The sequence below is a fragment of the Diabrotica virgifera genome, chromosome 1, assembly GCF_917563875.1.
Source record: "Diabrotica virgifera virgifera chromosome 1, PGI_DIABVI_V3a".
NCBI classification, from domain to species: Eukaryota; Metazoa; Arthropoda; class Insecta; order Coleoptera; family Chrysomelidae; genus Diabrotica; species Diabrotica virgifera.
The window spans coordinates 57028285-57100373 of NC_065443.1; the positions used below are offsets into that span (position 1 = coordinate 57028285).

Below are 72089 nucleotides of genomic sequence, written 5' to 3' on the forward strand. Positions count from 1 at the left end.
TACCAACAGAAACTTTTTTATTTTTAGAAATTGCCATTAGATACATTCTGTATCTATACGTTTCTCATTCAACTGATTGAAACGTTTCATAATCAGCCAACTGATTAGTACTCAATAGAAATTCCTCCGGAACTTTGAGGTTTCTGAAACTTATTGGAGCATTATACATCGCGAGAAGTAGTTGAAAGGGCCACGGGCCGTGGCCCCCCTATCTTTTCGGGTGCTTTAAACTATACATATATGGTTATCCACAGTATACAAAATATAATGTGCAACATCTTCACGTCTACCCCCCCTCTTAAAAATTTTTATATGGGCGCCCGTGGTTGACAGCCATGTTCAACTACTTCTTCGATTGAAAATGCACTAAATTTTTGTGTGTGGATTAATAAGTCAGAACTCCATAAGACGAATAAAAGATTACGTACCCTGGGCACCAGGTACTCCGGAGATCACTTCAGATGTCATATTCGTCGTCAGTGACCCCAAAACCCCCTGAGTAATGATTTTTGACTAATTTTTTAATGAATTTGCCGAAAACTCCACAAGACAAGGGAACAGTGGGTACCCTGGGCACAGTGACTCCGGAGCTCACTTACGACGTCATATTCGTTTTAAGGGACCCCAAAAACCTCGAAGTGACAAAATTAAACTGATTTCCGCCGATAATTAACGACTTCTGAATTTTTTTATTGTCTGTTTGAGATGCACTTATGCAGGGTGTCCCGAAAAGATTGGTCATAAATTATACCACAGATTCTGGGGTCAAAAATATGTTGATTGAACCTAACTTACCTTAGTAGAAATGTGCACATAAAAAAGTTATAGCCCTTTGAAATTACAAAATGAAAATCAATTTTTTTTCAATATTTTGAAAACTTTTTTTTTTTTTTATTTAATATTTATACATATGACCTGGCCTCTAGTGACTAATCCAGGTCGTTTTTTCCTGATGGGATTACAGATACTTTTTTTTTATATTTTTACATTTTTTACTCAACTATTAAATCTATTTTTACAATTAACACTTTGCCATAATCTATTAAACAAATTTAAATAAACAATTTAAAATATTTTTGGTACTATCAACTCCCTTCTAAATTATAAAGACAGTCCGTCTATTTTCAGAAGAGAGTTGGTAGTTTTTTTTTTAATTTCATGAATTATGTATTGAATTATTATTTTTATTTATTTATTTTATATTGAATTATTATTATTATAATTGTAAATATCTATTTTTGAACTTATATTTTACTTTATTTATTTTAACTTTTATCTTACTCAACTTCATCAGGGTTGGATTATTGGTTGTCTTCTTCTATTATTATAGATTTCTTGTTGTTTTTAGATATTATTTGTGTGAGATTGTTTAATATTTCAAAATATTCCTCATTTTGTAATATATCTCTTATTTCAATTCTTTCTAATCTTCTTCTCATTTCTCTATGTTCTTCATTTTTTATAGTATTTTCACAATGTAACACTATATGTTCTGGTGTACCTAGTTCTCCACATTCACAATATGCATCATCTTTTAAGTTAAATCTTTCCAAATATGTTGGGTACGGTCCATGTCCTGTTAAAAAGTGTATTAAACCTTGTTTTGGATTAAAATAATTTGGAATGTTTTCTAATATTGGTATAAAATTGTATAAACGTCTAGATTTTGTTGAATTTTCCCATTCATTTTGTCTTTTTCTATTTATTATTTCTTTTAATTTTCTTTTATTTCTTATATCTAATCCTATTATTTGTATTATTTTTTCATATTTTTCTTTTTTTAGCCAATAATTACATGCTCTTTTTTGTGTTTCTAAATGCATTGGCATTACTCCAGTTAAAACTGTGAGTGCCTGTGTTGCAGTTGTTCCAAATGCTCCCGTCATTCTTACAAGAAATCCTCTCTGAGCTCTATTTAATTTTTCTGCATTTTTTTATTTATTAATCTATGTGCCCATACACTTGAACCGTACCCTACAATTGATGCAAGTATTGTACTTAGGTATATTCTCATCTGTCGGAACGAAATTCTATTTTCCTTCTGTGCTAGACTAGCAATGCTATGCATGATCTTTGTTGCCTTTTCACAGACACAATTCATGTGTTTTGTAAATAATTTTTGTTCGTCTATTATAATACCTAAATATCTTGTTTCCATTTTTCTTTTTATTGTTTTCCCTCTAATTTTTATAATTGGATCTCTTTCTAAATTTCCTTTTATTAAACTATATGTTGTTTTTGAATCTGATATTGTTAATTTTACTTTATTCATCCAATCATTTACTCTTATTAATACTTCATTTGATTTATTTTCTAATTCTCTTCTTGAGTTTGCATCTATGATCAACAACAAATCATCTGCATATGCTATGCTTCCAAGCACTTCAGGATCTATAGTCAATTGTTCCAACAGTTAGATAAGACTAATAATAAAACTATTAGAGATTTTTATATTGAAAATAGACGTGTGACATTCTTATGGTAGGAACATCTTAACAAAAATTATAGTGAAATTTGTGCCCCCCATAAAAATTTTATGGGGGTTTTGTACGGTTAAACCCCCCTAAACTCTTGTGTATGTTCATATTAAATTATTGTTAAAGTATTATTAGTTAAACAGAGTGTTTATAAAACTTTTTTGCCTCTTAGTACTTTCTCCAAAAGCCAGTTTTTATCGAGATATTTTGAATATTTGTCAAATCCACCACCTATTTGTATATGGTTAAATACGATTATAGAGACCTGGTAATAATTTGAAAAATTTATAATTTGCATTTTTATAATATGAAAATATACTAAGAGGCAAAAAAGTTTTAAAAACACTGTGTTTAACTAATGATATCGTAATAAAAGTTTAATTGGAACGTACACAAACATGTGGGGGGTTTAAAGGAACGAAACCCCCATACAATTTTTATGTACTTAAACATATTAAAAAGAATCCGCATCTCGATAAAAACTGGTTTATCGGTTTATCGAAAAAAGACTAAGAGGCAAAAAAGTTTTAAAAATATTGTGTCTAACTATTGGTACTACAACAATAATTTAATTGGAACGTACACAAAAGTTTAGGAGGGGTTTAAGGGAACAAAACCCCATAAAATTTTTATGGGGTGCACAAATTTCACTATAATTTTTTATTAATATGCTCCTACCATAAGAATTCCACTTGCCTGTTTTCAATAAAAAATCTCTAATAGTTTTCGAAATATTGGAAAAAATTAATTTTTATTTTGTTACTTTAAAGGGCTATAACTTTTTTTATGTGCACATTTGTACTAAAGTAAGTTAAGTTCAATCAACATATTTTTGACCCCAGAATCTATGGTATAATTTATGAACAATCTTTTCGGGACACCCTGTATAATGGGTTTTTTGTATGCATTTTTTCCATATTAACTCATGGTGAGGGTCACAAAGTTTTCTGGAGCATTCACAAATCAAATGCAAAAAGAATTATTAAGATCCGCTTGTCGTTTTTTTTTCGGAGGTTCAGTGTTTTATTGCTTCGACTACTATGTTCTGCGTATACAATGCCATTATGGTACATTTCATGAATAACTTTGATATTCTCTTGTTAAAAATTGAACGAAACAGCGATAGAGAAAGAGAGAAACTGATGGATAAAGACGAAGGTCCTTGGTCCCAGGGGTGTCCAGTTCGTGATTATTTTTATAATTTCTGTGGGTCCTCTTCTGATTATGTGTCCTGCCCATTCTTGTCGTCTTGCTTTTATGTATCTTGCTATGTTTTCATCTCCCATTTCTTGTTAAATTTCTTTATTGGTCTTCATTTTTGGTTCTCCGTCGCTTGTTCTTTTTGGTCCCCTTAATAATCTCTCTATTTTTTCCAATGTTAGATCCTCTTCATCTTTTTTGTCAACTTCGTTGTTTCCATTGCATATGTGTATCTGGTCTGATCAGTGTCTTACACATTCTGATTTTTTTTGTCTGCTGATGTTTTGGATCTGAGTAATTGCTTGTTCCTTCCAATGGCTTGATTATCCTTCTGGATTCTCTCGTGTATTCTGTCTTTGCTGCTTTTTCCTATTGTTACTTCTAGGTAGTTGAACTTGGTTACTTCTTCAAATTTATTGGTGTCGAAAGTATCGAACTTACTGTTGATTATATTTTTCGGTACATGAACTCGTTTTTTGTATCTGCCAACTTTCACTTTTGTTCCTCCTTCTTCTTCTGAGAATAAGTTTTAGGCTTGTTTGTGTCGATAAGCTGTAGTCGTATTTTTGACGTTGACTGCAAGCTATGTCGTCATGTTTAATGGATATTTCTAGTAATTTAATAGAACCGCGTGTCACTTACAAACACATTTTATTAAAATAAATTGGCCTTTTCATTTATAGTCAGTTCATTGAGGTACTCACTGGTTTTGCTCTTGATTTTAAAGCAATTCGATTGATATAAAATTTGGCATACAGATAGCTAACAGGGCTAAGAAAAAAAGTGATATTTTGCCGGTGAGTACTTTTTCTCTGGGGGTGAGTTCCACCCCTTGTCGGGAGTGAAAAACGTACATATAAAATATGTCCGAAAATGGATAAACTGACTAATTCTAAGTAGCTTTTGTTCTATAGGTTTTTTTAAAGTAACTCGGAAAGTCAATACTTTGTGAGTGAATACGTTCATTTTTCAACAAAAAAAAAAACACGGTTTTGGACGCTTTTTCGCAAATAACTCAAAAAGTAAGTATTGTATTGAAAAAAATATTCTTAGCAGAAATATAATCTATAAAAATACTCTGGGCTAATTAGCAAAATACAAGGAAAAGTTATTTACCAGCAATTTTATTGCTGGAATCGAATCTTATTATTGTATGTATTAATAATATAGACATGCAAAGTCCTCACATAGTGTGCTACTTTTTTTATAAACAAAATGGCGCCCGAAAATCGTGTTTTTTTCAATTTTTGCTCTATAACTCCAAAGATTTTAATTTTAGACAAAAAAAAACCAAATAAAAATTCACCGCAATTAAATTCTGCATAGAGACGTGTTTTTTCCGATTTACTTCGACGAAAACGTTCCCGTAAAAAGCGGGTTTTTCCAATAATATCTTTAATTTTCAACTAAACTTTTAGATAAGTAGTTGTTAATCAATAATTAAATAGCTTGGTAACTTAAAAGCCCTTTCCGTATGTATTATAATTCCAGAAGTTTATGGAAATTGAATGAACAGTTTAGCAACAATTAAAATGTTAATTAAAAATTTACGGTCACTATAATGACGACAATAATTATGATGCATAAGAATAACTATGATTTTTTCATAAAAAGACACTATACCTATCTAATGTACTTTACAGAATTGAAATTGGACTATTTTAGCGGCCTCAGGAATATTTTAAAATTATAAACAATTTTTTGGTTTATAAACAAATATAATATCTCGGGAAATATTAAACTAAATTAAATCGTGAAAACGGTATTCAAAAGACAGTGGCAGGACGCTTCTTTTAAATGAAAAAACGTTTAATTATGACGAGTAGTTCCTGAGATACAACCGGTCAAATTTGACTGGAATTTACGGCAAAGATATAAACAATAGGATCATAATTTTCCAACCGTCACCTTTTTATTTTTATTTTTGTCCTCTTTCTCCACACCAATTTTCATATCTTTAGAATCCTCATAACATATATTATTATAATAAAAACTATCGATAATACGTGTGAAAATTGCCAAAAATAGCAAAATTCCAATCAAAAATTAGGTTGAAGAAAATGTTACCCTCAAAGTTCAAAATCGGTATACGTTAACAAAATGCATTTTCTCGGCTTCCCATGGAGCAATTTCCTTCATTCTTCAGCCATCGAAATAACGCTTTATTAAATGTCAAACTTGCTTTTGTTTTGTTATAATAGATTAATTTATTTATAAGAACAGAAAATTACACATTTTTTCCAGTTGTAGGCTTTTTTTAGATAAGCTTACTACTAGTGTACCTTTTAAAGTTAAAAACATAAATATTCCCATTTGAAAGCTGTATAGTTATTTAAACAATTTTTATTTAAACAAATTAAAATATTGTGTTATAATAAAAAAATTAATTTATTATAACAAAAGAAAAGCAAGTTTGATATTTAATAATACGTTACTTCGATTTATCTACTCGAGTTACTTGGGAACAAAAAAATAATGAAGGAAATTGCTCGATAGGAAGCCGAGAAAACGCATTTTTTTAACGTATACCGATTTTGAACTTTGAGGGTTACATTTTCTCCAACCTATTTTTGATTGGAATTTTGCTATTTTTGGTAATTTTCACACGTATTATCGATAGTTTTTATTATAATAATATATGTTATGAGGAATTTAAAGATATGAAAACTTGTGTGGAGAAAGAGGACAAAAATAAAAAGGTGATGGCTTGAAAATTATGATCCTATTGTTTATATCTTTGCCGTAAATTTCGGTCAACTTTGACCGGTTGTATCTCAGGAACTGCTCATCATAATTAAACGTTTTTTCTTTTAAAAAAGCGTTCTGCCGCTGTATTTCGAATACCGTTTTCACAATTTAATTTAGTGCAATATTTCCCGAGATATTCTATTTGTTTATAAGCCAAAAAATTGTTTATAATTTTAAAATATTACTGAGGCCGCTGAAATCATCCAATTTCAATTCTGTAAAGTACATTAGATAGAGATAGTGCCTTTTTATGAAAGAATCATAGTTATTCTTATGCATCATAATTATTGTCGTTATTATAGCGACCGTAAATTTTTAATTAACATTTCAATTGTTGCTAAACTCTTCATTCAATTTCCATCGCCTTCTGGAACTGTAATATATACGGAAAGGGCTTTTATGTTACCAAGTTATTTAATTATTGATTAACAACTACTTATCTAAAAGTTTAGTTGAAAATTAAAGATTTTGTTGGAAATCCCCGCTTTTTCCGGGAAAAGTTTTCGTCGAAGGAAACCGCAAAAAACAAGTCTCTATGCTGAATTTAATTGCGGTGAATTTTTATTTGGGTGTTTTTGGTCTAAAGTAAAAATCTTTGGAGTTATAGAGCAAAAATTGAAAAAAAAACACAATTTTCGGGCGCCATTTTGTTTATAAAAAAGTAGCACACTATCTGCGGACTTTGCATATCTATATTATTAATATATACAATCATAAGATTCGATTCTAGCAATAAAATTGCTGGTAAATAACTTTTCCCAAAAATGGCCTATTCTCCGATAATCAGCCCAGACTAAAAAGGAAATAGAAATGATGTATGTATGAACTCTGTAGACCCAGTATAAGTAGATTTGTAGCTAATGAAATGCAGCTTCTTATTCGTTAAATTACAAACTTATCGGGAAAAACTTATCACTTTAATTTAAGTGTTAAAAGAATGCAAGCTTTGCTTTCCTGGATATTTTTTATTTCTTGTTTTTTTTTTGTAGGACAAAAATTATTTACGATATGACTGTTCAAAATTTCCATACACTTGCCATTAGTGACTCTTCCAAGTTCTTTCAACTACAGCCCTTTCAAAAATAAGCACTTTGAAACGATGAAACTTAAAGATGATATAAACCGTACATAAGTGAAGTAAATAGATTGTAAAGCGGTAACGGATAATTTCATTTGGGATGCTCATTAGGGTGTGATTTTCACGATTTTTACCAAAAAAAGAGGCCAATTTATTTCGAGAGTAACAAGCTTTATTTTGATACTTGCAACTTTCCTAAAAAACAAAAATAAAGCTTTTTTTAAGCACTGTTTAAAAGCTTTAAACAGTTTTGATGAGTTTTCCCCGAAAACTGCTTAATTTTTTGGTTATTTCACGTTGATATTCGATTCGAATATTCGATTTTGAATTTGACCAATAAAAAACTACTTTTCATTAGCTACAACCTCTACTTCTACTGGGCCTATACAGACATACACCATTTTTTTACCTTCTTATACTATTTTTACGAAGCGTATATTTTCGAATAAATACTTAAGTTTTGAGTAATTTGCGAAAAGCCGTCTAAAAACGTGTTTTTTTTTTGTTGGAAAATTAACATTTGCAAATAATTCAAAACGAATTTACTTCGTGAAAAACCCTATAAAACAAAAGTTGCTTAAAATTATGCAGTTTATTCACTTTCGTACTTATTTTAAAGGTATGTTTTTTCGACCCCAAGGAGGAGTGGAACTCACCCCCAGGGCAAAAGCACACATCGGTAAAATATCAATTTTTTTTTCTTTGACATGTAAGCTATGTGTATGCCAAATGTCATATCAATCCAAGTGGTTCTTTAAAATTCGGAGATTTTGCAATATGTTACCCTAAATGGATGGACTATTATCTAGGCCATATACATTTTGTTTATGACTAATTTATCTGCAAACCAATTTAATTATCCGCTGTTGACAGTTCTGGTGCCATATCCTTCAACTTTTTTTTACTGCTTAACTTAATATTAGTTAACAAAGTAAGTTATCAATCGAAGTAGTACAGAAAACGACAATAAATAAATATCGTCTCCATACCACCAGATTGACAACAGGTGGAATACTTTCTTTGATTACAAACTCCCGAGATTTTCAAAATTTATAAGTCATACAGGATACCGAGGAAATTAAGATGAGAGAATTTTAAATAATTCACAACTCATCTGCTCAGCGTGTTAAAAGTTCCAGCAAGAAAGATTCCTTAATAGGTACTCAAACAAAAAAGTAAATGAATTAAATATGTGTAAACATTCTCATTTTCTTTGCAACACCAAAATGCAGCAGCTGCATAATACTATGGTCAAATCTGAGAGTACAGGAAGAGTCTGTACCGGTTTCGGGGGTTGTTTCCCCCTCATTAGTAGTCCCATATCCTCCTCTCTCAGATACTTCCACGTACCACACTTTGGGCCTTTCCGAATTGAAAAAAAAATGTCACGTAAGAACTAGGGCCATCTACCGAAAAACAAAGTAAGTTATCAATCGAAGTAGTACAGAAAACGACAATAAATATCGTCTCCATACCACCAGATTGTCAACAGGTAGAATACTTTCTTTGGTACACCTCCTGAGATTTTCAAAATTTATAAATCATACAGGATGCCGAGGAAATTAAGATAAGAGAAATTTAAATAATTCACAACTCATCTGCTCAGCGTGGTAAAAGCTCCAACAAGAAAGATTAATTAATACTCTAACAAAAGAGTAAATGAACTAAAAATGTATAAACATTCTCAATTTCTTTGCAACACGAAAATACAGCAGCTGCATAATACTATGGTCAAATCTGAGAGTGCAGGAAGAGTCTATACCGGTTTTGGAGGTTGTTTCCCCCTCATTGAGTAGTCCCATATCCGCCTCTCTCAGATTATTCCACGTACCACTCTTTGGGCCTTTCCTAATTGCAAAGAAAGAAATGTCACGGATGAACTAGGGCCATCTACCGAAAAACAAAGTAAGTTATCAATCGAATTCATTTACTCTTTTGTTTGAGTATTAAGGAATCTTTCTTGTTGGAGCTTTTACCACGCTGAGCAGATGAGTTGTGAATTATTTAAAATTCTCTCATCTTAATTCCCTCGGCATCCTGTATGATTTATAAATTTTGAAAATTTCAGGAGGTGTAACCAAAGAAATATTCTACCTGTTGTCAATCTGGTGGTATGGAGACGATATTTATTGTTGTTTTCTGTACTACTTCGATTGATAACTTACTTTGTTTTTCGGTAGGTGGCCCTAGTTCATCGGTGACATTCCTTTCTTTGCAATTCGGAAAGGCCCAAAGTGTGGTACGTGAAAGAATCTGATAGAGGAGGATATGGGACTACTGATGAGGAGGAAACAACCCCCAAAACCGGTATAAACTCTTCCTGCACTCTCAGATTAGACCATGGTATTATGCAGCTGCTGTATTTTCGTCTTGCAAAGAAATTGAGAATGTTTATACATTTTTAATATTAGTTGTTTGTTTTAATCACAACTCACATTCTTTGTCTGAAACAGTATATTTTTCACTTTTCGTTTTTATATTTCTTAATCTTTTTTTGTTTATAATTATTACATCTTATTTTAGGAAACAAGATAAAAGAATTTTTAAAATTAATTTCCTTTATTTACATACTGCACAAATTATTATTATTTTATTTTGGTCTAACCCATTCATTGCTCAACCAATTCTTGGACAATCCTTGGGACGTATACAGCCACCAACAAATCCTATGTCATCGTAGATGTAACCCTTATCACATAAACAGGTAAACGTACATTGGTCTGTGCATACTTTGTCATCAGGACATTCTGGATTTCTATATCTACAAGTTGGACTCGGACAGCAAGGAACGCATCCTTGGTGGGAATTTTTACCACAGTTCAATTCTAAAACAAAATTAAAAATAATATATTAAATAGTTAAAAAATGGCTTGCATATGCGAGTTCATTTTGAATGAAGTAAAAGGCGGACATACTCGAAATCATTTATTGTTAACTCCCGACGACCTGTTTCGCTCTCTGTAATATGCAGATGATCTTAAGGTCAACGGTTACAAGTAAATTAAATGATGCCACTACATGGGGCCCCTTCTATACTCTTCAATAACATGATTTATTGCTCAAATTATGTTAATGAGGATATGATTGGATGGACAGAAAATTTTGTATAGGTTAACAAATATGTCACTGTTAATTTTTAAACAAATGTGTCAAATAAAAAACAAGAATCAGGCAAGAAAATTTAGATTAAAATAGTTAAACAAATATAGTGCTCTTCAGCTAACTCCTCTTTTCAAACTATTTGTTGTGTCGTCTTTATGTTCTTGTGCTGTTTGTTTTATTGTTGATTTTATTTATTTATTGATGGTCAGAACTCAACGTAGGTAACCCCATTTCTTTTTTTCTTTCTACTTATTTCAACAGTTTATTAAAATTTCTCTGTTTCAATTAATAAAGTAACTTCCCTCTTTTACTTTCAGTTAACTTTCAACTGAGTCTATTTCACTTATATATTTTTTACCCAACTCCACAACTAACCCTTTGTTTTCTTTATTTTCCTTTCTGTTCTGATTTTCAGTTTCAGATACCTACATTGATGTTAACCAAATCACATTTTATAATATGACTCCTAATACAATCATTTAGTTACTTTTTGACTGTTTCTTCCTGTGTACGACCACTGCTCCTGGCATTGGAACATCAAGGAGCAATGATCTTAAAAATTAGGTTACAATTGAATAACCAGAGTTAACACCAATTTCAGATATTAACTCTTTTTGATCCAAACGTTGTCAGTCTTATACTCATCAACACATAAATAAATAATTGATGGATTCTACCGTTACTTGATGAAAATTCATTATATCTAACAATAAAACACTGAAAACGTTTGTTTTCTATACTGTCACAAAAGTTATTATAACTATGTGACTCCAGGTGTTTCGGCAGAGTGCCTTTCTTAAGTGATTTAGTTTACTATGGGTTTGCCTTTTCAAAGTCTTCAACTGAAGAGGTTGAGGAGTGGGGAGCTGTTTTTCTCGAGTTCGTCATTTAGAATTATATCTCTATTTTTTATGATTAATTATTTGTATGGGAAATAAGCCACAATTAAAATGAAAAAAATTTTTTATTTTATTAATTTCCATAGATTCTAATAAAGATAGCTTAAGGCCTTTATTTTGAATATGCAGAATTTGAAACTCTTCATTAAAAGAATGATTATGATCTAGAGCTAGAAGGTGAAGTGCGTATGTAGAAGTGTCTCTTTTCAGAAGAGAATAAGTCCATGAACTTTCTAGATGTAACAATTACCAGACAACACAACAAACATGAGTTTCCCGTATATCATAAACCTACCCATACTGACACAACTATACACAATTCATCATCCCATCCAACACAACACAAATTAGCAGCCTACCATAGCATGATACACAGATTGACAGAAATTCCCATGTCAAAAAATAACTTCGAAATAGAACTGAACATCATTAAACAAATAGCAGTAAACAATATACTATGAGCTCGTAGGTAGAGGGGAAAATGAAAAATTCGCGAGCGCCAGTAGTGACAAGTCTGTAAGCTTTTACTGGAAATTTGACATAAATGTCAAAGTGATTAATTTAAAACATTGAAATTAAAAACATTAATAGGATATAATAATTAGTTGGTAAAAGCTGTGGTGTATATTTTTACCTTAAATATACTTCCGTTTTAAATACCGAATTTAAGATTTTTTAATATTTCGTAATATGTAATTATAAATTAATCTAAGCTCCATCTACACGATAATTGTGAAGGTATCCAAAGCAAGAAATTAATATTTCGTTAATAGAACGTTAAAATGATTAGCAAAATCTTTAAAAAATCGATTACAATTTAGTTCCTTTTTTGCGTTGTAAATATTAAGCGATAACAATTAAATAAAAAATTTAAAAATTACCGGTGAAAGTTGCATTAGTAATCCGCTAGGAGCGACACCAGCGAAGCTCAGGGCGTATAACCAACAAACAATCAATAAATTTTTTAACCAAAAACTCCATCAGAAAGCCCTGAAATTAGTCTATCCACCAGCACAGAAAGAACCCAGTACTTTCAGCTCTATTACATATACTGGCAAGATAACAACAAAAATAGCCAGATAAATAAAAAATAAAAGAATAACACCAGCTTTCAGAACTAACAAAAACTTAAGCAAATATATTAAGAACAATAAGAGCCGAAAGAGAAAACAACTACAGGGTGGTGTCTACAAACTAACTTGTGGTGACTGTCCGAAAACTTACATCGGTCAAACTGGCAGAACCTTTGACAAACGGATAGCCGAACACAACAGGGCTTTCAACAATAGGAAAACAGACACTTCTACATACGCACTTCACCTTCTAGATTATAATCATTCTTTTAATAGTTTTAAATTCTGCATATTCAAAATAAAGGCCTTAATCTATCTTTATTACAATCTATGGAAATTAATAAATTAAAAAATACAGATATAATTCTGAATGACTAACTCGAGACAAACAGCTACTCACTCCTCAACCGCTTCAGTTAAAGACTTTAAAAAAGCAAATCCATAGTAAACTAAATCACTTGAGAAAGTCACTCTGCCGAAACAGCTGTAGTCAAATGTATATAATAAATTTTGTGGAAGTATAGAAAACAAACGTTTTCAGTGTTTTGTTGTTACATAAATAAATAGAAATCTTTTAATAAATATAAATAAAACTTTAAAACCGTTACATATTAAAATATTTACGTTTATGACATCAATTTTTACTCCATTTCACAAACAAAATAACAAACATAGATTTATTGGCTGTCTCTCGCCACTTTTCTCCTAACCCTCAAGAACTTGTCCATATACTTGTTAACCAATACAACATGTTCCGTCCATCCAATCATATCCCCATTAGCATAATTTGAGCAATAAATCATGTTATTGACGACTAAAGAAGGGGCCCCTTGTAGCGGCATCATTTAGTTTACTTGTAACCGTTGACCTGAAGATGCTCGGCATATTATAGAGAGCGAAACCGGTCGTCGGGAGTTAACAATAAATGATTGAGTGTCCGTCTTTTACTTTATTTTAAATAATATATTATGTGTGTTCTTATTGGATTTTTCATAAAACAATTAAATATATCTCTAAAATATTTTGGTAAGAATAACCTTTAACCACTGACATGCGGTATACCATACCGCACCGAAAATTCTTCGCTATTAGGATGGCTGCAAGTTCATTCAGTAGATCTATCTAACTAACTGCTGTCAACATTCCTTTACTATTTTTTGGTTCCCAATACTCAAGTTTGTGTGTAATTTAGTTTATAAAGGATTTTGCAAGAACCCTCACCATTTTTTTAATATTATGCATGCATTCATAATTTTCTCGAAAAAAATAAGTTTATTTTATTTTGAGAATTATTTTATTCTAGCACTGTGAAGGATCATTGCTTAATTGATGTAAAACATAAATACAGTATACTGAAAATAAAGGAGAATAGGCAACGGTATCACATACCGCATGTCAGGGTATGCGTCCTTAAAGATCCGCGTCAGTAGTTAAAGGTATGGATGGTGGTTATTGACAAAAAGCACCGGTTTTCGGTTATACCGGTTTTTTCTACCTACGGTTTAACCTGTCGTTTATAACCGAAAACCGGTTATTCCATAAACCGGTGTTCGGTTTTTTTATTCATAGCCAATACCCGATAGGTTACATTTACATTGCACTTTAGTTTGCGATACTCCATTCGAATCGATATCAGTATAGAAATCAGTCATCGGTGTTGTGAAAATTTTTCCATTTTTTTGTCTGAATTCAGTATTTTTTCCACTTATCCGGTTTTTCACCGGTTATTACTTTAAAAAGAAAAAACCGGTTATAACCGGGCCAAAAAAACAGATTATTGCCGAGAAAAAGAACCGGTTTCAGGTTATAACCCTGTAGGTTTTCCCATCCCTATTTAAGAGGTAAAAATTTATTTATATTATAGAAAAACCAAACTTTGATGCCGATGCTAAAAAGTTATAATCCTAAATCCAGAAATAACTAAATCCCGAAATCCTAAATATCACCAGAAATTATAGCTAGGTATATACAGCTCCCGGAGCGAACGATGGCCGATAAGAGAAACTCTGTCTGCGTAGAGATTAGGTGGGCGTACGACCGACGACAGCGTTTCTCACCGGCCATGGTTCGTTTCGTTAGCTGTACATTACTTTTTTCTATGGATGCTATACAATGTGCAACTTCTCTCACTACCTACATATATTCAAAATGAAATATTTCTCACGCAGTGAGAAAAGTCGGCCATTGCAGTGAGAAATAATTTTTCTCACGGGTTCTCCGCCGATTTTCATATATATGATGGTGGTTTCCATGGTAACATGCACAATACAAACACAATAATTACTTTTGCCACACAAAATGTGTTGAAGCAAAACTTACCAGGAATTTCCTGTCAGAACTCTTCAAATATGCTCAAATATACAACTGTTTAAAATTTTAAATAAATAAAGTATATAAATATTAAGAATATTATATACCTACATATATTATGTATTTTATTTCAATTTATCCATATAATATTCCTAAAAGCACCTAAGTTATTTAATTTTGAAGTTTGAACTCTTTACAACAACGCATCCATAAAAAAAGTACAGTGTACAACATTTGAGAAAATGACATATTTCTCCCTCGCTTGATTTCCGCCACTCGCCTCGTGCCTCGGATCGTGCCAACAAGCTTCTGCGCTCGTGAGAAATATGTCTCTTTTCTCACTTGTTGTACAATATACTATTTTTTAGTGTTACATCATATTCTTTTAATATTTATTCCCTATGTTTTGAGATCTTTCGTAGTTTTACGAAAACTCTATATTTCAAGGATTCATAATTTGATCGAACGGAACTGAACAGGAAGAATTGAAATTAATAACTATCGGCTCATATGAAACATCCACCATACAACGAATACGAAAATAAAATTTTTGTAGCATTGTACACAGGGCTTTTAATTAATAATTGGACATATTTTAATTGTAGATTCCTGAACTCAGAATATTGCGGTTTAACCCAAATGCTTCCTAAGGGAGCTAGAGCTCTTTGAAAACAGAGTCTTTTAATTCGCTTCTTTTTAAATAATCCAAGAACGCTGCTATTTAGAAAAACAAAAACTGTTACGTCTATTTATCTTCCAGAGATAAGACGATTCTATAAATTACGAATTTATAATAACGGTCATAGGTACTATGACTACCCTTTTGGGTAGTGCAACGGTTATTTTATCTCATAACTTTTTTGTCTTCAATTTCTAAGCGTTTCTCACACTGGATTATTAAATTGTAAGGTATTCTAGTAGTAAAAGGTATCCTTCATTTAAGTCGATAGGATACACCGTTTTCTTGAAAAATCGATTTAAAAATTTTTCGTTTTTGGAATTTGAACAAAATTTGAAAAATTTTTCAAAAAAAAACGGTGCATTTTACTGACTTAAAAAGCAAGAGTGAGTAACTTCTAGTACTAGAATATCACATAATTGAATAATCCTGTATTAAAAATACTTACATTAAAGACACAAAAATAATGCGATAAAATAACCCTTGACCTACCGAAAACGGATGCATATGATCGGTAATAGAAATTTACAATTGACGAAATCGATTCATCTTTGGAAGACAAATAAACGTACAAGTTTTCGTTTTTCTAAAAATAGTTTTTTTGAAATTTTTTTTTTTTTTAATTCTAAAAACTCAAATTTTCAAATCGATTTTTCTAGATATTAGTGTATCCTACGGACTTAAAGCAAAAGTACCTTTTAGTACTAGAATACCTCAAGATGTAATAATCCAGTGTCAAAATATGCTTAAAAGTTAAAGACAAAAAAGTTATGCGATAAAATAACCGTTGCCCTACCCAAAACTGACGCCTATGATCGGTACTAAATATTCGCAATTTATGGAATCGATTTAACTCTTGAAGATAAATATGCGTACCCGTTTTCGTTCCAAATAGAAGCGTTCTAAATAGAAGCGTTCTGGAAGTATTTAAAAAAAACTAATTACCAGACGCCAGCTATTTTCAAAGAGCTCTAGCTCTTTTAGAAAGCATTTTCAGACTAGCAAATTTGTTACAGGAATCTACAGTTAAAATATTTCCATTTATTAATAAAACACCTTGTATATAGTTTTTCGACACACTAACACTAAAAGAGAGGAAACATTGCTAGCCACCTTTGAAAGAAAAATCTTGCGACACATAATATATAAGAGCACAAAAGAAAATGGAAGAAGGTACAACTTTGAACTATACGAAATATACGATGATCCGGATATCATAACATTCATTAAAATAGGACAGCTGCGTTGGATGGGACATGTAGAAAGAATGGAAGAATAGCCCGATCAAAGAACAATCTGACCTCAAAAAAAATAAAGGAAGGATGAAAATTTGGGAACAGGTAGTTGAAATTGTCTATTATTTTATAAAAAAAAGTTTACAATTCTACACCCCCTCCATTTTACAAAAATAGGGAAATAAGGGTTGGATTTTCATTAAAAGTGCTGTATTTCGGAAAATAAGGCAATAATAACAAAAAATTTTATTTAAAAATCATCAAGGTACTTTTATCCTAACATTTTGACTAAAAACTTTGTTTGCATCTTGATTCGTTTCTAACCTATAGCCCTTTTTAAAGTACTTAACAGGGGCGCTTATTTGAATTGAGCGCGCAACAAAAATGTCACATTTTAAAATTAACTAACTTTTGAATCGATAATTTGGGGCATTTACCAAACATTAAAATGTACGAAAAAAAACACAATACCTTTAGAAAAATATCAATTTTAACGTGAATATATGTTCATTGTGAATTACAAATTATTTAATTTAGAAAAATATGTTTTAAAATATACTAATACAAGTTTTGAGAGCAACACATATTTTTTGTCACAAAAATTTACATAATCATTTAAATTAAAATTCCTTTTAGATTTACGTTTTACGATGGCTAATTAATATTTAGATTTAAAATTGCACAACGTTACTTTAAAGGATAAAAATTTGTATGGCGATAAAAAATGGATATTTTTTTTATTTTTATTTTAAGTCAATTTTCAAGATTTAAATCAATAATCTCTTTGTTGAAAATTCATAAAAAACTTTAAAAATATGCTTGTATGTACTTGAAAATGTACTCTTTCGAAAGCGATATCTATTTTTCTTATGCATAGAATACTTTTTAAATAAGGCTCACTTATTATAAACAACTACAGAAAAATGTCATGTTTTAATAAAATCGATGCCATTCTTTTCTGAAAGCCTCTTTTTAAATGAAAATATGGGAACGTATTGAAAAAGGCTTGAATAACATATTACATATATATACAATAGGCCTATTGCAAAGGTAAAAATATATGGGGCACGTAAACACAGGTGAAAAAGTTGCTTAAAAGAGAAAACGGCGCGCTTCCTAAACACAGTCTACGAAAGACCATAACCTAAAAAATTGGAGCAATGTTCACGCTGCAATGATTTGTTATCGTTTTCGGCTGTCAAACTTTTTGAATTTATAACTTATTATCAATAAAAGTGATCTTTTTGTTATAAAATAATTATATAAATATTTACATTACAATGAGTGCGAAGAGTGAAACAAAGAATAATAATTCTTGTTTTATTTGTGAAAAACATTTAGAATGTGGAATTAGTCCTGTCGCCAGGGGGGGTACAACGGCCTCGTTAATTCAGATGGACTTACCCAAGTTTTTTTTTATGTATTTTGACCCGTAGAACACGAATTTTTTGGGTAACAGTTGATCCGGATGTCGATAAGATTGTTATTGACCAAGAACTTGAGGAATTACATAACAGAGATTTCTCGCAAAACAAAACATGTTTTTTGTATTTTTTGGGTCATTTTAAGCAAAAAATATTTCTACAAGTTTTTTAGTAAGATGCACAGTTTTCGAGATAAACGCGGTTGAACTTTCAAAAAATCGAAAAACTGCAATTTTTAAACCCGAATAACTTTTGATTGAAAAATAAAATAGCAATTCTGCTTAGCGCCTTTGAAAGTTCAAGTCAAATTATGTCGGTTTTGATTATTTGCATTGCTAAAAATTTATTGTGTTATTGTTAAACAAAGCTACAAACAACTAGTGCGTGAGTGATGTTTCTATGATTTCTCATTTAAAATCGAACGAGTAGGTAGAATAGGTACTAGTGCAATCAAGACTATTTCTACGTTACATGCGTTAAAACGCATGTAAAAGCACGGGAAACCCTACGTGTTTATAGCTTTGTTAAACAATAAAAAAATAAATTTTTACCAATGCAAATAATCAAAACCGATATAATTTGACTTAAACTTTCAAATGCGGTAAGCAGACTTGCTATTTTATTTTTTAATCAAAAGTTATTCGGGTTCAAAAATTGCAATTTTTCGATTTTTTTAAAGTTCAACCGCGTTTATCTCGAAAACTGTGCATCCTACGAAAAAACTTGTAGAAATATTTTTTACTTAAAATGGCCCAAAAAATACAAAATATTGTTTTGTTTTGCCAAAAGTCGCTGTTATTTGATTCCTCAAGTTCTTGGTCTATAACAATCTTATCGACATCCGGATCAACTGTTACCCAAAAAATTCGTGTTCTACGGGTCAAAATACATAAAAAAAACTTGAGTAAGTCCATCTGAATTAACGAGGCCGTTGTACCCCCCCTGGCGACAGGACTAAATGTGATAACGAAAAAATTGTAATTGTCAAACGTGGAATTGAAACATTAAAAAGTGTAAGTTTAGAAAGAAAAGATGATAGACACAAAATGCTTTTGGACCGTGATGAAATTAGAATGTAGACAAAAATATGTATTAAAAAGAGGAGAAACGTTTTCATGCTGCATGCGGAAGTTGTCAAACTGGTAATTGTACAAATCATAAAAAGGAAGACATTATAGTTTCTGATGATTAAGATGATAATAGTTTAGATGGTAGCTTCCAAGAGACCCAAAATTATGATTTTACAGTTGATTCTATTATAAATGAAGTTGATTCAGACACAAATTTTACATGAGACGAAGATGAAAATGAACTTTGAATAATTTAGATTAATTAATTAAATGTTAACAGTGACGATCCAGTTCGATATACAATAAACAATTTTTCATTGCACTTTTTATCATTTTAGTACTTCATACTCATTTGATCCTTTATAACTTAGGAGGCAACATCAGCGCGCGAAAAGCGCGTTCCAAGATTGCAACTTTAATTTTGAATATTCTGTCGAGATATCTGGCACACATATTCGCAATATAGTAAAGAATTATGGTACAGAGCCCAATTTAAGAAACATGTTAGTATGTAGAAATTACTCTAAAATTAAATTAATTAAAAAAAGCGAGTCAGTGCCGCTTTAAGAAGAACAAAAAAATACAGTTTGTTCAAATAAACTTTTTTTTCCCATGTCTAGATTTTGTGTCACAATGGAATTACTAAAAAACGATTATCTATAACAAGAAATCAAACTTTACTGACATGGCAACATTTAGCGCGCCTATGAGTATAATAATTATTGTTATCACATGACTGTGCCTTTGTTTCTGATAGTATAGTGTCACTGACACTGTAGTACTGCCGACACACTGTTGCCGCACTGTTGAAAGTTCGGAGAACAATCGAAAAAAAATATTGATGATGCGCTGTTGTAGCCTCTTAATAGAGTACATTTATTTTTAATTAAGTTAATTTAATTTTTAACTGAACTTTAGAAAACTTAATAAATATTTAGTAAAAGAAATATTTTTTTGAGAAATTTTGATATACATATTTTCATTTTATATGTTTATATTGAAATAATTAACTTAAAAATACAAGTATGTACTTTAAAATTATAGTTTTTCAAATTATTAACTTAATTCAAAAAGAAAATAATATAGCATACGTGCACGCGCATGTAATTCGTTCAGATAAGTACATACTTACAAGAAAAACCAAAGTTTTCAGTTCTTTTTCCAAAAATAAAAAAAAAATTCCAAATTTTTCCACTGGCCGTAAATTTTTTTTGAAATTTTTTGGAAAATCTTAACCTTAAGCCCTTAATAGATCTGTAAAGAGTGTGTTCACCAAATTTCAGATTAATTGATACAAAACTAAACGAATAAGACCGTTTTAAAAATTTTTGGTTTTCAACCCTTATTAAAAATAGGCTATATCTCATAAAATAATCGAGATCAAAAAAAAAAATTTAAGACCAATCTTTAAGGTTAAGTGACTCTGATGACTGTTTTATTTTTCACTGTTACATTTTTTTATTATTTCATTATTCTTAAAATACAGCACTTTTAATGAAAAAACAAACCCTTATTTCCCTATTTTTGTAAAATGGAGACGGTTTAGAATTGTAAACTTTTTCTTATATAATAATAGACAATTTCAACTACCTATTCCCAAATTTTCATCCTTCCTTTAATTTTTTTGAGGTTTTTGTAAAGTTTTGTGTTCCTTGATCAGGCTAGAAGGCGAAATACCAAACAGATGCCAGTAGGAAAAAGGACAAGAGGAAGACCGAAGCTGAGATATTTAGAACAAATAGAAAATGATATAAAAACCTTAAAAATAAAAAACTGGAGAAAAAAAGCACGAAACAGATCAGAGTGGAGAAGAATCCTGGAACAGGCCAAGACCCAGAAAGGGCTGTCGAGCCAATGATGATGATGATGATATAGTTTTTCGATACTTCCTTATGTTGTTGGATTGGTTTCTACGTCTGGATCCCGCGTATGAAAAAAAAGTTGATTAATAGCAAGCTGAAAATTTGTTAATAGCTTAAGGGTGTCTAGTCGGATAAACTTTGATATATGGGAATACTTGAACAGGGGCAGTTTTAATTGTGGAACAGGTTAAAAATTTGGAACGCTCAGACCACGAAAACGGCACATGTATTTTGTCCGACAGAACAGACTTAAACTCTCCGAACAGAGATTAAACTCTCATGCAAAAATCAGACTGCTATTTATCAGCAAATGGGCGTTTTAATGAGTATGGAACATGTAGAATATGTCAGTTGACAGGAATTAGGACAGGTGATAAATAGCAGTCTGATTTTTGCATGAGTTTAATTTCTGTTCGGAGAGTTTAAGTCTATTCTGTAGGACAAAATGAATGTGCAATTTTCGTGGTGTGACCGTTCCAAATTTTTAACCTGTTCCACAATTAAAACTGTCCCTGCCCCTGTTACAGTGTTTCCATATATCAAAGTTTATCCGACTAGACACCCTTAAGCTATTAACAAATTTTCAGCTTGCTATTAATCAACTTTTTTTTCATACGCAGGATCCAGACCTATTCAGATTCAGTGTAGTGGTTTTTTTAAATACTATGCAATGTGGTAATTATTTCATATCGTTTTATTTTTTTTTTCTGATAAGCCTTTTACGTATGATGTTATTATCTTCCATTTTCTTCTTATAAGTCTTTCAAGATCTTTTTTGCTATTTTTTTTTCTTCTGCCTTTGATCTTGGGGGATTCCTTATTTATACAAATGGTGACGGATAATAATTTTTTTAATGATGTTAGAAATTTTTTCATTTAGAAGTGCGTTTTGTAAAAATATTTTTCACGATTTTTAAATTTTTTTATTTTAAATTTTCTGATAACAGTTTCCGGATTGATAATCCGGATGGAAACATCAAAAGAAAATAAAGAATGCAATTTTCATTACGAATAATTGTGTTTTAATCGCATCTAAAAATATTTGTAACAAATAAGTATTTATCAAAAAAAAATTAATTTTAAATTGGTTTCAAATAATGCAACCTAATATTCACTGAAATCACTACTCCAAATTGTATAGTTTTATAATGTACGATTTTAGTACAGATATAAGTCAAAACATAAAATAAAGTCTGGTGGGATGTAGAATAATATCACGTTGTTTTATATGCCATTGGATTGAAAACTTAGTCTTTTGCTAGCAGTTGCCGCTAGGGCATCTATGCCATTTCGTTCGTTGCAATCCGTGACTGCACGCCGGGGTTTGTTTTCGTTGGATCAGAGAGAGCAGCATTTGTGCCTCCTGATGAGAGACTATTAAGTTTCGAAACCGGTAGAGGTGCTTGCTGCACTCTCTGATTTGACTAGAATATGATGCAGCTGTATTTTCGTTTTGCAACGAAATTGAAAATGGTTATTCATTTTTGTTTAAATAAAGTATTTCTAATCACAGTTGTTATTAATTCCCAAAAAATTTATAATATATTAAAATATTTCCATGTCCGTGTAGGTATTGCAATTCTCAAAGTTTTTTATAATCAAAATCCACAAGGAAAACAAAAATTTTCCTGTAGTTGGCTGTATTGTATACCATCAATCACAAAAATTCAAAAAAAAAATATTTGTAAAAGGTATAAAATTTTATTAAATTCCGTTTAAGGGCTACATCACAGACCGTTTTCGATTTTATTCAAAAAAATATCATCAGTATTTTTTGGACATGTTGAATGTCAGCTGAGCTACCAAAGAAATACTAGGGTGACTCCATAGGAGTTTTAATCAAGTATGCACCTTTAATGCAACTACATAACATTTAAAGGGTTTTCACCTTAGTATTTCTTTGGTGGCTCAGCTGGCACTCAACCTGTCTTAAAAATACTGATGATGATTTTTTTGAATAAAATCGAAAACGTTTTGTGCTGTAGCCTTTAAAGGGATTTTAATAAAATTGTATACCTTTTACAAAGGATTTTTTTCCAATTTTATTTATAATCATTTATCAAGTGAAATATTACAATATTTCAAATAAAATATACAGATTCAACGAAAATAGTTAAATCAGCCATACATACCAGTCTGACCAAATACCAACGTTGCCAAAAAACTCAAAATCACAAATAAATAAAACAATTTCATTTTGAAAACTATTGTTAGAAAACTTTAAACCAGTATTGGATAAAAAATTAGACGACTATTTATATACCTACACACATTTTAATGTTATATTTTAATATTAATTATTTACTGGTGGAATCTACCCGTGAACGATTTAAATATTTACTTATGGAATTATTCTAATGAAGGTATACTAATCTTTTTTATGTGTTTTATTACCTACTGGTTATTTTTGAGCAATCTTATCGGTCAATGACTTTATTGCCTGTGCTATTGCGTTAAAGCCAATTATAGACCAGGTCATTTAGCACTGAAAACGCAGGAATAATAATAATAATAAATAAATAAAAATCGTTGAAATATTAGATATAGGTATATAAAACAGTTCTTTGTAAAATTGGAGCCGGATTTTGATTGGATACCTACCTAAACAAACCAGTAGAAAGCAGGAAGCACTCCTTTAGAGCTTCAGCATAAATAATATAAATAATTCCAAAAAGGTAAGATGAAGAATGGACTTTGACTCCGAAGCCAATAATGTTCAAATACACACACAACGCCGGAATAAATCTATTTTTAAATACAGCACCTCCAGACTCTTAATTTTTGCATTGTGTTCAGGATGACGTCAGAAAAAGTGTGCAGTAGAAAAATGAGTGGAAATGCAGAATTGCAATTTAAAGTGCATAAAATGCATCTAAAAGTGCATAAATATGACAAATATGTATATTGAGTGATAGTTTTTGCTACTCCTGTATTTTGGGGTCGCCGAATTCAAATACGCCATCAGAAATGACAACTGAAATACCTGGTGCCAAGGGTCACGTCGTCTTCTCTAGTTTCGTGGGTTTTCGGCATTAAATTAGTACAAGTAGATTACTTCGGGGTTTTGGGCTTAATAAACACGAACCCTCAACGAAAAAGGTACGTAATATTAATAAAAATGTTAATTCAGACAACAAAAGCAATACTTAAAATTTGTCCAATTCTTGGTTTTATTGGAACAAAAAAGCGATGTTTTTCAATTCATTATTTTCGTTAGTTGATCCAATGTATAACGTTTATTGAATGGAAGAACATCCATTTATTAATATTACAAACACTGTTCACTGAGCCAACAAACACTATTCATTGAAACAACAACGTAGTTAACTGACCGACGAAGACTATTCGTTGTGCCAATAACAGTGTTATTTCTCCTAACGTATTTCGTTTATTTCTACAATTATTTCCGTTTATTCTTAGGCCGATGCCGCACTGCAGGATGTTTGGTAGGATGGTGGATGGTAGATACCTGCCAAGCAAGCAAGCAATTTGATTCAACCCGACCTGTGGGAGATGTCCACCCTATCGAAAAAGTACATTCGGGTGTAACAATTCATTGGGGCGAGGTGTTTTGACCCGAGTACAAACAGGGATCACCCCACCTCGTTCCAATGCCCCAGGCCATCCCTTTCCCCCCATAGCACGCTGATGCGCGATGGGGGCAAAACTATCGTAGCCAAATGCTCTTCACAATGGAACCCTGGGTAATAAGATTCCACGTGGTACCCTAATCGAATGCAAAAAACTAGGCCAGCGTGAAGCGCTCTATGCCTTTATCTTCTTAATTACTTATCCGCGGAACTAAAATTGCTTGCTTGGGCCCCAAGTCGTTGTACCGAGCCCCATTGAGCTATGTCCAATGTTCTTGTTGCTCGAGTAGTTTTGGGTGTTTTTTTGGTTTTTTTATATGTCTTTGGGGGCTTACGCCTTTTTTGTATTTTATATATTTTTTTGGGGGCTTACGCCCTTCTGTATTTTTCTATTTCTGACTTACCTTAAAGGTGATCGTGGTATTGGACCTACGTGTGTTACTTTATCCTTGACAGAAATTCATATTTTTTGACATACCTCGTATAATATTAAGAAAATTTAATATCTGATGATTGAATTTTAGGTTTTGGGGCATGCAGAACTTTTTATAAAGAATAACTTTTTTTCGTAAAATTAATAATAAAAAAGTTTCCCATATGTCTCCAACTTAAGTAGACACGCTGTATATAAATACTAAATTTTCTTTTAGCTTTTCACCCCTATAACTTATTCAAAAAACATTATAGAAGTTTTCAGGGACTTTCGACCCTCGGTAATAACGTAATATTTCATTCTGCGGTTAAATTTTTCAAAAATACTTATTAGTTTTCTCAGGATTCGAAAAAAAATGAATCCCATTTAAATAACATTTTAGCCGAAAGTGTGCACCGATCCCTTAACATGAAATGTTTTTTAATAGTAGGGAGGCAAGTATACTGGTGCAAATAATGGGGGTTCCTATTTAAGATTTTAAAGTAACCCCCCACCCGACCTCCCTGGGTGGTCGTGTTTGATGTCACTCGATATATTTTTAAAAGATATTGAACACGTATTTTTCAAAAATAAAAATGTATATGTACCATTTTTATTCAGTTGCACCGCGGAGGCAAAACAATCTTATTCTTCACTTAGAATAAGGAGCGCAGTCCAGCACTATGAATCGACGATTTTCGACTCCTGTTGGAGTCTCATCAGAGAGACGTAGGCCTGCTGCTCCATACTCTAAGTGACCAACAACGAGAGTTTATCCCCCACACCGTAACTGACGTGATTGCATTAGGTGACTAGCGTCATCTGGCAACTGAAAGGTACAGATTTCAATCCTAATAGCGACATTAATAATATTGAAAAATATTAAAAATATTACTAAAATATTTTTAAATTGAAAACTTATTGGTCCATATCCCTGGTGACACCTTCAAGGCTTCTACAATATGCAAGCCAAATGGATGCTGCAGTGAAGACAAAAGGGAAGGAATTCTATACTATGAAATTCACAACCCCCGTCTGCAGCTTGGTGAAGTTCCAACGGAAAATGGACCTAGTTACTCTATAGGAGTAATATTAATATAAAAATAAAAATGTATACCATTTTTATTGAGTTGCAATGCGAAGGCAAAACAATCTTATTCTCCACGTAGAATACGGAGCGCAGTCCAGCACTCTGAATCGACGATTTTCGACTCTTATTGGAGTCTCATCGGAGAGACGTAGGCCTGCTGCTCCATACTTTAAGTGACCAACAACGAGAGATTATCTCCCACACCGCAACTGACGAGAATGGATTAGGTGACTAGCCTCATCTGGAAATTGAAAGGTTTCAATCCTAATAGCGACATTAATAATATTGTAAAATATTAAAAATAATACTAAAAGATTTTTAAATTGAAAACTTATTGGTCCATTTCCCTGGTGACACCTCCAAGGCTTCTACAAAATGCAAGCCAAATGGATGCTGCAGGGAAGACAAATGGGAAGAAATTCTACACTATGCAATTCACAACCCCTGTCTGCAGCTTGGTAAAGTTCCAACGCAAAATGGACCTAGTTACTCTATAGGATTAATACTAAAATAAAAATAAAAATGTATACCATTTTTATTGAGTTGCAATGCGAAAGCAAAACAATCTTATTCTTCACTTAGAATACGGAGCGCAGTCCAGCATTCTGCAGCAGCAGGCCTACGTGTCTCCGATGAGACTCCAATAAGAGTCGAAAATCGTCGATTCAGAGTGCTGAACTGCGCTCCGTATTCTAAGTGAAGAATAATATTGTTTTGCCTTTGCATTGCAACTGAATAAAAATGGTATACATTTTTATTTTTGTATTAGTATTACTCCTATAGCGTAACTAGGTCCATTTTCCGTAGGAACTTTCCCAAGCTGCACACGGGGGTTGTGAATTGCATAGTGTAGAATTCCTTGCCTTTTGTCTTCACTACAGCATCCATTTGGCTTGCATATTGTAGATGCCTTGGAGGTGTAACCAGGGAAATATACCAATAAGTTTTCAATTTAAAAATTTTTTAGTAATATTTTTAATATTTTTCAATATTATTAATGTCGCTATTAGGATTGAAAACTTTACCTAACGTATTTTTCAGTTACTATTTAAAGTTTTATAGTTACACCCCACCCCTTTCTGTGGGGGCCATGTTTGGTATATTTCATTAGATTTTTGAAAAATATTGAAAACTGATTTTTCAGTTCATTTCGCGAAATATTCGCTTTTTTTCTACTTTGTGGCTCACCCATTTCCTTACGCCTGGCTCAAATCGTCAGATTTTTTTAAATATAAACTCTTCTGCAACTTACCTTGTCTAAATCTGACGATTTCGAGTTTTTCCTGTGGATAGATCTTTTTTCGGACCCCTCTTAACGAACTCCCCTGTATTAACCCTAGAAGGACCAAGGAGGGTTAAAAAGTATCCACAACATTGTATTACATCCGATTTTCTAAATACCTTTGTTCCTAAAAATCTGAATCGACGATTTTCGACTCTTATTGGAGTCTCATCGGAGAGACGTAGGCCTGCTGCTTCAGAGTGCTGGACTGCGCTCCGTATTCTAAGTGAAGAATAAGATTGTTTTGCTTTCGCATTGCAACTCAATAAAAATGGTATACATTTTTATTTTATTTTAGTATTACTCCTATAGATTAACTAGGTCCATTTTCCGTTGGAACTTTACCAAGCTGCAGACGGGGGTGGTGAATTGCATAGTGTAGAATTCTTTCCCTTTTGTCTTCACTGCGGCATCCATTTGGCTTGCATATTGTAGAAGCCTTGGAGGTGTCACTAGGAAAATGGACCAATAAGTTTTTAGTTTAAAAATATTTTAGTAATATTTTTAATATTTTTCAATATTATTAATGTCGCTATTAGGATTGAAAACTTTACCTTTCAATTTCCAGATGACGCTAGTCACCTAATCCATTCACGTCAGTTACGGTGTGGGTGATAAATTCTAGTTGTTGGTCAATTAGAGTATGGAGCAGCAGGCCTACGTCTCTCCGATGAGACTCCAATAAGAGTCGAATATCGTCGATTCAGAGTGCTGGACTGCGCTCCGTATCCTAAGTGAAGAATAAGATTGTTTTGCCTTCGCATTGCAACTGAGTAAAAATGGTATACATTTTTATTTTTATATTAGTATTACTCCTATAGAGTAGCTAGGTCCATTTTCCGTTGGAACTTTACCAAGCTGCAGACGGGGGTTGTGAATTGCATAGTGTAGAATTTCTTCCCTTTTGTCTTCACTGTAGCATCCATTTGGCTTGCATATTGAAGAAGCCGTGGAGGTGTCACCAGGAAAATGGACCAATAAGTTTTCAATTTAAAAATCTTTTAGTAATATTTTTCAATATTATTATTGTCGCTAATAGGATTGAAAACTTTACCTTACGTATTTTTCAGTTCCTATTTAAAATTTTATAGTTACCCCCCACCTCTCTCTGTGGGGGTCATATTTGGTATATTTCAGGGCCGGATTTAAGGGAGGGCAGGCTGGGCAGCTGCACGGTGCCCCCACCTTTCGGGGGCCCCCACAAAGTTCCAAACATAAGAGGTTCATTTAAACAGATATTGGCAGGAGATACGGGAACAATGTATGACAAGTATAAAATGAAGGAGCGTAGGAGTGATAATATTGCATTGTTCATGGTTATGTTTTTGACCTTCCACCGGGTGAGTGTTTGCTTCGTTTGTAAATTCTTATGAAGTGATGAGAAGAGAATTTTGTGATAGGAAACATGCAGATGCAGATAGTAGGCTTATGGATCACGAAATGTCTAAAGCACACGAAAGAATTGGGCGTATTGATACTTAAGTAGCAAAATAGGCCGACAAAATAAAGAATTAATTATTGGAAAATGGTAACTCAAAGACTAATTTTAGTGTTATAAAGTTTATTTGTGAACGAGATTTAGTATTTCGCATCAAAAAGAAGTTGTCGAGTTCATCAAAAAATGAAAATTATTTGAAAATATTCCAGTTATTAGCTGAATATGATCAATTTTTGAAGCACCATATTTTAATAAATATTCAAATCCTAGAAGCGGACATGTCAACTATCTTTCATCAATAAGGAAATTGTACATCTGAGTCAAAACGTATTAAATGAAGTAGTTTCAAAGATTAAAAAGTCAAAATATTATTCAGTTCATACAAATCAATTAACTGTGATATTTCGTTACATAGAAGGTTTCACTCCTGTTGAAAGGTTTACCATATTTTTGCCAAATCGCCGTCATAAAGCAGAATATAAGATTTACTTATCTAATGACATTTTTTCAAGAACATGATATCGATCTGAAAAACTGCAGAAGACCGTCCTACGTTAATGCGTCAGTTATCAGTGGAAAATACAATGGTGTTCAGGCTGAAATTATAGAACAAAAAGGTACATATTCATACGTGGGTGCTCCGTGCTCGGTGTAGTTGCTTAAATGGATACGGCATGCGCTCCCCTACATATAAACAGCAAACCGGTTAAATCACTGGTTGGCGATCACCAACGTATCCACTTTGTGGAGCTGCTACACAGAGCACGAAGCACCCACGTATGGATACGTACCTTGATATCTTGGAGTTGTAGATTCCTTGTGTCGCCCACTCTTTAAATTTAGTTTCAAAAGCTGCAACTGAGTGTTATCATGTAATAGCATGGCACCGCATTCTTTAATTTCTTAGAAGAACTAGCTATATGTATTTTTCACTTCCTCTACATAATATAGATACAACTTAACATAATGTTTAAAAGCGACAGCAATACAGACCGTGCGAAAAATATTATTGTTTATAAAAGAGCAAATACTACTAGATGGTCATGAAGGTAATGCCGCAAAAGAACTAGTTAAAGGTTATAATCAGATTAAAGGAGCATTATCCAAAATTTCGGAAGAATATGAGCTACAATTTAAAACTTATTGCAAATGGTTTGTTGTACCTATAATCGAATGTGTTTACTAGAAACACAGCACAAGTCGTGTTCTTCAAGATCCAAATATTGACCTTAATTAATTCAGAAGTGACAGCACTTAGATCACTTATACAAATTTTACAGTCAAGACGTGACAATTTCGAAAGATATGAAAACATCGGGGAAGTTTAGAACACAAAATTTTATCGCTATTATAGATTACGTCTAAGTCAGAGGCTTTCTGCATATGATACCATCCATTCCAATTGAAGAGGTGGGTGCAATAACCAGGTAGCTCCATATTTTAAAACTTGTGGGAAATCGAAAAAAACCTCCTAAAAATTCAAAATCAGTTTATTTTTGATTATTTTTTTCCTGCGGTGAAAGCATGTAAAGATAAAGTTTTTACGTAGTTTTTGTAAATATTATTAATATCATACTTTATTAAAATAAAAAAAAATTGGAGCTGCTTTGCCAAAAATATACAAAAAAAATAGTTTTAGGTTTATTTATATGTTATTTGGGTACAAAAAGTAAAGAAACTAAATAAAATGTCCTTATTACATTATTATCAAAATACAAACTAATCAGTGGAATATGAAAACATAAAAAACAGGTAATATTCTTCTTAGGTTACTAGTGTTCATCTTCAGTTTCGGAAGTTTGGCATTCTTCTGGCTCTACAGAAACAAGTTGTTGGTAGTAGCAAATTTCAGCCTCGCCAACATACTCTCTGGCCAATTCCATGACATTTAATAGCTTATCCCTTTTCAAAGGCAACGGGGAATTATAAACCGTATTGTGTACTTGTGGAAAAATCGGTACACAAGATTTATTTAGAAGAACGAAATCCTCAGTCACAAGACCATTCGCTGACTCTGAGCACATAACAGTCTCTCTATGTGTATCACTAAATTCGATAACTTTATATTTCGATATGGTAAATTTTGCACCAGAACTATTTTTAATATTGCTTTTCTTAAAAAATGGCTCCAGAACTTCTTTATAGTTTAGAATCATATCTTGTTTAACAGTTTTCACAATAAACTTCTTACTGGTATTTGCTATCATGCGACTCCATTCCTCTGGCAGATAAACTCTTTCTTTCTTTCTTTTTTCTTTTTCCACCAGAGCAAACGACCTGTCACAGGGCAAAAAACTATGCCCAGGTTCGGGATAATGATGTTTTATTCTCTTGAATCTTCCATGCAATAGAAGAGATTGCCAAAAGTGAACAAGAACGGAGTTCTTGTTCTGCGCAGCACAGTTGTCACTAAAAACGTAAAGGGTTGTTAATACCTGCGGATCAATGTAGTTATTAATAAAATCGTGTAAGCAACTTATCACTTCATTTGGAGATTTATGACCCGATATTTCATCGAAAACATAAAAATAACTCTTCGAACCGCTGCCCTTATGGATATTTTATATCTTTTCTATATTTTCTACTATATTATTTTGCCAACAGTTAAGTGCAAGAACCAGGCAGCTCCAGGAACTGCCCGGTTCTTACTACAAATCGAAAGCAAGGTAGCTCCAAATATCGTTGCCATTTATGTGCCGTTATTAAGAGATACCCGATTGTTGCAGGGAACGATCGGCCGATTTTTTTAAGAGTGAGTCACTAGAAATCTCATTTTCGTAAAAAAGTGGAGCTGCCTGGTTATTGCACCCACCCCTTCAATTTTGGATTTTTACATCATTTTGGAAAATTGGAAAATTTAAATCTGAATGAAATTGAAGCTCACTCACTAAAGCTTACCAACATTTATAGCAATGATTTAGATGAAAACTTATGTGTCCATCTGGTACTGTTTGTAAGATTCTTCAATCCATTTAAGGGGTAATCAGCTCATCAAATATAAGCAAAGAATTTCAAATGTACCAACTGCTAAAAAAAAAAAGAATATGAATGACGCTTTTCCAAATGTTGAGGTGACACTTTGTTAATATTTAGTTCTGATGCTAACTAACTGCAGTGGTTAGAGATCATTCTTAAAATTTAAGTTAATTAACAATCGACTTCGGTCTATGATGGGCCAAGAGTATTTGACTCATCTCTCTACAATGAGCATTGGCCACGATGTCTAAATGCAACTTTTGTCTCGAAGAAAAATATCTCGAAAGAAAAATTCCCGGACTTTAACCATACATCTTACTATTATTTTTAATATTTTACTGTAACAAGTTACAGCTTGTACTTTTTATTATTTAAAATTATATTTATAAAAGTAGATCAATATTTTTTTAATGGTAGGAGGTAGGGCCCCCACACCAATTCTGCCCAGGGGCCCCTACAGGCTTAAATCCGGCTCTGGTATATTTCATTAGGTTTTTGAAAAATATTGAAATCGGATTTTTCAGTTAATTTTTGAGACTCACCCATTTCCTTACGCCCCGCTCAAATCGTCAGATTTTTTAAATATATACTGTTCTGCAACTTACCTTGTCTAAATCTGACGATTTCGAGTTTTCCTAAGGATAGATTTTTTCGAACCCCCCTTAACGTACTGCCCTGTATTAAACCTGGAAGGACCAAGGAGGGTCAAAAAGTATCCACAAAATTGCATTACATCCGATTTTCTAAATACCTTTTTGTTCCTACTCAAATAAATTAGTAGTTGTCGGCGTATTTTTTTTCTACTACTGCGTACCTATTAGATCGTATAATTAGCATTTCTATAATTTAATTAATTTCCTCATACTTTTAAAAAACTTGACAGTGGACTATGAATAATCCCCTTGAATACATTCAACACCATCTCAAAATGGAAAGGGGCGATATCATTCATAAATATGTCAAATTAGCAAAATCTAAAAGAAAAAAGGCCAATAAATGGGTAAAAACAACCATAGTTTGTTCAAATTGCAAGTATGTATGCGGTAAGCACAGCAAGGAGTCAAAAATATTTCTGTATCCTACGATGATGCCAATTCCACTGAAGCCGGATACTCCGAGTAAATTGTAAATTCGTATCTTTTAACTGTTCCATTAACGTCTAAGAATAATATAAAAGTGTTATTTTTAAATTAGTTTAAATAAAGAAGCACTTTTTGATTCATTTATGTGTGGACATTTATTGACCCTCCTTGGTCCTTGCTGTTTCTATTAAAAGGTTGGTCCTGCGAGTGTTAAGAGTCCATATACGGTACGGGTACATTTACAGGGTACAAGGTTTCTCCCCATGTGATTTTCTGATCTCGAGTAACTGCAAAAATCCCCGCTTAGGCTCCCCTACCATCACTATGCACATTTTGTGTCTGAACTGGTATATTTTTTAGTTTTCGTTTTTCTAGTGCTCAATCTTTTTTTTTTGTTGCTCAATGATTAGGTTTTATCATTACATCTAAGGAAATAATATAAAATCCATTTCAAAATTAATTTCGTTAATTTATTATTATTATTATTTTACATTTTTTAAACACATTTATTTAATTTTGGGACAATCCCTAGGACGTATACAGCCACCAACAATTCCTATATCATCATAGATATAACCCTCATCACACAAACAGGTAGCGTCACATTGCTTTGTACATGGTTCATCAGGACATTCTGGATGTCTACATCTACAAGATGGACTCGGACAGCAGGGAACACATCCTTGGTGGGAATTTTTAGGACAGTCCAATTCTAAAAAGAAATTAGAAATAATTAGTTTATTTACTCACGGTTTTTGATCTAAATTTTAAAGAACCACATGAATTGACATAAAATTTAGTTAACATTTGGTTTAACATTTGTGTAAAAAAATTGTATTGTGCCGAAGTATGCTTTTGCCCTGGTGGTAAGTTTCACCCCTTCTTGGGGGTGAAAATATACGTTTAAAATTAGCCCATAACTCGATAAACTGACTAATTATAAGCAACTTTTTTTCTATAGCATTTTTCACTATAATAAATTTAAAATCAAGATGCAGTAGAAATAAACAAACCAAGACACGTTAAATGCGACTAGGAGCACTCCCAAATCATAATTTACAATATACATCCATCGTAAATCCCAAATCATGATTTCCAAAGTTTATACATTATACATTGTAAATTGTGATTCGGAAGTGCTCCTATACCCCATTCCACGAATATACGACCCTCTTGGATTATCGCCACAACGAATATTTTACTTTGCAAAATAAGAAGAACGAAAGTAAATTGCAAATTATATTGTTTATTGGAGTAATTATTAGAGCAAAATACTTTCGTACTTCTTATGTTGCACACTAAAATATTCGTTGTCGCTATAATCCAAAACAGTCGTATATTCGTGGAATACACCATAGCAGCATTTAACGTGTCTTGGTTTGTTTATTTCTACTACATCTTTATTGTAAATTTAGTATAAGTTAATACTTTTCGAGTTATTTGCGAGAGAATAATATGTTCATTTTTCTACAAAAAAAAAACACGATCTTCAGGTGTTTTTTTTTCGCAAATAACACAAAAAGTAAGTATTTTATCGAAAAATAATTGTATTTATGAGGTCTCTAGGTTGTAGTTAATAAATTATAGGTGCATATCCGTCAAATTTCAAATCGAATATTTCAATGTAAAGTAACCAAAAAATTAAGGACTTTTTGGAAAAATCTCCTTTCAACTCTTTTAAAGTGTATGAAAAAAGTTTATATTTATTTTTCAAAGCAGGTTCTAGCATCAAAAGTAAGTAAGTTACGCTCAAAATAACGTTGCTCCCTTTTTTTTTGCAAAAAAAATCGTAAAAATCACTCCCTAATTTGCATTTCAAATGAAATTAACCATAGCTTGACAAGGTGCTTTACTTATGTATTATTATACGATCTGGAATAGGTCTGGATCCCGCGTATGAAAAAAAAGTTGATTAATAGCAAGCTGAAAATTTGTTAATAGCTTAAGGGTGTCTAGTCGGACAAACTTTGATATATGGGAACACTGGAACAGGGGAAGTTTTAATTGTGGAACAGGTTAAAAATTTGGAACGGTCAGAGCACGAAAACGGCACATGTATTTTGTCCGACAGAACAGACTTAAACTCTTCGAACAGAGATTAAACTCTCATGCAAAAATCAGAGTGCTATTTATCACCAAATGGGTGTTTTAATGAGTGGAACATGTAGAATATGTCCAATGACAGGAATTATGACAGGTGATAAATAGCAGTCTGATTTTTGCATGAGAGTTTAATCTCTGTTCGGAGAGTTTAAGTCTGTTCTGTCGGACAAAATAAATGTGCCGTTTTCGTGGTGTGACCGTTCCAAATTTTTAACCTGTTCCACAATTAAAACTTCCCCTGTTCCAGTGTTCCCATATATCAAAGTTTATCCGACTAGACACCCTTAAGCTATTAACAAATTTTCAGCTTGCTATTAATCAACTTTTTTTTCATACGCGGGATCCAGACCTAAAGTTTTATCGGTTCAAAGTGCTTATTTTTGAAAAAAAACTATTTTAAAATAAATTATTTTTAATTTTTAATTTTTAATTTTTTTTTTCAAAATTACTTAAAATTATTAGCTATACCAAAAATCTCAATCAGTAAAAAAATGTAGGTTTCGCTTTTTTAAATATTTTGGATTTTTATTTTTCTGTAACACAAAAATTGGTTAAGGTATGGCTGTTAAAAATTTTGCGTACACTCGTGATTAGTGACTCGCTCAAGCTCTTTCAACTACAGCCTTTAAAAAAAGCACATTGAACCGACGAAACTTACAAATCATAATATAAACAATACATACATGGGTAAAGCAACTTGATGGGCGGTAACGAATAATTTCATTTGGGATGCTAATTACGGGGTGATTTTCACGATTTTTTTACCAAAAAAATGTAACAAGTTTATTTTCATCGTAGTTTGATGCTAAAAAACTAAAAAGACGAAAATAAAGCTTTTTTAAATGCTTTAAAAAGTTCTAATGAGTTTTCCCCAAACAGGTGCTGCATTTTTTGATTGTTTCACGTTGAAATATTCGAGTCTATTTTTCATTAGCTACAACTCTGTTTCTACTGAAACCTCATGCTTACATGCCTACACTTTTTCGTAAGCTATATTTTGGCTAACAATGTTTTTTCGATAAAATGCTTTTGAGTTATTTGCATGCACTTATATTCACTCGCAATATATTGACTTGGAAATAACTCGAAAATTATTAACTTAGTGAAAAATACTGTAGAATAACAGTTGCTGATAAATAGTCAGTTTATCCATTTCCGTCCGGACTTATTCTGAACGTATATTTATTCACCCCCGAGAAGAGGTGAAACTTACTCTCAGGTCAAAACCATAAATCGACACAATATCACTTTTTTCTTTAACATGTTAGCTGTAGATGTGTGTGCTAAATTTCATAGCAATCCAGGTGGTTCTTCAAAATTTACAGGTTTGGAATATTTTACCGTTATTGAATGGACCAAATATGCGTATGTTCTGATTATATTTGATATAAAACAATTTTATGTTAACGTATCGCGACAATATTTTTTTACAAATAACAATTTATTTATTTACTATAAAAACAAAACTTTGAGGCCTATGCTAAAAAGTTAGAATCCTAATCCATTCTTCCAACGTAAATCACACGCAAATCTCCACCATAAATCACAAATATTATATAAATTATTTTGTTCTAGTGTCACATCATGTTCTCTTTAGATTCCTCCAGTAAGTTTTGAGATATTTCGTCGTTTTACGAATACTATATAATATATCATTCTTAACTCATGTATGATATATTGTCTCATCTTTGCAATAGATTACCTTTGCTTCACTTCTGTACTGATTTTTTTAAAGGCAATATTTTGGCATTAGTAGATATTTTACTTATTTTTATTTTTACCAATTTCTTGCCCACATTTTAAAAATTGGTATTACCTTTGTGCTTTTAGCCAGTGTCTTTAAATGGTATTTCTATTATCTCTAGTAAAATCTGAACCGTTACTTTAATGGGTGACGGGTTAACAGTTGAAAAAGCAAAAAAACAAATTGAAAAAGCCGATATGAATAAAGATTCAATATTTCGTTAGCAGTCGCTAACATCATCAGGGATGCTACAAAAATATTGAAGGTTCAATGAAATTAGGTATTAAAAAACAACTTACTAGAGTGAGATTTTTGTCAAAGGTGTTCTATACATACAAAATAAAAGCCACATTTACAAAAAAAGACCGCTACAGTGAACGTTTAAATCAAAAATATAAAAAACACAAAAATATAACTATTGAAATATAATTAACTCTGCAAAAAAATACTTATTATTAATATATTTTAAAATTCTAACGCAGAAAAGTTTTAGCTGTCACTATGTCACTATATTTTCAATATTTTGATAGAGAAGAGATATATTTATTGTGAGGTAGAATCTGGATCTAATCTAAAATCATTATTGACATTTAAATTTTTTTCAGTTTCAAGAAGGAACGAATCGATCTCTGGTAATTTCTTAATATCTGTTCTTTTTTGATTGTTTGTTCATCCTGATAAATAAATGCTATTTCAAGAAAATCTTTTGGGATAATTCTTTTCATTTTTACTAAAATTTTTACAGACTCATATTATGGCCTTCATTTACAACACGTTTAGCTAAAGAGCACCTATCTGGATATAATCTAAAATCATTTTATGAGAGGTAACACGATATTTAACTCGTCTAATGGTTTGGCCAATGTGTTGTTTGTCACAATCAGTACATGGCATTCTGTAAACTACATCAGACAATATCTCCTTTGGTGATCTATCTTTATTAATAATTAATCTTAATTAATAATTTATTATTAATAATACTGGTTTACTAGCTAATTTAATATTGAAAATTCGTGCGAGTTTTGGTGTAATCTCTCTAATTAATGATAAAGAGATGAATGATGTATATATACAGCTAGACTTTTTCTATATTCCTATTTCCCAGAGTTATATCCTCAGTTATATCTAGTGGTGCGTTGGTTAAATATTTAGTTTTTGCTAGATTTATTTTTATCCTATTTCTTTTGATTTTGTATTAAGGTCTAATAGCATCTCTTGCAATTCTTCTCTGTCTTTGTTACTATTAGCGCAATATTATCGGCAAATCTCAGATGGTTCAGGTTTTCATCTGAACTCAAACCATATCTTCTAGAGCTAAAGTACATAGTTTAGTCTAACCCCTCTTTGTGGTTTTATCTTTTCTGTGTTCCCCTCTGTTTTTATTTGCGATGTTGCACTGTCATATTATATACTTATTGTTCATAATTAGTATGGGAAAATGATAGCTTTCATACAAATGGCATGTCACATCCCACGACAGATATGGTTGTAAGACAGAGTCACAAAGGAATAAATCTATTGGAGACCCTTCGCCCGTGAAATTATTAAATCTTGTGATTTTTCCATCACTAAGGATATTCATATTCGAATTCGTAACATTTTGTTCGATTTACGTTCCAATGAATCTGTTTTTTAGGTTCCCAAAGTATATTGTGGGGATTAAAATGACCTAAAATAATACGAGGTTCTGGAATTTGATTGATTTGATTAAATATATATTTATATAAATTGTTTAACTTGAAATAATTAAAAATATATTATGTTCTTTCTCAGTACTAAACAGCGAACTAATAGATTTTTAATATAAAATTTAATTAACTATTTTTTTTTGTTTTTAAAGTCGAGATAATCTGTATATATTGATAGCAACAACTTTTTTACTAAAAGGGAATTTTAAATAATTGTTTTACGGAACATCTTTTTGGTTTCGTTTTAATAATAGATTTTTTTTATTTGTGACTTTAGTACTTAGCTATTTAGCCAGATACATGTTGATAATAATAATTAATAGTAATACAAAAAAAACAAACTATTAAAGCTAATACAAATTATAAAATAGATATTATTCTAATTTACTTAATACTAAATCAAAAAGTGTTATCTATACCTACTATTAATTGCTATCGTAAACAGGTCATTAGAGTCAAAGAAAAGAAAGAAAACAATTAATAGATTCTATCTATCCAATCAGCCCTAAACATCCATCCTTGGATATAGGCCTCCTCTTCCTTCTTCTATGCCTCTCAATCTTGGGCAATTTGCATCCAATTTAACCCAGTGTGTTTCTTCAGGTCATCCGACTATCGCATCTGTGGCTTTCCCCTTTTTCGTTTGTGGTTCCACGATCTCCAATGTATCACCTTAGTCCATCTTTCATCCTTCTGCCGTAGGGTGTGTCCGGCGAACTTCCATTTAAGCTTTGCTACTTGGGTAGAGACACCTTTCACTTTTGTTTTGTTGCGGATCCATTCGTTTCTTTTCCTGTCTGATAATTTAATGTTCAGCATTTGTCTTTCAATGAATTTTTCTGTCTTTGCTATTTTTTCCATAATTTCTTTTGTAAACGTCCATGTGTGAGAGCCATATATTAGAACAGGGTTACATACATTAGAACAGGGAGTATACAATGATTGAATATTCTTGTTTTCAGGTATTGCGGGTGTTTTTTGTTCTTTAGAATATAAGACAGTTTTCCGAATGATTCCCAGGCCATTCTTATTTTCCTTTATTTCTTCGGTTTGATTTCCTTTATTTAATCTAGTGATTTGTCCTAGATATATATACTCTTTTACTTGTTCTCTTCTGGTTTGTGCCACTGTAATTATTAGTTCTTCTTGTTGACTGGTCATGGTTTTTGTTTTACTGTAATTCATCTTCAGTCCTATCTTTGTCGATTCTCTGTCTAGTTCTTCCATCATTTTCTGTAATTCTTCACTTCTTTCTGTTATTAATACAATATCATCAGCATATCGTAAATGATTCAGATATTGCCCGTTTATGTTTATACCCAAGCCATCCCAGTGTAGTTGTTTGAACACATCTTCTAGCGCTTGGTTGAATAGCTTGGGCGAGATAGTATCTCCTTGTCTTACTCCTCGGTTTATTTTAATAGGCTCCGTTTGTTTCATTAGCTTAATAGTTGTTGTTGCCTTATCATATATACTGATATACCGACTTAATTACAAATATATATGATAAGGCAACAATAGATTAATTGTTTTAACCCTCCGTTAGTCGCTATCGGTGTCACACACCGACGACAGAATTATTTATTCGGGATTTACAAAATAACTGTTTTTTTTCTATCGCCACTTTCTGTACCTCTTCCTATCAATTAACCTCGTGTTAGTGTACATTCTTACCTACTTGGGTACAGTTGTGCGAGTTTTATAGCTATTTTCGGTGCAAGACTCCGTAGCGACTAACGGTGTGGTTATTATTTTATTGGCATAACTTGCAGTTCAGGTAAAGATTTAGCATCTTATTATTGGATTTTATCGGTAAGTCTTGGTCAAGTTTTATTTATAGATGTCCTTTGAAGCCGAACAAAAACGTTGGAATGGAATTATGGGAAATGGTTCCTAGCGACGATGAAAATTATTTTGACGATGAGGGAAGTGAAAATGAAAGCGGTTTTTCATTTTATATCTGTTGTTTTTCAATAAAACATTTTCAAAAATATTTTTCAGTCATTCCTATACACAATATAAAATATTTGTACGAATTTTATAGCAATAACTATTTTTTTTTTAATTGTCGGTCTCTGACACCGTAGCGACTCTTGATGCTCCGTTTATCCTAGCGACTAACGGAGGGTTAAATTGAGCTATTGATTTTAAAATTATTATCCATAGTTCATGCGCAACATATATTTTTAGTATACTATTAAAGAGAAATTTAAAAACATTATCAAAGTTGTTTATTTTAAAATTTTCTTAAAACGGTTTGCGGATTGAAATGCGAAACAGTAAAGAAAATAAAATTTTAATTTTCATTACCATTAGTTGTCGTTAGAGTCAAGTGTAGGATGGTATAATTTTTTAGTTCACCTTTAGTCAAATTATCAAATAAAGTATGTATTTCTAAACACACGAATGTGTTGTTGATTGACAAAAAGCTGTATATAGGGTAGTCAATATAGAACGAAAACATGCATTTTTTCGAAAAAATTCAAACAAGCTTATATTCTCTAAAACTTTTTTTGTTAGTTTATATACATGTTAAAGTTAAAAGTTATAGTCACTGATTTTGCCGCTAATTGTTTATTAAATGTTTAAATAAAAACAATTATTTTTTATAAATAATTTTAAAAATATCGTTGAATTCATCATTTTACTTTGATCAAATATGTTTCTATTTTGTTTTTAATTATGCTGAATCCGAATATGGCATTACAATTTGAAAATTCTTATACAGAAGCTCTTATACAGTATGTCTGCGTAGCTAGGAACCATATGAGAAACTTTTTTATTATCAATTTTACGGAAAAAAGTTATTCTTCATAAAATGCTCTGCATAGTCTAAAATATAAAACTCCATTATCAGAATTCAAATTTTATCAATTTTATACGAGCTATGTCAAAAATGAATTTCGTTAAAGTGTAAAGTACCTTTATATTCCAGAATGTCAAAAATTGTTATTATGAAAAGTTGTTTGGAATTAAAAACTATGTTTTAATATATATCCTTCTAATTAAAAAAAATTAAATGTTTACTCAAATCACGGATACTCATCATCATTTTATTATAATTATGATAACTATCTTATTATTAATTTTACGAAAAAAGTTATGCTTCATAAAAGCTCGACCTGGTCTAAAATCCAAGCTACAGCCATCAGATATCAAACTTTTTCTATTTTATATGAGATATGTAGAAATATATGAATTTCGCTTATACCTTTATAATAGTTCACAATATTTCAATTAAAAGGATATAATTAAACATTGCAACATAGTTTTTAATTCCAAATAACTTTTCTTAATAACACTTTTTAATATTGTGAAATATAAAGGTAATTTACTCTTAAGTGAAATTCATATTTTTTTATATAACTTGTATAAAATTAATAAAATTTTATATTTGACGGTTGCATCTTAGATTCTATATGATGCAGAGTGTTTTATAAGTAGTAACTTTTTTTCGATATACTAAAGCACTAATGAGTTCTTCAATATTTTTGTTACAAAGTACATTCCTCATTAATAACCCGGCTAAAACTTAACCATGGCCTTTTTCCAGAGCATCTACATAGGATTGGAATCTATGAAACTCCCTTCTGTCCGTGTAACTATGAGTCCATCGGGGATCTGAACCATGTATTCTTGGATTGTCTTAATAATAGGGATCAGACTCAAAACTTATATTTAGGTTTAATTAACCTTAACATTAGCCTTCCAGTTAGCATCAGCAATCTTTTATCTTATTCTGACAAATCTATATTTAATATCTTAATCAAGTTTATAAATGATTCTAAGATAAAAATTTAAACATATCTATAACAAAATTCTGTGGCAAAAAGACGCTTTGTCTAATGCCATCTCTTTCCACACACACACACACACACACACACAATATTTTTGTTCGATCAGTGCCGATTTGTTTTAAGAAATAAATGCTGAATTTTTCTATAAACTATGGAAACAACCATTCATTGATGTACTTTTAATGTATATATTCCTTTGTAAAGTGATATTTAATGAAGTAAACTGTGCCTTGGACTTAAAACCAACCAAGAGAAGATACAGGACTAGTACAAGGTAATTTTTTTGTAAAATTTTCATTTTATTTTTGGTAAACATGATCTCTTTATGTAAAATCGCAAGAGATCACAGATCTTTTTAATTTTATTTTATTTTGTTTCAATAAAAAATGCAATGGTTTTTGGTTCATTGCAACATATTATTTATTATTGTCTTTTCCCTTTCTCTTGTTTCGTAAGTACAACAAAGATTTAGCTGAGCAAAGACATAGATAAGGTAAGTCACGCCAAAACTATTTTATATATTTTGTATTGACTAGGTTTTTGTTTAACTTAAGCAAGAAATTCCCAAGCTAACAAGAAAAGGAACACAACGGAAATAATACCAATTAGAGCGACTCCAAGATAAAGAGGTAGCAAAAAGAACAGAGGAAGAGATAAACAAGAGATTGGAAAGAATCACGACCGGGAACCTAGAAGAGGAATGGGAACAAATACAAGCAGCTGTGATAGAAGCGGCAGAACTTAGCATTGGAAAAGCAGAAAAAGGAAATAGAGAACAATGGTTTGATGAGGACTGCAAAAGAATTCTAGAGCAGAGAAACAACGCAAAAATGGAAAATATTAGAAACAACACAGAAAAAAGTAACGAGTATTATAAAGAAAAGAGAAGAGAAGCTAAGCGATTATGTAGGCAAAAGAAGAGAAAATCACTGGAAAAGCAACTAGAAATAATTGAAGAAAACTATGTCCAAAAAGAAGTTAAAAATTTTTATCAAGGAGTAAAAAAAACACGAGGGACTCAAAATAAATGCACAATGTTTTGCAGAAATAAAGATGGTATGTTGCTGGGAGACAAGACAGAAAAATTGAATAGATGGGCAGAATACTTCGGAGAATTATTAAACGATAAAGCCCAAACAGAAACAGAAATGCAACAGCGAGGGCAAGAAATCGAACAACAACAAATACAAGAAGCGGAACCACAACAAACACAAACACCGACAGAAAGGGAGATAATAACAGTAATAAAGGACCTAAAAAATAATAAAAGTGCCGGAGAAAGCGGAGTTCCAGCAGAGATATTAAAGGTAGGAGGAAATATACTGCAGCAAAAAATAGCTGGACTTATAAAGAAAATATGGGACAACGAAAAAATGCCGGAGCAATGGAACACAGCACTCATCTGCCCAATTCACAAGAAAGGTGATAAGACCATATGTGAAAATTACAGAGGAATCGCACTGTTAGAAGTGGTGTATAAGGTATTAGCAAAAATTATAAGAACTAGATTGAAAGCTTATGAATCAGAGATAATAGGAGAATACCAGGCTGGTTTCAGACAGGGAAGAGGAACAACCGATCAAATTTTTTTGCTAAAGTTATTGCAAAACAATAGTTATGAACAAAATCTAGGCTTACATATGCTCTTTATCGATTTTAAACAGGCTTACGACTCAATCTCACGAAACGGGCTATACGAAGCAATGAGAGCACTAGGAATATCAGAGAAACTGATACGATTAGTTAAAATGACGTTAACCAACACAGTCAATAAAGTCATGATAGAAGGTAGTTTTTCAAATCAGTTTAACGTCAACAGAGGATTAAAACAAGGGGACCCCCTGTCAACAGACTTATTCAATCTAGTACTAGAAAATATAATTAGAGGAGCCAATATCCAGACAAGCGGCACGATTCTTAACAGAAGACAACAGTGTATAGGTTTTGCAGATGACTTGGTGTTTCTGACGCGTTCAAGAATAGAACTTCAAAAAATGTTCAAGCAATTTGAAGAAGAAGCAAAAAACTATGGCCTGACTATAAACCAAGGAAAAACCAAGTATATGGAAATGAGAGGAGAAAATGCTGAAGAAAATAAGTGGATTACTCTAAGGACAAATGACAAAGATTATAAATTTGAGAAGGTAACTGAATTTGAGTACCTTGGAGTCACAGTTACAAATAGAGGAGACGAAGAGAGAGATAGATAAACGGTTGTTAAAAGGTAGCAAAGCAGTAGGTTCATTAAACGCACTGTTGAAGGCAAAAAACGTGTCCAGGGCAGCCAAGATCCGAGCGTATGAAGCAATAGTGAGACCAACGGTGCTGTATGCATGTGAAACTTGGACAATGAACCAGAAAGTAGAAAAGAAGCTAGAGATTTGGGAGAGAAAAATATTGAGAAAAGTTTTTGGTGGTATAAAGGAGGATAACGGGGAATGGCGCAGAAGAACAAACCAGGAGCTAATGGAGATGTATAAGAAACCTAAAATAACTCAGAAAATCAAGGCACAGAGAGTTAGATGGTTGGGCCATGTTTTACGAATGCCACAAGAAAGAAACGTCCTAAGAGTTTTATCAGCAGGAGAACAAGGGAAGAAAAGAAGAGGGATACCACGAAGGAAGTGGTTTGATGCCGTCCGGACTGACCTAGAAGAAATGGGTACAAGAGACTGGAGAGGACAAGTACAGGACCGCAAAAAGTGGAAGAAATTAGTCAAGACTATCGAAGCCAAGGGCCTCTAAGGCCTGTAGGGCTGGTATATATAGGTTTTTGTTTAATTTTTAATTTAGCTACCTTTTCTTTTACGTTTCTATTTTTTATATTTATGGTTCCCACAAGAAAACCAGTGGCGCCCAATATTTTATTTCTTTTTATTTGATATTCTTATTTGACTTTTCTATTTTTTTTATTTCTAAGCTAATAGGAGAATATTAATAACATCCCGTTAAGAACCATCCCATATCTCTTTCGTTACTGAGCAACCGAGGACATGTTCTTCAAATTGTGTAACACGTTGACATCCCCTTTTATGACATAATATCAACATCTTGTCAAAGTCTATTTTCGATTATTCCTACAGGGTGAATTTCGTCGTTACAAGCTATAAATTTAATTTTAGAAAAATCTTTATATTAAGGTTTTTTTTTGTAAAATTTTCAGAATTTTTCAATGGTTAAGTCAGTTTTTTGCTAAGATTTGTATTTTCGGAGTTATTTAAAAAAACAATTAATTTCGCAGTTTATTTTTTTCATAGAAAATGAAGCACCCACTTCTGGAGTAGAACTTTTTGATATGTTGTTTACTGAACATTTCTTAATCAATTTACAAAAAGTCCTATCTTGTTTGAGTTTTTCGGAAGTCAAAATCTCTATTATTGTTTCCCCTAATAATGTATAAAAGTAATCCCATGTCCACGTATTTTTATTATCAAAGTTATTTTATATCTGGAGTAGAACTTTTTGATATGGTGTTTACTGAACATTTCTTAATCAATTTACAAAAAGTCCTGTCTTGTTTGAGTTTTTCGGAAGTAAAAATCTCTATTATTGTCTCCCCTAATAATGTATAAAAATAATCCCATGTCCACGTATTTTTATTATCAAAGTTATTTATAATCCTTTTTCAAGTGGAATAATGTATTAGATAGAATATTTTAAATAAAGTTTAAGGAATAAATGAAATTACTTAAATCGGCAATACATACCAATCTGACCGAATACCAAAGTGGCCAAAAAACTCAAAAACACAAATAAATAAAAATATTTCATTTTGAAAACTTCTGTTAGAAAACTTTAACCAGTGTTGAAAAAAAAATACTACGGGTATTTATATACACAGATTTTAATATTAATTGTTTACTAATAGTAGGGGCGAAAAGTATGCTAAATTTGCAGTTACTCGAGTTACTTATGGGGATTTATTGGGATGTCAAGATTAGGTCCTAAAACCAAAAAAAAGTTAAGTAAAGTTTTCCATAAAGTGGGGCATTTTCCATTTTTTTTTTTATTTAATATTCTATTTCCAACAATCGATTTTTCCGATTATATCGCCATCTATCCATAAATCGAAAGAATGTCTCGAATAAAAGTTACTTATTTTTACGTAAGGAATCTAAATCTGCAATAAAAAAGAATGGGGGCTTCTAATTAAGATTTTAAAGTAACCCACCACCCCACCTCAGCGGGGTATCGTGTTTGGTGTTATTCGATAGATTTTTCAAAAATATTTAATACGTGTATTTTTTAGTTTTTCGATCTGATGTTCATTTTGCAAAATAGAGCGGGGTTCGTATTTAAAATTTTAAATTTACTCCCAACCCCTCTCCGTGGGGAGTCGTGTTTGGTGTCATTCTATGGATTTTTGAAAAATATTGAACACGTATTTTTTAGTTTTTTGATATGACGTTCATTTCGCGAAATATTCGCTTTTTTGTAAAACTTTGTGACTCGTCCATTTTCTTACGGTCAAATCGTCAGATTTTTGAAATATACACTGTTTTACATACCTAACTTACCTTATCTTAATCAGACGATTTCGAGTTTTTCTAAGGATAAATTTTTTTCGGACCCCCCTTAACGAACTCCCCTGTATTAAGAGCCAATATAAATATGGTTGAGGTACATTTACAGGGTACAACGTTTCTCCCCATGTAGTAATCTGACGCGCTCGAGTAACTGCAAAAATCCCTGCTTGGGCTCCCCTACCATAATGGAATGTACGAATGAACGATTTAAATATTTACTTATAGAATTGCTGTAATGACAAATACAAATCCCCTTATTTTTTTTTGTTATTACCAACTTGTTATTTTTGAGAAATCTTATCGGTTAGTGACAATTGCCTTAAAACCAATATTAATAAAAGGACAACATCCGTATTTTCTCTCTCATTTAAACAGTAGTCATATAGATTATTTTGTTTCTGACTGTCATGGAGATATTGTTCTAAAGCTAGTTTCTTGTGGTGTGCATTTTACTATTTTTATTTAGAATAAGCCACAATTCTATTTTAAAACTAAGATTAAAAAAAAAGACTAAGTTTTCACTCTAATGGCATATAAAACAACATAATGCTATTCTACATCCCACCAGAATGAAAACAATGGGAACCTTCTCTGGTTACACCTCCGAGGCTTCTACAATTTGCAAGCCATACGGATGCTGAGACTAAGAAAGATGAGGGAATTCTACAATTTACAATTCACGTCCCATCTGCTCAGCGCGGTAAAGTTCCAACGAGAATGGTTCCCTTCATACTCCACACAGAGTAAATGTAAATCAAAAATGAATAACCATTTTCAATTTCGTTGCAAAACGAAAATACAGCCGAACCATATTCTAGTCCAATCAGAGAGTGCTGCAAGCACCTCTACCGGTTTCGAAACTTATTAGTCTCTCATCAGGAGGCACATATGCTGCTCTCCCTGATCCAACCAAAACAAACCCCAGCGTGCAGTCCCGGATTGCAACGAACGAAATGGCATAGATGCCCTAGCGGCAACTGCTAGCAAAAAGACTGAGTTTTCACTCTAATGGCATATAAAACAACATAATGCTATTCTACATCCCACCAGAATGAAAACAATAGGAACCTTCTCTGGTTACACCTCCGAGGCTTCTACAATTTGCAAGCCATACGGATTCTGAGACTAAGAAAGGTGAGGGAATTCTACAATTTACAATTCACGTCCTATCTGCTCAGCGCGGTAAAGTTCCAACGAGAATGGTTCCCTTCATACTACACACAGAGTAAATGTAAATAAAAAATGAATAACCATTTTCAATTTCGTTGCAAAACGAAAATACAGCCGAACCATATTCTAGTCCAATCAGAGAGTGCTGCAAGCACCTCTACCGGTTTCGAAACTTATTAGTCTCTCATCAGGAGGCACATATGCTGCTCTCCCTGATCCAACCAAAACAAACCCCAGCGTGCAGTCCCGGATTGCAACGAACGAAATGGCATAGATGCCCTAGCGGCAACTGCTAGCAAAAAGACTGAGTTTTCACTCTAATGGCATATAAAACAACATAATGCTATTCTACATCCCACCAGAATGAAAACAATAGGAACCTTCTCTGGTTACACCTCCGAGGCTTCTACAATTTGCAAGCCATACGGATTCTGAGACTAAGAAAGGTGAGGGAATTCTACAATTTACAATTCACGTCCTATCTGCTCAGCGCGGTAAAGTTCCAACGAGAATGGTTCCCTTCATACTACACACAGAGTAAATGTAAATAAAAAATGAATAACCATTTTCAATTTCGTTGCAAAACGAAAATACAGCCGAACCATATTCTAGTCCAATCAGAGAGTGCTGCAAGCACCTCTACCGGTTTCGAAACTTATTAGTCTCTCATCAGGAGGCACATATGCTGCTCTCCCTGATCCAACCAAAACAAACCCCAGCGTGCAGTCCCGGATTGCAACGAACGAAATGGCATAGATGCCCTAGCGGCAACTGCTAGCAAAAAGACTGAGTTTTCACTCTAATGGCATATAAAACAACATAATGCTATTCTACATCCCACCAGAATGAAAACAATAGGAACCTTCTCTGGTTACACCTCCGAGGCTTCTACAATTTGCAAGCCATACGGATTCTGAGACTAAGAAAGGTGAGGGAATTCTACAATTTACAATTCACGTCCTATCTGCTCAGCGCGGTAAAGTTCCAACGAGAATGGTTCCCTTCATACTACACACAGAGTAAATGTAAATAAAAAATGAATAACCATTTTCAATTTCGTTGCAAAACGAAAATACAGCCGAACCATATTCTAGTCCAATCAGAGAGTGCTGCAAGCACCTCTACCGGTTTCGAAACTTACTAGTCTGTCATCAGAAGGCACATATGCTGCTCTCCCTGATCCAACCAAAACAAACCCCAGCGTGCAGTCCCGGATTTAAACGAACGAATTGTAGAAGCCTCGGAGGTGTAACCAGAGAAGGTTTCCATTGTTTTCATTCTGGTGGGATGTAGAATAGCATTATGTTGTTTTATATGCCATTAGAGTGAAAACTTAGTCTTTTTGCTAGCAGTTGCCGCTAGGGCATCTATGCCATTTCGTTCGTTGCAATCCGGGACTGCACGCTGGGGTTTGTTTTGGTTGGATCAGGGAGAGCAGCACATGTGCCTCCTGATGAGAGACTAATAAGTTTCGAAACCGGTAGAGGTGCTTGCAGCACTCTTTGATTGGACTAGAATATGGTTCGGCTGTATTTTCGTTTTGCAACGAAATTGAAAATGGTTATTCATTTTTGATTTACATTTACTCTGTGTGGAGTATGAAGGGAACCATTCTCGTTGGAACTTTACCGCGCTGAGCAGATGGGACGTGAATTGTAAATTGTAGAATTCCCTCATCTTTCTTAGTCTCAGCATCCGTATGGCTTGCAAATTGTAGAAGCCTCGGAGATGTAACCAGATAAGGTTCCCATTGTTTTCATTCTGGTGGGATGTAGAATAGCATTATGTTGTTTTATATGCCATTAGAGTGAAAACTTAGTCTCTTTGCTAGCAGTTGCCGCTAGGGCATCTATGCCATTTCGTTCGTTGCAATCCGGGACTGCACGCTGGGGTTTGCTTTGGTTGGATCAGGGAGAGCAGCATATGTGCCTCCTGATGAGAGACTAATAAGTTTAGAAACCGGTAGAGGTGCTTGCAGCACGCTCTGATTGAAATTAAAAATGGTTATTCATTTTTAAAATTAAGATTATTTTTGATGTTTAGATTTCCACTTCGGAAATCGTTCTCACAATACAAAACATTAATAAATTAAACAAATTTTGTTTTTTTTTGCTTGGTAAATTTTTTTTTATAATTTAATTTTATCTGACATACTATTATAGATTTCCAAATAGATGACTTTAAAATAAAATAGCAAGACTTACGTCTTTGTTAGAAGATATAGACGGAGACTAGAGCCGAAAATGTGAAATGTGTTCATTGCATATTGAAAATTATGACCCCTTTCAGGCTGACACCTCAGTGGATACAGGAAGTAGCAATAAGGGATGAAAGGGGAAAGTTAGTGCAGTCCTATTTTGTTAAACCTTTATCGATTTGCATTGGTGACTAGTTAGAGCATACCTCAAGAAACAAAACTAATTTGGTGCCAACTTGCACTTTTGCCCTGGGAGTGGATACCACACTTTCTCGAGAGTGAAAACTATTCTATTAAAAATAACCCCACAAATCGATAAAGGGGCAAATTTTAAGCAAAATTTGTTATATCAAGATATTAAAATAAATCAATACTTTTAGAGTTATTAAAGATAAAAATTTGAATTTTTCGTGAAACAAATGCATGCAGTAAAGCGGTTTTTCATAAATAATTCAAAAATTGAAAGTTTTAACAAAATAGTTAGGATTACTAATATTGAAGATAATAAAAAATCTAATAGATTCTTTACGTGAAAGGCCTTTTAGAATTAGTGAAAAGTGAGTTATAGTTGATTGAATATATATTTTTTTCGGCTAGTACTCAAATCTAAGTACGAGTATTCAAGCTTAAATAACGGGAAAACGATGCATTTTCTAAAATATACATACTTACCAAACACTTAATTAATAGTAACACAAGAATAAATATCAAGTAAATGAGCTCCAGATGAAGTTGATAACATTAAAGCTAAACAAGTGATAATGAAAATAGGAGAACTTTTTCGAAATTTTTAGGAAAAAGTGAAAATTAAAACATACGCTTTTTTATATTTATTTTGAAATTAGTTAACAAAATAATTTTCAAAGGAATTTCGAGAATGAAGTTAGATTTTTAATTTAATAATTAAATTTTAATTTTAATTTTTAATAATATTTAATTTTTCTTTTGCAGTTTTCAATGTTTTTCACTAATTAATTTCACTTATCACGTATCAGTAAAAATTTTACAAATTATTTTTTCTACGAGCGTGCAAAAATGTCTACTTTCGAGCACGCATTTTAGTTTAGAAAGTTTCACGTTTCCACACGCGTGTTACTTTTCCGCACGCGGTTTTTACTTTTCCGCACGCGTGTTAATTTAGATATGTTAATATGGCCTTAAAGTAATTATAATACATGCAAGAAACTAATATCTAGATATTATTTACTAATTTATTTCAAATATATCTCATTGTGTTCCTGTTTTAATGAAATTAACGCGACAATTCGATGAAATAAAATTATTTTGACATAATATTCGAAAGTCAAATCGGTAGACATTAACAGTCGTTTTGAATCATCGTCATGGAAACAAGATCGTCATCATACTAACTAATTATATTGAAAGTTTGGTTTTGACAACCTTGTCAAAGAATTAATTTGTGTATGTATTTTCATATTAATTAAATTAATTGATTAAGATTTGGTAATTTTTTAAAGACTCTTAGAAAAAATATTGTTCCTAACTCTTGCAGAAAGTCTCTTTTCCGCACTCGACTGTTTGCCGAACTCCCGCTTCGCGTCGTTCGGCAAACTGCAGTCGCGTGCGGAAAAGAATGACTTTCTGCACTTGTTAGGAAAATCACTATTTTCTACAACCGTGTTAAAAATGCAATTTTTAGCGCTCCATACGATTGTTAAAAATGCTATTTTAAGGCACTAGTGCTTTAAAATATGTTTAAGGTACTGCAGTTTGTATTGACCGTATAGACAATTTTGATGTAATGTCAAAAAAATATAAAAATGGAATGTCAGTCACGTTCAAGTAAAAGTTTTTGTAGATATTATCCTGTAATTACGTTTGTAGAAAAAATATTGTATGATATCCGTGTTAAAAAGTATATTTTTAAGGCACTCATGTGAATTGCAGAACTCGCTATCGCTCATTCTGCAAACTTTCACATACGTGCCTTAAACGTATGCTGTTAACACTTATATCATAAATAACTATTAATCACGCAATGTTTCCATGTTGAAAACAGTTATATTTTTTGGATTATATAATATTCAGTATGTTCCTGTAAGTTATACCCATATGGAAATCTTTTTTATTATTAATTTTACGAAAAAAAGTTATTCTTCATAAAAAGCTCTGCATGGTCCAAAACCTAAGATTCAACCATCAAATATCAAGTTTCACGAATATTATTACGAGGTGTGTCAAAAAGTTTGAATTTCACTCAAGAGTAAAGTAGCTTTATTTTTCACAATATTGAAAATTGCAATTATGAAAAGTTCTTTGGAATTAAAAACTATATTTTAATATGCAATTACATCCTTCTAATTGATTTTTTTTTAATTATGGATAGCTAACATTATTTTCAGTTATTTCAATTCTGATAACTCTTTTATTGTCAATTTAACGAAAAAAAAGTGATTCTTAATAAAAAGTTCTGTATGTACTAAAACTTAAGACACAACCATCTTTTGTCAAATTTTATCAATTTTATACGAGGTATGTCAAAAAATATGGATTTCGCTTAAGAGTAAAATACCTTTATTTTTCACAATATCGAAAATTGTTATTATGAAAAGTTATTTAGAAACAAAAATTATGTTTCAGTATGTAATATCATTCTAGTTGAAATATTCTGAACTATAAAGGTACTTTACTTTTGATCTAAATTTATTTTTTTGGCATACCTCGTATAAAATTCATAAAACTTGATATCAGATGGTTGTATTTTAGGTTTTAGACCGCCCAGAACTTTTTATTCAGAATCTCTTTTTTCGTAAAATTAATAATAAAACAGTTATCAGAATTGAAATAACTGAAAAAAAGTTTAATATCCACAATTTTTCAAAAAAAAAAATTCAAGTAGAATTGAATATTAGAATATAGTTTTTAATTCCAAACAACCTTTCATAATAGAAATTTTCAATATTGTGAAAAATAAAGCTACTTTACTCTTGAGTGAAATTCAAACTTTTTGACATACCTCGTATAATATTCATAAAACTTGATATTTGATGGTTGCATCTTAAGTTTTGGACCATGCAGAGCTTTTTATGAAGAATAACTTTTTTTCATAAAGTTAATAATTAAAAAGTTTTCCATATGAATACAACTTACAGGGGCATACTGTATACATACATATATTCAATACAAATGCCGACTCCGAAATGACAGGAGCAATTGCATACCTATACAATATCGTCTATTTAAGAGCACCTGCATGAAGTTTTAAAGTTTTTGAGTTATTTATGAAAAACCGCTTTACACCATGCATTTTTTTTCACGAAAAATTCAAATCTTTGATTTTTAATAACTCAAAAAGTATTGATTTATTTTTATAACATGATATAACAATTTTTATTTGAAATTTGTCCCTCTATCGATTTGTGTAGTTATTTTTAATTAAATAGTTTTCACTCCCGAGAAGGGGTGGTATCCACCCCAAGGGCAAAAGTGCAAGTTGGCACCAAATCAGTTTTGTTTCTTGAGGTGTGCTCTAACTAGTCACCAATTTTCATGCAAATCGATGGAGGTTTTACAAAATAGGAGGTAAAAACCTTTTATTACTCCACTAACTTTCCCCTCTCATCCCTTATTGCTACTTCCTGTATCCACTGAGGTGTCAGCCTGAAAGGGGTCATAATTATCAATATACAATAGACACATTTCACATGCCAAACTCCATATTACTTATGACGATGATTTTCCGGCTCTAGCTCTTAGACTAATAGTTCAATCCATTATATGAAATCAACCTTTAAGAAGATCCGTTAGAAAAAAATCATAGCAGCTAATACAACTACATGCAATCATCAGCATCGTCATCATGGCATCTATATTACTAGCGGAGTTATTGCCGCCTTCTTTGGACTCTTCCGATTAATTTGTCGCGGGGAATCAGACCCCATTAACATTTTGGTTTTACAATAACTGGTTGTGTGACTTGGCACCTTCTACAATTTACCCAACCACATAAATTGGTGAGACTAAAATTCTACTGTTAGGGATCTTATAGAAAAGCAGTGGCGTGCGGTGACATTTTCGGAAGAGGTAGCGATTAAATAAGGGTTTTTTTACAAATATTTTCTTAGGAGGGTCGAGATCAAAACATATACCTACTTAATAGGTGTATACCTAATGTATTACCTGTTAACTTATATCGACTAAAAACAAGAACTACAATATAGTGTTTAACCTAGTCTGAGAGACATGCACAGGCCTTGAGAATGAGATTCGGGTGATACAAATTCATTGAGGCAAGGAGGATTTACTCTTATAAGCGGGCGTCACTCCATCCTGCCCCAATGCTTCATACTATCCACTTCCCCTCCGATAGCACTCTGATACGCTATATGGGCTCTCTATCAGCAAAGTGCTTATTATGTGGGAGTCCTGGATACAAGGACTCACAAACGAAATCCTACCCCGATCAATGCAGGTTAGTGACTCTAGTGATTTAGTATATCGTATATCTAGTGACTCATCATCGATCTGTACTGCTTGCTCAGGGTCGAGTCCCTGCTCCAGGCTTGGTTTCTTTAAACTTAAAAAGAAGAGTTCTATTCAAAATTGTTTTTATATTCAGATTTCTAATCACCTTCCATAACACACAACTTTCAACAATATGACACTTATTTACTTATACTTGAGTCCTATTCTCTTATCAACCAATGCAAATTTTTTGCCGATAACATCGTCGTAAAATTTTGGATTATTTGATAATTGTTTAATAAATGCACTCTTTTTCAATGGATAATAGGGCTAATTTGGAAAGTCTGTCTTCACTTGTAAAATTTATTGTAAAAGTTTTGATGCGTTTTAATAGGTACTGAAAAACTTCGTTCAACTGATGCACTTGTAGCTGGGATAGTTAGTACCTACTACTTAATTCACACAACTTGCCCACTTTACACAAAGGCTGATTTAAACCAGTAGTATTCAAAAAATTCAACCGATTCCTAAGTATTTCTTTATCACTAATTTCAGGTGTTTTATAGATGACATGTAACTGAGAATGCAAAGCTAGATTATCAAAAAAAAAAACATAATTTAATCGTACTGAATTAAATAGGTACATACCTCTGTGGGAGATTTTAATGAATTATAATTAGTTATATTATTAAAATTACATAATTCTACATATTTTATTTCTTTAAAATTTTCAGTAGTAATTGCACAAGAGCTCTGAAATTATTGAATTTTTCCCGAGTGACACTTTGACAGTTTTAATTTCACGAGCCGAAGGCGAGGCAAAAATTCTATATTAATTTCAGAGATCGTGTGCAATTTTTTGCGATTATTTCATGAATAAAACTGTTCAAAACCAAAATTTAATTGTAATTTATTTATTGTAAGTACAAAGTACCATGAAACACACAGTTTTTATAAATATAATATTATGACGTCATATTATGACGATTGAAAGTCATCACGTTTATAATTTTTAAAACATTAATTGTCATTAATGTCACTGAATGTATTTTTTTGTAGCAACGAAGGGCATCTGACGTAATATGCTTAACGACGGGATATTATCAAAAATTATCACCTTAATTTGCATTTTTGTAGCTTTCTATTGGTCAGAATCTCCTATGAATGAAATAATCAAAATGATAGTTCATTTGTTGTAGAATATTATCAAAAATTTCGATGTATAATCGTCGATAGGTCTCTCTTTCGCCGACAATATCAATCATCATTATTTTTCTTTTAGGTTCGAAGCCCATATTTTCAGCTTTATCAAAAATATTTTTAAACAGCTCATTTTTTTAATCATCATAAGTCATCAAATTGTCTTAATTGTCTTATACAAAATGCAATGTCACTTGACTTCGTCTGTAAAATGTCGTAGGTATTATAAAATATCAGTAAAAGGAAAAATCTCAAAATTTCAAATAAAATATTAGTAAAAATATTAAGCAAAAAATTGAAATCGAGCCATTTGTACCTAAATACCTACCCATTATAGCAGCAGTAACAGACTCCGCATCTCGTTTTCGAATCGGAAGCGATCGGACGAGCGCTTCCAGGCGTATCAAAATTCGCGTGAAAGGAACATGACTAGCGAGTGAGGTTATTAAACCCTGACCAATTTTTGAACGGGACAAATGCATGACAAGCAGCGATTTTGAGATGCGCTTCCGTCAGGACCGGACTGAATCGTTGAATTGTGTGGTTATTTGAGACCGTTCGTATGCGATCAAATTTTAATAATGTTTCAATGCCTATTAGTTACATAATAGACTACTTAGATTAGGGAAATATTGTTGATAATTAAATACTAATTAATAATATATGTATTTTCTTATATGGAAGTATAGGGAAGCGGTGCTTCCCCGCTTCCATGGACCGCACGCATCTGTAGAAAAGTATGACGATGGCCTAGCAGCAATACCTCGTGAGTGCATCTATCAAAATTTGCGGTTTTTAGCAAAAAACTTTTTAGCGATGGTCTAGAAGCAATCGAATACCTCGGTCACATCATGAGGAACAGTGAAAGATATGGACTGCTGCAACTGGTCTTACAGAGAAAAGTAGAGGGAAAGCAAGGACCATGAAGGCGAAGGATTTTTTGACTGAAAAATATACGTACGTGGTTCAACACAACCACTACAAATCTTTTCAGAGCAGCAGTGTGCAAAGTGCGGATTGTCATGATGGTCGCCAACATCCGAAATGGATAGGCACTACAAGAAGAAGAAGAAGCAATAGCTTCGTAAGTACCAAAAATCACGCTTTTGGCGCCGCAATACTGACCTACACCTTTTCTACCAATCGCCAGACTGATAAACTTCATAATATAAACTTACAAAACAAACTTTTACGTTATAATCAACATTAACTACCATAGCAAAATAAACACGTACGAGGTATTACACGCAAAAATATTGAGGCGAGGTATTGATACATGGTGAAAAGTACGATATTCATTGCTTAGCGCCTCTATTAGTCGAGGAAATGAAGCTGAAAAAATGGCAAAACCTCGCAATTTTTTCGTCCAGCATCGATTTGTACAAAAATTTTGGAATAAGGCCCATTACACCCTCTAGTTCATTTTCTATATTGAGCCGTTGTACGCTTTTGGTTTTTTAAGGGTGAAAACTACCCCTGTAAAACTGTAAAAAATTATAAAATAACATTTTAAACTTTAATATTGTCAACATTTGGTTCCTATTAGTTACATAATGATTGCTTTATGCTTTAAGATATACTGTCATAATATTTCAACCCTTAAAACCAACCTTGTTGGAGCTATATATAAAAAATTTACTTATCCTAATAGAATAATTTTGGCTTGCATCGATTCACATAAAAATTTGGGATTAGGATCATCTCACCCTATACTTCATATTCTATATCATGCTGAAGGGCGTTGATTCTTTCTATGGGTGTAAACTACCCCTTATTGTCAAAAATTATATAAAAATATTGTAAACTTTAAAATGGGTAAAATTTTGTTTTCATTAGTTAAATAATGATTGTTTTATATTTTACGATATAATATCATAATATTTCAACCCTTAAAAACCACCCTTAATAACATTACAGTTTTTATAAGTAGATATTTTAATAGATCTTTACAGAAAAAAAGTAGAATTAAAGAATTACAAAAACATTTACTTACACAAAAATACGAATTTACAAATATGTACAAATACAAATACAAATAGTTTTTTAGTCATTTTCCATTATACGAACCGGTTCTGTGGTATTATTATACATACATTGAAAATTATCCATAAACGGACTATCCTAATTTTTCGAAAAAAAAATTTGTTTTATAAACATAGCTCCTTCATTTTTTGAGATAAAAAGTTTGTTCAAAAATGACTTTGTTAAATTATTGAAGAGCTATAAGACTGTGTAAACTAAATTCCGTAAGATCCCTTAGTTTTTTATTAGGGTGGGTTTAAAGGGCTCGAATAAGTGAGTTTTTACTCGTAAATAGAGGTTTTAAACAGCTGTATCTCGCTAACTGTTCACTGAAATGAAAATCTATATACAAAAGTATTTTAGTTATTAAAAAACCTACAATTTAGTGATCCATTATTCTTTTCGTATCTCCAGTATTTTCGGAGATATTTTGAAGTAAAAGGTGAAAAATGGGAAATTCCAAAAATTTAATTTTTCTTTAAACTCCAATTATTCTAAAATTAGGCCTTTCAAATAGGTCAAACTTCTTGAGTATATTGATAATACAAATATAAAAGCAATTACAGAAAGGTGAAGGCCAATTTTTAATTAGGAGGGTAGTTAGGGGGTTGTTTTCACTGATTTTTTCATAGAGAAAAGCAGGTACCGATATTTTTTGATCATAAGTCGCTTAATTTTCAGTATAGAACGGTTTTATTATTATATTTTAAAAGGCCTAACTATGTACTTGAAAAAATATTATTTAAGTTATCCTCGAAAAATGCAAAGTTTTTCCGTTATTTAACTTTGAATATTTCAAATTATGCATTTGACGGAAAAAGCTAACTTTAACATGCCGTATCTCGTTTGGTGTTGGTCTTAAAGATATCACAGAAAAAGAATTTGGTTTGTGTTACTAAAAGACACAATTTTGATATCTACAGTTTTTTTGACTAAATGCATATTTTTAGAGGTATTCTCAAAAAAACCTCTAAAAAAGTCGATTTTTTCATCGAAAAACTGTTACTTTCAAGCGCGAATAACTCGAAAAATATTAGTTTTACGAAGAAAATGTAAAAAACGTTTTTTTCTTAGAATTACTTTTTACATCGATTTACATGGTTAAAATGTAATAAAAAATTCCCACCCCCGATATGGGGTGGCAACCACCCCCAAGGTTTTAGCGTACAGCGGCATGATATAGAAAATGATCCTTGGACTATTCCCTACCCTCTGTGAAGATTTCAAGTAAATCCATGCTGGACGAAAAAATTGCGAGCCAAAATGCTTCATTTCCTCGACTATATAATTTTGTGATTGGTAAAGAAGGTTTAAATCAGAACTGCGACGCCAAAAGCGTAATTTTTGAATTTTTGGTACTTACGAGGTATCGCTTCTAGGCCATCGATGAGCAAAAAAAACTGGAAAACACATTATACCCGCTATCCCAACATGGTAAGTTTCTGGTCTGGAAGTTTGGTCAATATTACAATCAAAATCTGATTTTATATTGTTTCTTCAAACATACATGATGTATTCTCCGTATATAGGGTGTCCAGAAACTCTCCTGGTAAACGAAGACCGAAGATTCCTGAGATAATTTAAGACATCTTAACCCAATTCACACAGTCCTAAAATACTTCATAAGGGAGCTCTTTGGAGATAACCCGGCGTCTTGTAATTAGTTTTTTAATATCTAAAAAAAGGCTCCTATTTATAAAAACGAAAACTGGTACGCCTATTTATCTTTCAGAGATAAATCGATTCCATCAATTGCCAATTTCTAGTACCGATCATAAGCGTCCGTTTTGGTTATTTTATCGCTTAACTTTATTGTTTTTCATTTTTAGACATTATTGACATTGTATTATTAAGTAATGAGGTATTCTAGTACTACATGTGACTGTTGCTTAAGTCGGTAAAATACACCGACCAAATAAATAATTTTTTTGAAAAAAATTTTCAAATTCAAAAAACGAAAAATTTTCATATCGATTTTTCTAGAAAACGGTATATCCTACCGACTTAAGTCGGTACCTTTTAGTACCAAAATACCTCACAATTTGATAATCTAGTGTCAAAAATGCATAAAACCAAAAGACAAGATAGTTATGGGATACAATAACCGTTGCCCTACCCAAAACGAATACCTATGACCGGTACTAGAAATTCGCAATTGATGGAATCGATTTACCTCTGGAAGATAAATATGCGTAACACAATTTTTTTTAAATATAAGCGTTATGGAGATATTTAAAATAAACTAATTACAAAGCGCCATTTTCGAAGAGCTGTAGCTGCTTTAGGGAGCATTTTCGGACTAGTTCAATTGGGTTAAATTGGGTAAAATTATCTGAGGAGTCTTCGATCTTTGTTTGTCAAGAGAGTTTATTGACACCCTGTATTATTGGTAACCACTCTTAAAATAGGTAACCAGATCCAGCTGTATTACTAGAGTCGCTATCGAACATACTAGAGCCGCTTCTTTGATTTTTCTCTATTTACCATCTTTTTCTTTCAGGAATCTTTCTAGTGAATTCATTTGTTCATTTTCCCATGTGTATTTACCTAAATTTCGTAGCAACTTTCACACCCTGTAGAATTGTAGTAGTTGGATATCAAAAACTCTATTTATATTAAAATGATTTTTAATATAGTCTACCATTATTAAAAATTATTAGTATAGCTAAATGTTAAATTTTAGTATACATGGTTGGTCGAAACTCGGAATGAGGATTTTCTGAATTTTCTTAAATAGAACACCTTGTATTTTAGTATTACAATAAAAAGACATTTTGTGGTACTTTTTTTATTTCTTAATCATTCCCTATACCTAAATGCGTTAATTTGTAATTAATTGTTAATCGCGCCAAGAATGTTAACTACGTAGGTATTTTGATAGCTCAACCATTATTGGCAATTTTAAAGATCAGTCTAGATTAATATGTATTTGTTTCCGAAAAATTATTTGAGATTGAATATTTTCACGGCCAACCTAATAAAATTTCACGTATTTTTTGTTGAAATTAATGTTTGGCTTCAATCACCAATAACTCACAAATTAAAGCAGTTAGGTATAGGGAATGCTTAAGAAATAAAAAAGTAGCATAAAATATCATTTCATTACAATAATAAAATATAGGGAATTCCATTTAAGAAAACTCAGAAAATACTCTTTCCGAGTTTCGACCAACCCTGTATAGTGCAATTCAACATTTAGCTATACTAACAATTCTTAACAATAGTAGATATATTAAAAATCATTTGAACATAAATAGAGTTTTTGATGTCAAACTACTACAATTCTACAGGGTGTGAATATTGCTGGGAAATTAAGAAAAAAAAACGTAATTATCTTTTAAACTACCCTGTATAACATAAAAAAACCTCATATTTTAAGAAAAAAGACATCCAGGAGAATCGAAAAATGTAAAAATATACAGGATGTTCCATTAAAAAAAAACGAAGTTATAAGCCACTTCCGGTATAACCGGAAGTAGCAAATCGATGAAAATAATTTCATTAAAGAGATCACTCTTAAAAATCCCTTCATTCCAATTTTCACGATTCTGTTTCCTTTAGTTCTCGAGATATTTCTAATAGGACTTTTATCTGCCTTACCCTGTATGCTACACACATCGGCGTACGTTTTACTTTCTGTTTTGACTTAATTTGATCGAAAATGAATCGTACCGCATGGGAAAAGTTATAGCGGACGGACTATATTTCATATCATAATATGTGGCAGTTTCTTTTCCAATCCTCGTTTATTTGTACCAGTTACGAGATAACTTCGGCTTATGTCTTTATTTCGTGATTTATTGGTTACAATGAAAGAAATAAAACGATAGAATAAAAATGATTTACTTTGGTTATACAATATACACTAGACTTATTACCTATTACCTAATATTTAATTGGAGGACAATCCTTGGGACGTATGCATCCACCAACAATTCCTATGTCATCCCAGATGTAACCCTTATCACATATACATGCGAATTTGCAATCAAATGTACAGACTCTGTCTTTAGGACATGTCGGATTTCTAAATCTACAACTTGGATTGGGACAGCAAGGACGGCATCCCTGGTGAGAATTTTCAGGGCATTTCGGTACTAAAATCAGATGACAAATATTATACTCATGGAATAGTATTAGCAGGTCTCAAATAAGAGAAGTAACTAGTGGCGGTATTGTTGTGCGAAAAAGTCTTTACATAAATGATATAAAACATTTTTGAGAACTCAACAGAACTGAATTTGATTTGAATTTTTATACATTTTATTAAAATGTTAAAATTGCTCTAATTTCTCTAACTTCTCAAATTTCTCTAATATTTATTTAACCACATTTTAAAGGCAAAAAAATACCTAAAAATGATCGCAATATACAGATAGTCCAAGTAATGAAGCTTAAAATAGAACAAAACCTTGCAACAGAATTGATCGATTTGCTTGAAAATTTGAGAATAAGTAGTGAGTAGTCCAAGGATCGAAATCTATATAAGGCCGAAAGGCGCTTTTAACATGGGGTGGTTGCCACCCATCGCGGGGGTGGAAATTTTTTATTTGATTTTGACCACAACCTTTCTTAAATACATTAATTCTAAACAAAAATGTTTTATACATTTTTTTGACAAAATTAATAGTTTTCGATTTATTCGCTATCGAAAGTGTTAGTTTTATATCGAAAAAATCAATGTCTTTAATCAGTTTTCTGCTAATAACTTAAAAAGTTTTAGTTTTATCAACTTTGCTTAACAAAAATGTACATATTAAAAAAATAAACATGACTGTTTATATTTATTTTCTTTAAGACCAATAGTAATCGAGCTATATTTTATTATATTATGTTAGGTCTTCTTCGTCAAATTCTAAATATTGTAGATTCAAAGTCAAAAGACGGGAAATCTAGGCATTTTTCGGGGATAACTTGTTTAAACTAATTTAAAGTATTTAAATATATATTTTTAAAAATAAAAAAATAGTCTCAAGCTCAAAAATTAAGTGACTTATAATAAAAAGCATGTCAGTCCCTATTTTTTTCAGCGAAAAAATGATCGAAAGCAGTCCCCTAATCAATCTAAAATTTTCAAGCAAATCGATCCATTCTGTAAAAATTGCGAGGTGAAAAGCTTCGGTTGCTGGACTAAGAACTGAATTTAAAAAATTAATAGAAGTATAAAGCAAATTAGGCAAAAATAGGCGAATATTTTTCCGGAAGTTTTCCTGGCAAGAAATAGAACTTGGCATGGATCCATTCTCATTATAAAGATATTCGACTATTGGGTGGCCCATACCAAACACAGCGTGTCCCAACGGGTGAGAGGGTGAGCGATTCTAACATGAGAGTAGTGTAATCTGCGAATTTAAGAGATTAGCTTGAACGGAGAGCCCTTTAAACAACCTACAATTCAACTGGATATAAGATGGAAGATATGGGATAATTTCATACGAGGTTTTTTAATGCTGGATTAACCAGTTCTCAGGAAAATTTTTGAAACTGCATAAAATATTCCTCATTTCCAATATCTGGTTGAACTCACCTTTGGAGGAATTGCAAATAGAAGATAAAAAGTTTATACATCTTTCATTCTTCCTCTCACTTTACGTAAATGCCCAAATACACAAGATAAAGGTGTAATTGCACCGTGCCCAGACCTAAATGGATGTTGGTATGTACCTAGTTGTGCGCACCAAGCTTACTATTGAAGTCGACTCAAATGCCAATCGTACCATTTGGTGTAGTGAAGGTATAGATAACAGAGGTAAGTTGCTTTTTGATTACTTTTGTACGACTGAACTTTGTAAGATGACTATTTACAAAACGGCTATATTACTTACCAATAATAAAAGACACGGCTGAAACGAGATCTATACTAAAATCACAATCACGATTCAGTAAAAGCAAAACAAACCAAGACACGTTATCTGTTACAAGGAGCACTCCTGAATCATGATTTACAAGGTATAACATTTGTAAATCATCATTTGGGATTTACAGTGTACCTATATACATTGTAAATAATGATTCAGGATTGCTCCTTGTAATAGTTAATGTGTATTGGTTTGTTTACTTCTACTGCATCTTGATTGTGAATTAAGTATAATATATCCACAACAAAAAGGATACTAGGGACAACTGAAATGCAAATACTAAGAAAAATCACGGAAAGCACAATAGTGCTGGGGAATCGAAAAAGGAGTGACGAAATGAGAACAGCCTGTACGGTGGAAAAAATATGGCGAATGGGTAATAAATATGAAGAGAGCTAGGCCTGGATCCTGCGTACCAAAATAAACTTTGATGTACGGGAACACTGGAACAGAGTAAGTTTTAATTGTGGAACCGTTTAAAAATTTGTAACGTCAGATTATGAAAACGTCCCATATATTTTGTCGGACAAGGCATTTAATTGATTTGTTCCCTTTCATTAATCTCTGATGCAAAAATCAGCCTCCTATTACTAACCAACATGATTCCTGACATTTGACATGTTCTTAGTGTTCCACTCATTAAAATGCCCAGTTGGTGATAAACACCAGTCTGATTTTTGCATGAGAGTTTAATGAAATGGTAACAAATCATTTGGAATTTCTATCCGACAAAATACATGGAACTTTTTCGTAGTCTGACGTTCCAAATTTTTAACCTGTTCCACAATTAAAACTTCCTCTGTTCCAGCGTTCCCATACGTTAAAGTTTGTCCGACTAGACACCGTTAAGATATTAACCAATTTTCGGCTTGCTATTAATCAACTTTTTTTGGTACGCGGGATCCTGGTCTAAGAATGTAACAATCATATAAGCAGAATGACAGACGAGAGGGTAGTCAGGATAGTAAGAGACAAATAGACGTAAAGTAGAAGAAGTCTGGGTCAACGAAGGAAAAAATAAAGATACAATATAACATGAAGATGCAATCCAAGGAATCAGAAACAAGCAGAATTGTCAAATAAAAAAGCAGAAGAAAAATAATAAATTTTTGGGTACCTAATACTAATGCAATTGCACAACTCAACTTCAGAATTTCTAATTTTGCAGATACGTGTTTGACAGACATATACAACATATATCTAATAAAAGTTTAAATTGATATATTTCGGAATTAGGGTTAACACAAACTAGATAAAAATTTTTATCCAAAAAAACAAAAAACAAATACACAAAAAAAAAATAATTGAAAGCCGTAATCCCAGGAAATCCGTGTTTAAAAGAATATATTAAAGTACAATGGCAGAAAATATATTAGCTATACTGTTAAAACGGACACGCGCCAACAAGGAATTTTTAGTAACAAAAATTTTCAAATCAAAATGTACACCGGCCAATTCGTAACTTTTCGATTACCTGACCTGCCAACTCGAAACTTTCTTCAGGTGAATTCGAAACCATTGATTAACATCATATTGAAATATCTTAATAAAATAATTGAAACAATATTATAGTGTTTCATTATGACGTGTTATAAATACTATTTCCATCAAGTATAGCTCTACAAGAGCTTGGTTTTTATCAAGTAATTTTAAATTCAATATTTAGAAGTTTAGCAGTGATAAATTATTTAAATCCATCTGATAATTTAAAAGCAAAGAGATTTTCAATATGTTTATTTCAAGTCTAAAAGATTATACCTTTATTTAGTTACGAATTCACCGGTAGTTGATTGGTTACCGAAAAATTAACTGAGGGCCAGAGTTACCAATTGGCCTGTAATTAGGATGGGGGATTAAAATAGTTACGAATTCACCGGGACCCGTTGAAACTGTACAGAATATATTTTTATTACCTGCAAAAACTAGAACCGAAATTGTAACAAGTATACACAAGGCAAGAGTATTTTTCATGTTTATAAAAAACTTCTAATAAATTGTTAATATATATACTTATACACTTCTTTATATAATTAAAAAGATATTACAGACTATCAGCTACTAGTTCTCTTAAAATTATGTGGATTTTCCAGCAAAAGCACTGAGCTAATAGATTTTTAATAGGTACGACATTTAATCCACTAATTACCTATTGTTTTTGTTTGAAAAGCGGTAAGTTGTTTGTGATATGTATTTTTTATTTTTAAGCGAATTTGATCGTAATATTACATTTTGTGTGAATATTTTTATCCAAAATCGCATAGATTTTAGGCTGCGGCCTCCAATAAACGCCACGCGCCGTATGCGGCGTATTTTGCAAATAAATCTGCAACAGTAAGTATATTACCTGTTAATAATTATGCACTGAACTTTTCTGTTGTATCTGTCAAAACTTTCCCGAGTTGAGCGAATGGACTCAATAATTGCCAAATGGATTATATCTGGCAAATATATAATTTTTTCCATATTTAATTCTATTTATTTTATGTTGTTCTGAAGCTATTTCCTTGTGAAATTTTTTATAATTAACTATTTTCTATGGGAAATAAGCCACAATTTTACTAAAAAAATTAATTTATTAACGTTTCGAAGCCCAAATCGGGTTTCGTTGTCAAAATACAAAATACTTCTAAAATAAACAAAAATGTTGTTTCTAAGTAAAAAAATTCTTCTAATAATTTATTTAATCTGACTCATTTATATAGTCCTGAAAGAATTAGATAGTAAAAAGAGAAAAATCAAAGAAGCGGCTCTAATTATGCTAAATGAAACCAATTGTGTCGCAAATTCCTCGGTAGAATGCAGTAGGATGTGGTTACCCATACTGAAAGAGGAAGTCAATAGCAAGAAAACACCACGATTAGTAAGTCAATAACATATCGAGTTAGTACAAATTTTATATTTAAATATTACTTATTGTATATCTATGTATTATTAATATTATTTATAATTTAATCATATTAAAATCAGAGTTTGATAATAGTTTTTTGAAGGTAAATTAAATGTAAGACCAAATACTTACGATGTCGGGATAGTATCACGAGGTTTTTTCCTAGTTTTCCCTCGTGATTTACTATGAAGTCTCTAACGCGAGAATTTTACTGTCATCGTTGCATTTGGTTGTCTTTTTAAAGACAGATCACATGCTATGATTTTTTTTGCGACGGATATTCTTGAGTTGGGATTGATTTCATGTAATCGAATGAACTATCTTTTAGTAAAGTCGTCCCAGGAACGCAACTCATAAATATTGGCGATATCAGTTTAAAGTCTTCTACTTTAAAATGTATAATATACGTCTGAATTGCCAATATAAATGAGTCAGATTAAATAAATTATTAGAAGAATTTTTTTACTTAGCAACAACATTTTTGTTTATTATAGAAGTATTTTGTATTTTGACAACGAAACCCGATTTGGGCTTCCAAACGTTAATACATTCATTTTTTTAGTAAAATTGTGGCTTAATTCCCATAGAAAATAGTTAATTATAAAAAATTCCACAAGGAAATAGCTTCAGAACAACATTAAGAAACCGGTATGGGCCTAGCGTTTGTCAAAATTTTAGGAGATTGGAAACCTTGTACGAGAAACTGGCACACTGTCGAAATTCAATTAAATTTTTAAGAAGATGTAGAGACAACAATTTAATACCAAAGGGCTTGAGGTTACGGCCAGCATACTCAAGCAGAAGACTCCAAAATATTCTACATAGAGCCAGTTTATCGATGATTCGGGAAAGCTTACAATTTCATAGGTCAAATTTATTTTTTATCGAACAAGACATCGTAAGTATTGAAGATTTACTTTTCGGAATGATATAAAATTCTGATTTTGATCGAATTACTTTTAGTTTACAAGTAATTTATCAAAATTCATACCAAAAACAAGGAAATATACATTTAAATAAATTTAATATTCTTTTAGAACAAAATAGTTTACATGCTTTTGATAACCTAAATAAAAATAATGACATATTAGCGACAGTTGTCAATCTATCAAATAGAAATTTAAATGCAACTGAAAATTTGGTATTGTCAAAAGGTTTAAACTATGCTGTTTCTCATCCATTTATTCCAAAATTAGACATAATTAGCTCAGTGGAAAAAATATCCCAGTGTTTACCAAATCATGAAAAAGAACAATATAGGGTACTATATAAACTTGAATTGGAAAAATCTAATAAAATTGAACAGAACATCAGCAAAGAGGAAATGAAAGCTTTAAAAACTTTAAAAAAGAATGACTCCATAACAATCCTACCAGCAGATAAAGGAAATGCAACTGTAATAATGGATAAAACACAATATGAGGACAAAATTACAGATCTAATTACAAATGGACCTTATACCAAATTAACAAAGGATCCAACGAAGACACTGGAAAAGAAAATCTATAGAAGTTTTTTCAAATTTAACAATGATCTAACGTACTATCAAAGAAAATTAATGACACCTCATTACAGTAAAACTTCACATTTTTATGGAATACCGAAAATTCATAAAGCGAATATTCCACTTAGACCCATTTGTAGTACCATCAATTCTCCTTGTAGTGAGCTATCAAAATTTTTATTAAATATTATATAACCATTTGCAAATAATAATGACAAATTTATAAAAAATACACAACATTTTTTAAGCAAATTAACAAATATTGAATTTAATCCAAATAATATTTTAGTAAGTTTTGACATAAACAGTTTATTTACAAATGTGCCATTAGATAAAACTTTAAACATAATTAAAACAAAGTTAGAAAATGATAATACATTGACAACTAGGACAAAACTAAATGTATCAGCTATAATGGAGTTATTGACATTATGTACTAATAATACCTATTTTCAACTAAATAATGAATTCTATAAACAAAATTTTGGTCTAGCAATGGGCTCTTCTTTATCTCCATTATTAGCTAATATATTTATGGAGGATTTCGAAACTAATATCATTTCTAAACAAAATTTAAAACCCACAGTATGGTGGAGATGTGTAGATGATGTATTTTCAATATGGCCTCATAGATCAGAATTGTTGGATACATTCCTGAATATTATAAACGATCAAGAAGAGACAATAAAATTTACAATGGAAAAGGAATACAATAACACTTTACCCTTCCTCGATGTTTTAGTCTCAAAGAAGGATACTGGATATGAGACTCAAGTGTATAGAAAACCAACACACACCAACAGATATCTCAATTACAAATCAAATCACAACATCAACGTTAAAAAGGGAATCATTAAATCCTTATATGATAGAGCCAAAATTACTTGTTCTAACGAAAATTTATTTTTAGAAGAAAAACGATTGTTAACATCTGTTTTATTAATAAATGATTATGGTTATAAAATGGTTATTTTTATCTTCTTGCCTTTCTTCTTCCTTAAGTACCTTGTCCTCCCAGAGCATTAGTGATTAGTCGCGTGATTGTTACTTTGTCCACAGCTGACTTAAATAGTGTCGTAGTGCCCACTCCATACCATTGGCGATTGGCGGGGGTTCCTGAGCAAGAATGTTTCTTCTCTCGCTTTGCTCAGTACTTCTCTTTCTTTGCTTAGCTGCTGCATTACCGCTTGATTTGTTATTCTTCTTGCTTTTATTGCTTATTAATCTTCTGGTTAAATTTTTGCTTATAATATTACCAACTTTTTTTCCTAACATTTTGTGTCTTTCTCATGTCTTTTAGGTGTCTTCCACTTTTTAAGCTAATTTTATATAAATTCTTAGGCTTAAAAAAATGGTGTCGTATAAATGCAAGCGGGCGTTTAACAGTTAAATCGCGGCGAAAGCGCTGACAAAGTGCCCGCATGTGTACAAGGCCTTCAGCTGTATCCTGTGTTCCAAAATTATTGTTTCTATATCGCTCTCCTGCCCCTTCATACGTTTTCCCTAGACCGTCATATTATTTAAAAGTCTTCCTAGGGTATAAAGTGTAAATGCAATTCTGAGCTGAGGTACGAAGTATGCACATTACTTAACTACTTCTTATTATTAACACATTTTTAATAAAAAAAATGAATATAATGTACTAAAATTTCAACTAATACGCTGCTCGTAACATATATCCTGATTTTATCTTAACATAGTTTGGTTATATGCTTGAAAAAAAACTAATAAAATAACAATCGAGTAGCCAAATATTTAAAATAATACGTACACATTTAATAAAATTACATAAATAAGCAGTACTTACTAAGAAGCTCTCCAAGACCAAAAGTGATAAAAAAGATCGTGCAAAAAATAACAAACTTCATTTTGAAAAGAACTAGGTATTAAGAAACTTCGAGTATTGCTGAAAAAAAAATGAAGTATGTATTTATATACAGTGATTTAATAAAATATTCATAACTTAAATAATAAAATTTATTAAATGAGTACAGTGTATACATGCATTATCTAAATAGTTTGTGCTTCATTTAAATATTTGGTTATTATGGAATTATTATAAATTATAATAATACTCTGGGCTAATTAGCAAAATACAAGGAAAAGTTATTTACCAGCAATTTTATTGCTGAAATCGAATCTTATTATTGTATGTATTAATAATATAGATATCCAAAGTCTGCAGATAGTGTGCTACTTTTTTTATAAACAAAATGGCGTCCGAAAATCGTGTTTTTTTCAATTCTTGCTCTATAACTCCAAAGATTTTACCTTTAGACCAAAAACACGCAAATAAAAATTCACCGCAATTAAATTCTGCATAGAGTCGTGTTTTTTCCGATTTACTTCGACGTAAACTTTCCCCGGAAAAAGCGGGTTTTCCAACAAAATCTTTAATTTTCAACTAAACTTTTAGATAAGTAGTTGTTAATCAATAATTAAATAACTTGGTTACGTAAAAGCACTTTCCGTATATATTATAATTCCAGAAGTCTATGGAAATTGAGTAAACAGTTTAGCAACAATTAAAATGTTAATTAAAAATTTACGGTCGCTATAATAATGACAATAATTATGATGCATAAGAATAACTATGACCTTTTCATAAAAAGACACTATACCTATCTAATGTACTTTACAGAATTGAAATAGGACTATTTAAGCGGCCTCAGGAATATTTTAAATTTATAAACAATTTTTTGGTTTATAAACAAATAGAATATCTCGGGAAATATTAAACTAAATTAAATTGTGAAAACGGTATTCAAAAGCCAGCGGCAGGACGCTTCTTTTAAAAGAAAACATAATTAATTATGATGAGTGGTTCTTGAGATACAACCGGTCAAACTTGACGGGAATTTACGGCAAAGACATAAACAATAGGATCATAATTTTCAAACTATCACCTTTTTATTTTTGTCCTCTTTCTCCACACTAATTTTCATATCTTTAAAATCCTCATAACATATATTATTATAATAAAAACTATCGATAATAACTCGAGTAGATCCATCGAACTAACGCAATATTAAACGTCAAACTTGCTTTTGTTTTGTTATAATAGATTAATTTATTTATAAGAACAGAAAATTACATATTTTTTCCAGTTCTAGGCTTTTTTTAGATAAACTTACTACAAGTGTACTTTTTTAAAGTTAAAAACATAAATATTCTCATTTGAAAGCTGTCTAATTATTTAAACAATTTTTATTTAAACAAATTAAAATATTGTGTATAATAACTAAATGAATTTATTATAACAAAAGAAAATCAAGTTTGACATTTAATAATGCGATAGTTCGATGGCTCTACTCGAGTTACTTGGGAACAAAAAAAGAATGAAGGAAATTGCTCCATGGGAAGCCGAGAAAATGCATTTTTTTAACGTATACCGATTTTGAACTTTGAGGGTTACATTTTCTCCAACCTAATTTTTGATTGGAATTTTGCTATTTTTGGCAATTTTCACACGTATTATCGATAGTTTTTATTATAATAATATATGTTATGAGGATTTTAAAGATATGAAAATTGGTGTGGAGAAAGAGGACAAAAATAAAAAGGTGATGGTTTAAAAATTATGATCCTATTGTTTATATCTTTGCCGTAAATTTCGGTCAACTTTGACCGATTGTATCTCAGGAACTGCTCGTCATAATTAAACGTTTTTTCTTTTAAAAGAAGCGTCCTGCCTCTGTCTTTCGAATACCGTTTTCCCAATTTAATTTAGTTTAATATTTCCCGAGATATTCTATTTGTTTATAAGCCAAAAAATTGTTTATAATTTTAAAATATTCCTGAGGCCGCTTAAATAGTCCAATTTCAATTATGTAAAGTACATTAGATAGGTATAGTGTCTTTTTATGAAAAAATCATAGTTATTCTTATGCATCATAATTATTGTCGTTATTATAGCGACCGTAAATTTTTAATTAACATTT

At 31.8% G+C, this 72089-nt stretch overlaps 2 protein-coding genes across 3 annotated transcripts; both read right to left on the reverse strand.

The window, feature by feature from the left end:
* Positions 1-10043: 10043 nt before the first annotated feature.
* LOC126889438 (venom peptide SjAPI-like) lies at positions 10044-23492 on the reverse strand. The gene is made up of 2 exons (XM_050657775.1): positions 23290-23492; positions 10044-10328 (listed from the first exon to the last, which is right to left on the reverse strand). Exons 1-2 carry the CDS (start codon positions 23351-23353, stop codon positions 10120-10122), a joined length of 273 nt encoding a protein of 90 aa, XP_050513732.1. The 5' UTR covers positions 23354-23492; the 3' UTR covers positions 10044-10119.
* Positions 23493-61726: 38234 nt separating this feature from the next.
* On the reverse strand, positions 61727-70047 carry LOC126879277 (mucin-19-like). Of its 2 annotated transcripts, none has more exons than XM_050642355.1 (2): positions 69956-70047; positions 61727-61996 (listed from the first exon to the last, which is right to left on the reverse strand). In XM_050642355.1, the coding sequence occupies exons 1-2, from the start codon at positions 70014-70016 to the stop codon at positions 61785-61787; spliced, it is 273 nt and encodes a 90-aa protein (XP_050498312.1). In that variant the 5' UTR covers positions 70017-70047; the 3' UTR covers positions 61727-61784. The 2 variants fall into 2 exon arrangements, with proteins under 2 accessions (XP_050498312.1, XP_050498314.1); XM_050642357.1 differs by lacking the exon at positions 69956-70047 and adding an exon at positions 65671-65793.
* Positions 70048-72089: the final 2042 nt, after the last annotated feature.

Bases quoted from the DNA above. Each gene is read 5' to 3' on its own strand.
- LOC126879277 (XM_050642355.1), bottom strand. From the start codon at position 70,016: ATGAAGTTTGTTATTTTTTGCACGATCTTTTTTATCACTTTTGGTCTT. The intron at 61,997-69,955 runs GTAAGTACTGCT...ATCTGATTTTAG, and splicing joins TGGTCTTGGAGAGCTTCTTA to TACCGAAATGCCCTGAAAAT.
- LOC126889438 (XM_050657775.1), bottom strand. From the start codon at position 23,353: ATGAAATTGTTTTATTTATTTGTGATTTTGAGTTTTTTGGCAACGTTG. The intron at 10,329-23,289 runs GTATGTATGGCT...ATTTTGTTTTAG, and splicing joins GTTGGTATTTGGTCAGACTG to AATTGAACTGTGGTAAAAAT.